This window comes from Phalangium opilio, unplaced genomic scaffold (genome assembly GCF_054372755.1).
Source record: "Phalangium opilio isolate 3A_F unplaced genomic scaffold, DU_Popi_V2 ptg000390l_1, whole genome shotgun sequence".
NCBI lineage: Eukaryota > Metazoa > Arthropoda > Arachnida > Opiliones > Phalangiidae > Phalangium > Phalangium opilio.
This window is the reverse complement of record NW_028324234.1, coordinates 3190489-3261394: the sequence shown is the minus strand read 5'-3', so window position 1 is coordinate 3261394 and position 70906 is coordinate 3190489. Positions and strand designations below refer to the sequence as shown.

At 37.6% G+C, this 70906-nt stretch overlaps 6 protein-coding genes across 9 annotated transcripts; 3 read left to right on the top strand and 3 right to left on the bottom strand.

Annotated features, from left to right (window-relative positions):
• The first annotated feature begins 8717 nt into the window (after positions 1–8717).
• Positions 8718–16736, top strand: LOC149596222 (uncharacterized). Of its 4 annotated transcripts, XR_016379379.1 has the most exons (7): positions 8718–9057; positions 10256–10332; positions 10408–10474; positions 11514–11675; positions 12710–12843; positions 14642–14862; positions 15337–16061. XR_016379379.1 is itself a non-coding variant. In XM_089861359.1 (6 exons), exons 3-6 carry the CDS (start codon positions 14644–14646, stop codon positions 16727–16729), a joined length of 552 nt encoding a protein of 183 aa, XP_089717485.1. In that variant the 5' UTR covers positions 11540–11675; positions 12710–12843; positions 14642–14643; the 3' UTR covers positions 16730–16736. The 4 variants fall into 4 exon arrangements, 2 of the variants coding, with proteins under 2 accessions (XP_089717486.1, XP_089717485.1); XR_016379378.1 differs by lacking the exon at positions 12710–12843; XM_089861359.1 differs by lacking the exons at positions 8718–9057; positions 10256–10332; positions 10408–10474 and adding exons at positions 16495–16633; positions 16714–16736 and having other exon boundaries at positions 11540–11675; positions 15337–15514.
• Positions 16737–30112: 13376 nt separating this feature from the next.
• Positions 30113–42422, bottom strand: LOC149596221 (ATP-binding cassette sub-family C member 1-like). Its single transcript, XM_089861316.1, has 11 exons — positions 42031–42422; positions 41358–41448; positions 40272–40642; positions 38870–39037; positions 37888–38063; positions 37275–37380; positions 36642–37166; positions 34495–34694; positions 33409–33535; positions 31436–32205; positions 30113–31366 (listed from the first exon to the last, which is right to left on the bottom strand). Exons 1-11 carry the CDS (start codon positions 42154–42156, stop codon positions 31255–31257), a joined length of 2772 nt encoding a protein of 923 aa, XP_089717442.1. The 5' UTR covers positions 42157–42422; the 3' UTR covers positions 30113–31254.
• Positions 42423–46785: 4363 nt separating this feature from the next.
• LOC149596217 (multidrug resistance-associated protein 1-like) lies at positions 46786–55106 on the bottom strand. The gene is made up of 6 exons (XM_089861315.1): positions 55098–55106; positions 54926–54984; positions 54008–54286; positions 48737–48911; positions 48420–48674; positions 46786–47001 (listed from the first exon to the last, which is right to left on the bottom strand). Exons 1-6 carry the CDS (start codon positions 55104–55106, stop codon positions 46786–46788), a joined length of 993 nt encoding a protein of 330 aa, XP_089717441.1.
• On the top strand, positions 50189–50989 carry LOC149596220 (uncharacterized). The gene is made up of 3 exons (XM_089861274.1): positions 50189–50616; positions 50682–50895; positions 50937–50989. Exons 1-3 carry the CDS (start codon positions 50371–50373, stop codon positions 50987–50989), a joined length of 513 nt encoding a protein of 170 aa, XP_089717400.1. The 5' UTR covers positions 50189–50370.
• Positions 50937–52367, top strand: LOC149596219 (uncharacterized). Its single transcript, XM_089861357.1, has 2 exons — positions 50937–51719; positions 51778–52367. The coding sequence occupies exons 1-2, from the start codon at positions 50994–50996 to the stop codon at positions 52096–52098; spliced, it is 1047 nt and encodes a 348-aa protein (XP_089717483.1). The 5' UTR covers positions 50937–50993; the 3' UTR covers positions 52099–52367.
• On the bottom strand, positions 52178–53912 carry LOC149596218 (uncharacterized). The gene is made up of 2 exons (XM_089861273.1): positions 53763–53912; positions 52178–53706 (listed from the first exon to the last, which is right to left on the bottom strand). The coding sequence occupies exons 1-2, from the start codon at positions 53785–53787 to the stop codon at positions 52178–52180; spliced, it is 1554 nt and encodes a 517-aa protein (XP_089717399.1). The 5' UTR covers positions 53788–53912.
• Positions 55107–70906: the final 15800 nt, after the last annotated feature.

The following is a 70906-nucleotide window of genomic DNA, read 5'->3' as shown; positions in this document are numbered from 1 at the left end:
GGTTCGGTTTGGTTCAGTTAGGTCATGCTACAATAGAGGTATCCTATTAAACTTGTGATTTGACCATTGCAATATCACTATCTATAAAGAAAAGTGTATTGATAGACGTTAGCATTAAATTAAGTGTGTTTTTGTTAAAAAAAATAGAAGTAAAGGGAGCATTTTTTAAATACCGTTTGTAAAATCTGTATCAAAATTAAATCTATCGTTAAATAGTATCGAAAATTTTATAATCATAAAACCTCATATTTTTCCTATTTACGTTCCAATGAGTCAGCAGCCCAAGCTTAAGGTTTCTAAAAGAAAGTAAAAATGGTTTTTTTTGTTTTTTTTTTATTAAACTGTGCGGAAATGGGTTATGAAAAATTGTGCGGAAACGGGCTATGGGTTTTTAAGGTGTGAAAAATAAAAATGTGCGGAAATGGGCAACCACCAATCTGAGATGGGGAGAAATGGAAACATACCTTAAAGTTAATTAAATTCAAAACACAAAAGCAATTATTTCTAAAGTTGCACAATAAATGCTTGAGTACAACTTACAGGCAAAATTGATATTAGAATTAATTTGTTAATGAAGATTAATTAATTCATTTTGCAATTTGCCGAAAAGTGCACTCACTAATTTTCGGACTGTTTTGGACCGCCTAAATGACTGTCGAAAAACACTACAACAAGCATGCTTGTAACCGATTAATTTCCGAAATTACCTCTTCAATATCTGACAATCGTGTGAGCTAACGTTTGCATAGTTAAGCACCAGAGCTTTGTCTTATTAAACATAAGCTACGTCACTTTATTTTAAAATTACCCAGAAAATTGGCATGGTATTACATGAAAAAAATATGGATAATAAGATTTTAGTTTATTTTGCACTTTATTTTATAATTATCTGTAATTATCCGTAATAATTTGAATATAATTCCAACCTATACAGAGTCTGCAGTATGAGTCTCCTGAACTACGGTCTGCAAAGTAGCACGAACTGTTTGAATATCTTCACCGCAACTGTATGGCTTTGCAAAATAGCGCATCCCAATAAAAAAATGTACTGTGGAAGGCAACGATAAAAAACAAGCAAGGCCGGACGCTATCTTGAGGGGAGAGAGCGACCGTTATCTTGAGGGGAGAGAGCGACCGTTATCTTGAGGGGAGAGAGCGACCGTTTTCCTGAGGGGAGAGAGCGACCGTTTTTTCCGAGGAGAGAGCGCGGCTATTGTAAAGAGGGGGAGCGAGTCTATTATAAAGAGGGGGAGCGAGTCTATTATAAAGAGGGGGAGCGAGTCTATTATAAAGAGGGGGAGCGAGTCTATTATAAAGAGGGGGAGCGAGTCTATTATAAAGAGGGGGAGCGAGTCTATTATAAAGAGGGGGAGCGAGTCTATTATGAAGAGGGGGAGCGAGGCTTTTATAAGGAGAGGGAGCGAAGGTATTATAAGGAGGGAGAGCGAGGCTTTTATAAGGAGAGGGAGCGAGGCTTTTATATGGAGAGGGAGCGAGGGTATTATAAGGAAGGAGAGCGAGGCTTTTATAAGGAGAGGGAGCGAGGTTTAAAGAGAGGGAGCGAGGGTATTATAAAGAGGGAGAGCGAGGGTATTATAAGGAGGGAGAGCGAGGTTTAGAAAGAGAGGGAAGGTTTTGCAGGGAGGGAGCGAGGTTTAAAGAGAGGGAGCGAGGGTATTATAAGGAGGGAGAGCGAGGTTTAGAAAGAGAGGGAAGGTTTTGAAGGGAGGGAGCGAGGTTTAAAGAGAGGGAGCGAGGGTATTAAAAAGAGGGAGAGCGAGGTTTTGAAAGAGAGGGAAGGTTTTGAAGGGAGGGAGCGAGTTTTTGAAAGAGAGGGAAGGTTTTGAAGGGAGGGTGCGAGGTTTAAGGAGAGGGAGCGCGAAATATCTAAGGAGGGAGAGCGAATTTCGAATTTTGTCCGCTTTGGCTCGCCATATAAACCAATAGTTTTAAACTGCAATGAACAAAATGGTTTTAAGACTTGCTCAAAGCTTCCCGAATACCATTTTCACCCAAAATCTTTATTGAAAATGTGAAAACGAATTTTGCTTATGAAACTGAGCATTACTGAAACGCAAAGAGCCATATTTGTTGTCATTAAGACACATATGACACATTTGCAGCTTAGCAAACTTGAACGAAATAGAGAAGACATTTTGCAGGCTAAAACCAAGGGGCAAAAACAAAAAATAAACTCAATTCAGCCTACAATTAAGGCCTATTTAGATTATTCTTCTTTTTGATTTATTAGATGATTCAACACAAATAAGCTTCGTAGACTAGTTAAGAGGTGTGTATAGAATTAAAAATGAATGCGCTGACTCCGCACCAAAGACATGGTGATAAAAACGTTGATCGGGGATCCATTTTTCTACTCATATAGTTAAGTCAAAAAGCAACGTCTGAAAGGGGCTGTAGTTAAAAAAGTACAGATTTTTCTAGAGCCTCGTAACTTTCACATAGTCACGAAAATAACGTACTGTACATTTCTTTATTTATTCAAACCAATGTTTTTCAAGTAGAAAAGTCGTTTTATTAAATTAGCTTTAGCTGTTAGTTTCCAGGAACAATCCATTTACATACACTCGTATTTCAATGTTTACTCGCTTAGACATTTATTTCATCAGATACTGAATATTTTACTATATCGAATAGGTTTCAGATGTAGTCTTAGCACATTAAAAGGACAAAAATGGGAGACAGCTGATGGTTCGGTAGGTAACTTACCGTTCTTCTCGAAGTCACAATGATGTGTAGCGTCGTATGTACTGAAACGTTCATTTTATAAATCGTATTTTGTAGAGAAATTTTAATAAAGAGTTTTTGGTAGACGATATTTCCTAGAAAACCTCGCGATTCGGTAAAAGCGTGACTAATGCTGCCACGTTATGGAAATTTTCGGAATTGGTTTCTCATTTAATTTACTCGAGAAATAGCATAAATTTCGAATAAATCGGGGCGTTTGAATCGACCCTACCGAAAGTTTGAAGATGATGGAAATACTTCGGAGTCAAATATATAAGAATGGAGATTTTCTCTTCATATAACACTCTCCTACAAAATATAATTACAATTGATGGGTTTCTTTTGCTGAAAGCAGCCAGAAACGTCCTTCAAAATCCGTTTGAATCTTCAAACAACCGAGTCTGAGGCATTTGGTTTTTGTGTTTTGCAGTTTTCATATAAGAAAAAAATTTAAATTTCATACAAACTACAGTAGTGTAATCCAAGGAAATATTTAACAACGAGAACTAAACTTTGTGTTTCGGTCGTGTTTAATAAAGGGTATATCAAAGTGCTAAGCAAGTATTAGATAAATAAGTAATGTGTGCCAATTTGGTAGCTATGCTTTGTATATGCTACAGCTTTTATTTCCCACAAACGTTATTAGTCGAAATGTGAATTTTGAGATTAAGAACATACGAGTGGTATTTGGCGAGCAACTTGCATGAGCAACAGGCCCGGAAATGGACGACGAGTACAGCGCAATTGATCTGAATATTTCTTACACAACGACACCCAGATCCAACTTCTATAAATGGAAGTAAGATAATTTCATTTCCTATATATATTATTGCTACATTTGCTAAGTGTTGGTTAAACATGAGACGCTGTGTCTTAAGAAAAGCTTCGAGCCTATTGGTCATTATCACACCTCGTATTTCATTAGTTACCATAGAGAAAAGATAAGTTAAGTTATCTTTCACGTCTTCGCCAAAATTATTATAACAAACCTGAGTACTCAGGGTAGGGAGACCTGGCTTATTTCGGCACTACGCATGGATGCCGATTTTAAAAACCTGTAGCGATTTCTGTTAGTCTCCTTAAAACTAAAAGAAATAGACGTTGTGTTAACTAACAGCTACAAGTGAAATGCCCGGAAACTCGCGTCAATTTCACTATTGGGTTGAGCGAGAAAAATATTATAAAATGTTGTCTAGGGGTTTTGTGTGTAGGCTTAAACTAGTAAAAGGGTCCGAATTGAATTGCCAATGAACCATAATATTTACCGACAAATAATATAAAACAATGCAAGCACACAAATAATGTTAAGCGCGTAAAACTACCATCCAAATAAGGATTTTAAATATTTTGTTTAAATAAATTTACTTCTTAGCCCCAATAAGGGTGTAACGGTTTAATTTTAGAACAAGGCCGTGCTTCAGATAGAGATAAATGTCGCTAAATGTGTATGGCGGCGATGAACTGTCCAGCAGTCCCCTCTCAGTACACAAGTAAAAGCTTAGTTACCGAGCATGGATCCAAGTACCCGAAAACTTGGCGACCCATATATCATGTTTGGCAGCTGAAGCCCGAATTTAAAATAAACGTGTGAGATTTGGAGCTATTTCAAAACTTAGAATTTCTTATATTTTCTCAAAATAATTATATACTCGACTATTTTTATATATTTTTACAAAAGAACGTTACAAACCTCTAACCTCTGAATTACCCGCGAAATTTTAAACCCAGCAAAAGAGATTGAGGGATTACGTTATAAAATTGAAAATCAGGAATTTTTCGAATCTTAGAGAATCGTTTGAACTTCTAAATTTAAAATATAAAATAAACTTTTTTTTAATCACATAGGAGTGTTACAACATGAAATATTTTATCACATAGGAATGTTACAACGTGAATTATTTTATCACATAGGAATTTATAATTGTAAATAAAATAGTGCCACATTTTAAAAATGGGAATTTAATAGTGTTACATTTTAAATATATAAATAAATTAGTGTCATATTTTGAAAATATGGATAAATTAGTTTTAATGTGCACTATATTATTAATAGTTTTAAAATGTTATAAAACAACCTGAATCAGTTGTAACATTCTTTTTTGACATGTGATAAAAACTTAATAGAAAAATAAAAAAATGTCATTCATAAAATCGTCATTTTACATTTTAAATTTAGAAGTTCAAACAATTTCCCAATAAACTAATCATTCTTGATTTTCTATTATCTAAGTTCATCTCTCAGCCAATGTTACGAGAAACGCCCAACCTCCGCATGTAATGTAAACTCCAACAAAAACTTATGACGTTGGGCTTTTTCTTATCATTTAATGGGAGTCGACTGCCTTATACCCCGATAATTCCGGTGTCAAACATTAATAACAGCGAAGTTTAGAAATATAATATATTTGGACTATGATTTCTTGAAATAATTTAACTAGAATTTGTTTAAGTAATTTGGTAATGGGGAATAATTAATACCAACTATTTTTATTGAATTAAGTTTAACATCTGTTAATTGAAACTTCTTTAGTCAAAGATAATTTAGGATGAGTAATGAAGATTGCGTATGAAGTCATACCATATACTAGACGATATAACTCTTTGTGCATCAGCATTTTCACTCAGCACTGAAGGGAAAAGGGTATATGTGAAAATGTGAACTAAAACAGGGGAATGATTTTGGCGCGAAATAAATTTTTAGTGGGGCAAGCGAGCGGAAGCAGTTGTTAGCCAATGAGGGAAGGTTTGAGAGAGAAGAGCGTGAATGGAGACAAGTTGTCCCATACCTACTGTTGGATTGTGAGAGAGCTGTAATATGGTCATTACATATATTTCATAGTTGTGTTACAAATTATGGAAACTCTCCAAAGTTAATATAAGACAAGTAACAACATAGTTGAAATAAAACAGAAAAGATGTCGATTCAGGATAAACGGCAAATCAGTTTTCTCGCGTGACTCTGTCCATTGCGGTAGAGAACGTTGGTTTTTTTTTTCATAATATCAGAAATCAACAACGAAAACTACTGTGCGACACACTTAAATTTATACATCGAGCTGTTAAGATAATCGAACGCCTATCATAATTCCTAGCAATTATAAAGATTCCACTGCTAATTATGCATTGTGTTCATATGTCAAGGAACCCTACAGAACCCTATTATTTTTAATTTTCACAATCCAAACCAAAAATGTGTTTCGGAATTTCGATGCCTTTATTAGTTTTGCAGCTATAAAGCTCTGTTTCATTTCGATATTCCAAGAGCATCTTTTGACAATAATATTTGAAATGGGTCTTTATAAATTAATTAAGCTATTAATATATATAACCTAAGCGTTGATTTAGATGTTGCTAGGTATAAAGAAGAGTATTTCTTAATGTCATTCCTTCCATTGATGTTTGTTTGTTGATCGTAGTGAAATGAAAAGTAAGCACTACAGGTCCGATATGAAATGAATTAAAATTAGAATTTCTCATGTTCTCTGTGAAGAGGTATTAACGGTTTAGAGTGAACCCAAAGTTAAACAAACATTATAATGAATTATTTTAGGTTGTTTAAAGGGATAGAATCAATGTTTTCCGACTAGTACAAGATGAGGGCAGTTTTAGGTAAAAAAATGTGCCTAAAATTATGTGTGCCAAAAAATGTATCGAATTAAAACGTTTAAAATTAAGAAAAGTACGTTAGATATTTTGAAATTCAAACTAGCCGCGAAATACCGCCCAACTTGTTTTTCACGCAGTGACGTTACTAATGTCTCTTGATTCATTGGTTGTTTGGAAATAGGAGAATGTAGGGAGCTCTAAACCACTGTATAGTAGCTTTTCACCTTCAATGGGGATTCGAGAAGTGGCGCATATTTGAGAAGACCTTTGTAAACATAATTCTGATTTTTCATGTTTATTATCCTTTGTTCTCTTAACTCTTGGTTACGTTGTAGAGTAAGGATGATAGAGATTTGTCAAAATTGTTACAGGTAATGTCCAAAACACCACACTTTTGCGCTATTTTGGCAAAGGCTTAGCTTCCAGGTATAATAATGGTATGGCTTTATTTTAGCCTAATGGCCCTAATCTAAGTTTTAACATATTTTTAATTGTAATTAAACATAGTAAAACTTTCACTTTGAACACCAAAATTACAGTGAAACTATTTACCTTCCTTTATTACTTTCAAAGCATCCGTATCGAAATATTGTATATTAATTTGGCGAAAATGCAGAATAGTATGAAAACTACTTTTAGCAGTAAATCTACTGTACCTCCGAGCGAGAGGAGGGTCGCGGGAGTAATTTAGTTTTTTCGCTCGTGTATTTGCAATCGACTGTAGAGGGGGCAGCGATCGGAGCGGTGCCGAAAACTAATACTTTTAATAGTTAAGTTATTAAAACTATCAATATCTATATATTTTTGAAAACGTAATTTTAGGTTCTATCTGATTTAAAGAAATGAAAGCTTTTCATTAGTAGTCAAAAGATTGATTCTATCCCTTTAATAGAACCACATGTCATGACATCAAGATCACGGAGCGTCTGATTGTAATTTCGTTAACAATTCTTTGTTTAAATTCTTCTAGTGCGGTTAGAGATAGATCACAGTAGTATTCACAGAAGTAGGGTGAGGACTAGAAGTTAAAGGGCTGTAGCAATGGCAATATAACAATTAATATTCCTGTGCGAGTCCCGTTTTTTAGGGTTCTAGTCGGGTCTCGAGTCCTAAAAAAGCTCTTATAGAATCTTGAGTCGAGCTTTCTAAATGCTATCGAGTCCTTGAGTCCTGAAGTCAGCTTCAGAACTATGTTTCAGGGTCAGTGTCGAATCCTGGTAAATTGTTTCAAGTCCTAGATGAGTTCTGATAAATTATTTCTATTTATACTATTAATAAATTAATTTTACATAATTATATTTCAAAAAAAAATAATAATTTAAAATCTACTAAAAAGGACTTATAAAATAGTAAACATAACGAAAACGTAGGACTGTGCACGAGCTAGAGCCAGCTCGTTCTTGTGACGAGCGAGCCGACACTTTGGCAGCTCGAATAATTAACGAGCGAGCTTTTATAAGGTCGAGCCGAGACGATAGGTATCGAGCCACTAAAACTCGCGAGCCTGATAGCGAGCTTAGTCACTGAAATAGTGCTTTCCTTTCAGTCCTCTCCATCAATAGCGTTCCGTTGTATTTTTACATGAAATAAAGCATGAGAAAATTTGCTGTCTCTCGCCTCTAACCGTGAACATATAACGATTTCTTTACTTTTTACCGAGCGGGTTTTACTGAACCACCACATTCCTAAACATGGGATAGCTTTTCTTGTCGAACTCAAGTCTTAAGTTGGTAGTAGCAATTTCTGTAAAACATATTTGTTAACCAAGCCAGCTCGGCTCGTCTCGATAATTTTTGAGCCTAGCTTTTAAAAAGCTCGCTCAGCTCGGTTAGTGGGCAGTCCTACGAAAACAACGCGCAAAACAGTAATTTTAACTTTCGGTTTGCTTAACAGCATTTCTGCGAACCAATATTTGTCCAATTACCTGTCTACTCTAAATTCTAAATCGATAAAACCTCACTAGATGCCGCGCTCTGCTTAAAATTCCGGGTCACCGAATTCAAGGTAAATACTTTTGGACTTGCTAAGTCACAAAGCCTCGGTTCGAGTCCTTCTTGAGTCCAATAGTATTAAGGATTTTTGAGGACTTGAAATATTTCTCAAGTCCTAAAATTTTGATTCTCAAGTCTCGATCCAGTAATTGCCTTTAATCGAGTACTCGCACAGGCCTAGGCAATAGATCCTGGCACTAGTGAACTAGTTTTGGAGTGTTTGGGGGCCTAGAGAATATTGATAGAGTTCCAAAATTTGTGACTTAGCCTAAAACTTTTATCTCGACCTTCTCTGTGCTGAGGACCAACCTCCATATTCCGCTTGGAGTGACCCATATTTTGGAGATAAAAATTCATGTCGAGCGAGGAATTGGGTTTCCCAAAACTTCTAGTCCTCATCCAACTTCTGGTATTCAAGCTGGCAAACTAACATTATTGTTGAGGTAAAACGAAAGGATAGTGTTTAGACGCCAACCTTGTTATGAATGAATGAATGAATAATTATAACTTCTGCAGTTTGCTTATCAATAAACAGCAATAACTACATATAGTTACAAAAGTTTGTAGGTAGTCCTCCACCCGCCTCGGAGAGATAATATTTTGGTTTTACAACTTGTTACCTCTCTGATCAAGTGACGTATGTTACATTTTCCACATCTAATACCTTTTCTTTAGTTTCCTGAACCTCAGGGAATTAAGACTTGGATATTTGGCAGTGAGTGTCGTCTTGAAATGAATAATACAACAAATCTGCATATAAGTATATTACGATAGTTAACGGAATTTCATGAAAAACGGAGTATTTAAAACCGCTCGCGAAGGTGTCATAAAAAGCGGGAAGGGTAAAAATCCATATTTGTTCTATTAAAATATTTCGGAAAATATTTGGTGTACCCTAAAAATTCGGAAATTGATTTCTTGCATCGTTGTAAAACTTATTCCCATTGAAGAGAGCGATAATCAGTGGTTGCATCTTGATACTCGCGGTTTTTAATAAATTAATTAAACTACTTCAACTAAAATGGATGGAATAAAAATAAATTAGGTTAAATTTTGGAAGAAAAATTTAAAGTTTTGAGCTACTGGACCAACCTTTAACTATACGTTACACCAGGAGTTCATATTAACCCCGTTTCGGGGGGAAGTACGAAACCGGTTAAAAAGCCCGTAACCTCAAAGTTTCGCCGTAAAGCTCAGCGGATTTATACACCGCTTAACTCCCAAAGAAATAGTTAATCCAATTTTTAGCACCCACGCGCATTAACTTCCACACTTCCGCTTAAGCACTATTTTTATCTTGTGATTTTGGGAGCGAAAATGGCTCGCGTCTGTCGGCGTGGTGGAAATTAAGCTAAGAAGCTGGCTTTTTGATGGTTTCTAGTTTTCTACAAAAAATTAAACGATGATCATTAATGTTTTGTTGTGAAATGTGTGAGTGAGAATTCCGTGGTTAAATTAAAATGGTTTGGACAAATTCATTCCCAGAATTACATCGTGTTTCTACGTCCACCATAGTCGCCATTTTTCTTAACGACGGAGATCCCAGCCAACGGAAGTTTTGGAACGAAAACAAGGAGCATAGATACCACTACAATCTACTGTAAAGTTGTATGCCCATCAACAGGCTAGTCCTTTCTATGTGCAACGACAAAATCTTGTTGTTCGCGATTTTTACCATTAGCTCTATGGTTAGTTTCGTACTTTTCCCCAAAGGGGGTTATTATGAACTCCAGGTTACACTTAAAAGACTAGGGTATCGGATGCTAGAAATGTGTGACATCACAGCCTCCTTATATTTAACCATGTTAAATTTATATTTTAACATCGTTTAAATTATTAAAGCTATCGTAATATACGTCATTTATAACACAATGTTGTAAAAAGCAATTTATTAACTAATGCCCATACATTAGGAGCAAGAAATAGTGGAATACGCGATGATCCTGTTAAGAGAAACTAAAAAATATTTAGCCATGATGTATAATACCAGGTTAGTTTGATTTTTAAGTTGTAGTATTTAGTGCAAGCAAAAATATCATATTCTAATTATAGATTTTTTGTACAGCATTCATCTTGAACCCGTTAACTACGAGTTTTTCCAGAACATGAACCCTAAAACTCCAAACTCACATGTAAGTTTTTCTACTATATTATAATACGGGACAGAGAACTTTATTTCCTATGACCAGTTTTCAAATTTCTCAAAGGGAGTATCTGTTTGCGTTCATTGCTTCTCCGAGTCCTAAAGCGTTGGTGTTGTGCAGGGATATTTTGTACGGGATTTACACACGCAAGTCGAGAGAGTGTAGTAAATACCTCTAAATGCTATTGGATCAGTTCAATTCTGTTCTTAGCTTAGGGTGCATGTGGTAGGATGCGATAGTTAACATTTGGATCATGTGGTTTCTTCTATTAAAGACACTCGCTAAGCAACCAACCAGGAAGAATTTCCGGTCTATGTAAACAGTAAAAATTAAATAGTGTTTGCACCTATTGACGTTTTTTTTTATTTAGCAAGAACTTTTTTTTAAACTATGAAAATCTCTAATACGATTTCTAATTTGAAATTAATCATAAACCTAAACTTTTACTGGTCTAGGATATGACGTTTTGGCAGGCTTAATGACTAGGGGTTTGCCGAGCCAACGTTGAGAATAATCCAACAACTTGCATAACGGTCACTTAGTGTTACCATAGGTTTATAACGTGTATTCCATAAGTATGACACTACCTGTACTTTTTTGTGTTAGAGGCTTACTGAGAGCTAGTTCGAAAGCGGCGCGAGAACCGACTATACTTGGTTTTGCGGTCCATCTTCCTAACCGACATCACTTCATTACAAGCTCTCAGTTAGCAGTGACAAACGTATGGGACATATCTTATGATCTTATGGTATAACTGTTATCATTCAAATTCAGTAACGAATTGTGAGTGTGCATAAAGAATTAACATAAAAGCGATCGTACAAGCATCTATATATAAGATGTTTCTGCTATTCATCCATTACAAATTATCCCTCCATTACATCAAAAGCGTTAGGATAAGTATGGAGAGTGTGCTCGCCGGGTAAAATTTCCACATAGAAAAAATTGCTTATTTTGATGTTAAGGTCTTGAATAAATCAGTTATAGAATACTATCTCTTACAATTTAAAAAATATTTGAATTTCAGAAAGTGGACTTTTTTATAACGCCATTTGAATTGTCACTATTGCCTAAATTGTACCCTTGGTGTCCCAGTCACGTATATGGCAGTAGCGACACCTACTTCTTTTCCAGAACACCTGAGAAGATTGTGAAAACTACATCTGAAGTCATCACTTTCCAAACATCGGTAAAACACTTTATGCAGCATCTACCCTTACATAAAGTCGTTCAAAACATTTATAACACTTCATCTAAGGCAAACAGAAATACCAGAAAGTGAGGCTGTAAGGAAAGGGTGGGCTACGTAGCACTCTCGTTGTTCCTCAGCCAAAGGAATAAATATTTCTGGCCCCTGTGGTATACTAGGTGAAAACTAGCGGATGAATACCGAGTAGACAGGCCAACCGAAATACCTTTCCAAGGTTGGGAACTTGGGACTACAAAAACTATCAGTACATACAATCAGAAATATTCTATCAACCAATATGCCTGAAAATTCCATCAGTTTTCATCGAAGAGAGGAAAATTATAACTTAATATCAAAGTAGAGGTCTGTTTGGTCGACCAAAAAAGACTGGAGTACGTCTTAAAGGGTGAACCATGTAACAGGAGTTCCCGAAATAACAACCGCGATTCCAAAAAAAAGCGGTTTTATGCAAAAATGCTAAATTGGAATAAGCGGCTGATGTTTGGGGAAACAGTAGTTGAAAAATTATTAGTCTTAAAGTTTACCTCTATTTTGTGTAAAAAAACCATAACCTATCAAGTACAACCTTTACTGCCAAGTACAAACAAACCTACGCTTACCTATCAAGTACATCTAAAACTTACCTAATTAACCCAGGGAGCACATTATCCAAAGGAGAGTCAGAGATGGAAGAGGGAAGGTACTTTATAACGGCCGGGCACAATGGCTCTTACGCGCATCTACCTCGGCGCACCGCCGAGGAGTAAGACGTCACGTGATCCTTTGAGAGGGAAATTCAAAAAGGGTAAACCCGAAAATGCGGTTAGAGAGAGGCTAACATTACACACTAGAGATCAGCATTCATCGTGGTTACTGTAGCTTTGTCTACGGTTAATTTACAATTTTTAATAATTTGTAAGCCTAATAATGGTTTCCTATAAGAAATGTTGTTACAAAAACTGTAACAAATACGAAAAACTGTAGCCCCGATATTAAATTCATTTCATTCCGGCATTCCCCAATCATAAAACTAGATTTGACCTATGTAAAGATGGATTATTTCGTACGGTAGAACTGATTTAACCACGGAAAAGATAAAAAGGACACATGTGCGCCCCTTGAACTACAGAGCAGTGTCCCAATGCCTCGAATTATTGCGACAGCCACGGTAATAACAATACTTTATTATAACCATATTTATTATTTTTCTTTGAATAATGAGAGGTTAAAAAATAAAACACTGGTAAGGGTCAGTAGATTAAAAACAAGAAACAAATTTGATAATTACCGTCGCCGAAGCACTGTAGGCACGCACGCGGCACGCACGATTCGCGAAGCGGCTCGAGTATCGGAGTATCACCGAGACACCGACACCGTAAAACTCAAGCCTCGGCCGTAATAATGTAAACAAACTTCTCTGACTTTTTTCTCTCTCGGTTGCGCCGATTGCGCATGTGCGCCACGCTCCTAGAGAGCCACTGGCACTGGTAACGTTTTTGAAAGGGGGGCTGACGGAGAATTTGGCCTCTCCGACTCTCCTCTATTTTTGTGCTCACTGATTAACCTTACCAGACTTAATATTCCTTTAGTTCAAATAACTCAAATTACACCATCATAAACGACTATTTCTTTTTAGCCACATCGTAGTATACGATAGGCTCTTAGTTTGGCCCGAGCCGTAGTAGTTGTAGTAGTGGTCGGGGTTGTCGCTTTCGTTACCGTTAGATTTTAGCTTAAAAGGAATTCGATAGTACCCCACTCATAGGGGGAGCTGAGCTCGGTTAGAGATTTTATTTTAATTTAAATTCTTTTTGGTCGCAGCCGGGATTCGAACCTGGGTCGCTCACGCAGTAGTAACACACCACTGTACCACGATGGCTAGACAGAAGCGGCTAGTTTTATTCCTCTAATTTATCTCTAAAGGGTCGGGAATGAGGGAGGGCTCTATTTATAAGTGGGGTCGCATACTTTTGAAATTGTGTGTTTTGGTCTTTATATTTATTTTCTTTTTACTTATGTGCTTATTAAATAGATAAGGATGTGGCTACTATTAAGGCCCAGCCCTTGGGCCATCTTGTTAAATCCCGGTTTAGGGAACCACGGTAATGAGAACCACTATTATGGGGTTCGCTCATATGATTATTCCCCATCTTATGTATTATGCTGCCCACCAGGGAAAGCCTTCATTCCCCTTAGTTCCCCACTTTCTTTATTTCAATTTCTCTTTCGCAAAGTACATTTTTAAAGTCAATAATTAGCGCATGTCGATAAGGTAATGGATTAAATAGCGCTACTTTCTCTGAACTTCTTAAGGTTTCAATAATGATCCCATCTGTTTTGATTGTAACATCGTTAATCTGGATGATACCGAGCTACATCTATGAACCGAAGATGACTCATACCAATAATAGGAAGACGTTCAAATCCTTCTCATACTCGATTTGCGACACTAGTTGGAGATTTTTGTGCTTCTTTTTCTCCGAACGTTAGTATTAGCTTCATGAGAGCCATAATCGCTAAAGCAAAGCATTTTGGAGTTTAAAAATTTTTTTTTGCTTTTGCGATAATTAAAACCGTTTCTGAGAGAATATCCTATAAGCTATTTTGGGCGTAAAAGTTCTTGTCTTGTAAGACGCCCACGGATACTATAAACTCTCTAGGAAAATTGGACTCTTTGTCAATGTAAAGTCAACAGCACGAGCTAGGGAATATTATGTTAAAAATTAATTCGTTACTTTCAAATTGTAAACGAAATAATAAACGAAATGCGTTTTTTTAACGAAAAAGCTGTTTAAAATTTTCAGTGAGTGGTTATGTGAAAAATAAAAACTGTTAACTTTATTTTAATGCTCGTCTTTCGTTGTAACTCCAACAAAATTATTTTATGAAAGAAGCAAATTTAAAATGGTGTTAATTAATTCATAAGTTTACCAGAATTTTTACCGACCCTCGTTCAATATTTTCAGCTATGCTTGGAAATCCGATTTTGATATCGAGGCGAATAATTCTCGGTTTCTGGTCTACCTTCATACTTTTCTTCGTTATTGTGCTAGGAAGTACCATGAAATCTGAATTTTCGTCAATCGAATACATTAAAGTGGATACTTTAGACGACTTAATCGAACAAAAGGATCTTCATGGGCTTTTCGTTGAGAACTCACAGGAGATTCGCTATTTGAAAACCCAGGTAATAATACATCTCCAAGGTACCAAATCTTTCATTTCTTAACAAACTCAAGTTTTGAAATTTCGATAGTAGATCCTAACCAAAGAAGCGCAAGAAATATAAGCTACCAAGATTTTACCCAAATCCTAACCATAAGTAAAATAAAGAACAATAAAAATGAAACTCGTTAATTGAGGTTAAGCCAAAGCCAATAGGTATAAACATAAAGCAGTAACATCCTGTAACCAATTGTACATTTCATCTTCACACCACTACCCTTGTTTACGAATTTTGCGCTGCGGAAATACTTATTATTTTTATGTCACTTATGACCGAACGAAAAAGCAAAAGATCAAATATACTATTATATATGGTTATGGAGTTAATATTTTCAGACAAATGAATTGCCATTAAGCAAGTTTCCGACGTGGTTTAAGAAAATAGTTCTGAATATTTTTTACTTATTTTAAAACTATAATTCATATTGATTAATAGGAACCATTTGATTCCCGTATAACGGGTCTGATTGATCGAAGTGAAAAAAAGGGAGGCTTTATTGGTGTCCCTGATTTTCTCGGACAAGACCTTTACTTGAACACCATACTTGAAGAGAAAGGAGTCTTGGCTTCAATCTACCAGTTAATCATGCTTTCATTGGGATACATGGTCAAGGGTAAGGTTTGGAGAAATTCGAAAGTTAGAGGAATTTCAGTCTAATTTATTTTTTTGAAAGAAATGTTGAATAATGAATATTTTAAATAAGAACCATATGTATGTTTAAAAATTTAAAAATGGATTAAAAAAATATTCTACGATGACAACGACAGATGATCATAAACTACTAGTACCACCGGAAGTAAGATAAGGGACTAGGAGTAAAGTGCTCTAGCATAGACTAAACTAGTAGCGGTTGAGAGGGGCGTAGACTGTGTATCCATCCCTTCATCTGGGCGCGCTCTTATAAGAGGAGATACGGCACGCGTCCAGTAGGGGGGTGACACTGAGCAAAGAGATAGAAGGGTATGACGTTTGCATACGAAGTACTGCCATTACTCAATTGGTAATAGATCCTGGCACTAGGAAACAAATTTGAGGATTTTATGCCACTTACATTGCGCCTACACTAGAGAAAAAAAAATTGGTCGAGTTGCAAAAATATTTCTTACCCCCTTCCCCTGAACCTAAAGCCGCGGAACACGGACGCCGGTGCTTGAATCTAGTTCGGCCGTCTACCGCCGCGAGCGTCTCACGTTTTGAGGGGAAATTTCAGACACTGCTACCAGAGGGCCAACCTGTGGTGTGTTATCAAGAATATTTACTTTTGCCTAGTGAAGAATTTGTTTACCTCGATACTTCTAGTTCCTTATTCTACTTCTGGTACCACCTAACTCTTTAGAGTTGTCTCTTGTAAATTTTTTGGACACAGGTTTAACACGTAGGGTATTATAAGAGAATTTAATTGTTCGTATATTCGTAAATATTACAGATGATAATTTGACTTCAAATTTGAAATATAAATAAATCTTTTATCTTTTACATATACATTTAAAATAGTCTTATTCGTGTGTCCAATAACGAAAAAGCTCTTCGATCCTCATTACCGACGTTAAATTAGTGAGTTTAAATTAACATGGAGTAAAATTATTTATAAAGATGGAGAGATAGATCAAAACAATTTTGGGAAGATCTACATGAGTGAAACCGCTTTAAACACAAATTCGTATGTGTTCGTTATGACCTATCCCTTCGCTGACGATCACGACTACAAACTTCGTGAAACGTTTAACATTATGTGAGTTGCAATATTTATGTGACCTACTGGAAACTAATAATAACTTGTTTTCCCACTTCATTATTAATTTTCAATATCAGAAGTCTGAAATCGTAACTCAATAGTCAAAACTCTTAGATAATGACAAAATCGTTAGCTCTAGAGTGATTCGGTATTTCAACAACCCTCAACGGTAAAATACAGTTTCGTTCATTTTGGCAACACTACGTCATGAAGTTCTGCAATGCATTTTTGGTGCGTTCTAGAGTTTCGATTCAAATGGCGTCTGCTGCATCATTTTCAAACAGCTCGCAAAGAACCAATGTTTAACGAATTTCTTTAAAATTAAATTCGCTTTCGAAAGAATTTGGCGAAACATTTTTGAGAGCCAATTAGATTGATTTCTTTGTTAAAAGCTCTTTCAAAATTTGGTATATTTTGGAAATACTTCATGAATTATCATCCACAAAATTTTAGTCTCCATTGCAAATGACGTCATAAAACAGATGTGAAACAAAATAATGTAATCACAAAACCGTTTATGGCGTTGACGATCCGATTAGCACAGTGACGCCAAAATCGGAAATATAAATTATTTTTTTTTATAAAAAATACACCGTTACGCAGAGTGCTGCGTCCGTTGTGAGTTGTTGAACGCAATAAAATAGAAACCCGGTATTATATCGTTTTTATTTTATCAATATAATTTAGGAATAATGCATGCCACATGATAATAACACAACTTCAAACATACAACCTAATGTGTAAAGGCTGAAGGCATTGGGTCAAATCAGAGAGAATTTATAATAGGGAGTGAAAACAATATCTAGTATCTAGTTCAAATATCACGTAATCAACAAAACTGGCCAGGTCTATTTCCAGTATAATTGTTTGTGACCCCTTCCTATAGGGCGGTTCTAGAATGATGCGGGAGGGTCTCTAGGGGAGATGGACACAACTTTTTTAGGGAAAGGGAAACATCTGATTTAAAATAACTTCAAATGGCGACAGTCGCACTCGAAATCGCAAACCCTTATTAGGAAATTGTACAACCAACAGTGATTGAGGGCAAACTTAAAAATTAAAGGAGCGTCACGTGACCGGAAATTTACCTGGCCAGTTTTAGCGTCGCATCCTACTTGTTTGAGCAACATAGTATTTAGCACTGATAAGGACAAGAGCTTCTACTCCCTATTATAAATTCTCTCTGGTCGAATATTTCATCTCAAATGATAATAAAACATTAAGAGCCTAAGGCAAGGCCGAATTTATTCTCTGTAGAGTGAGCAGATTTGAACACCTCAAACCTCTAACTCTGGGCTACCCATATACAATTTCACCCCTATTTCTTACTTTTTATTTATTTTATGTTTCTGTTACACGAAGAAATTTTTGTAGTAATAAATATTAGATATGACCTAATTCGTACATGTCTCCATTTGCTGCTCTCCTGGGCTGAGTTAATTACATTTATTCTTCACCAAGATTATTGATAAAGCTGCGTTCTGGCTTGGAATTTTTTCTATTTATAATCTGTTGCGGATCTTCGCGATCTTTACGTTGCAGCTTTTTGAATTAGAGTTTATGACAAAAAGGTTGTATCGTCCCTTGGAGTTTATTATTACCTTGTGAAAATTCATAAAACGAAATCTCCTCCATGGAGTTGCAAGTGTTCCAACTTAAGAAAACACCAGTTATTATATTTTAAATAAATGTTTAACGTTTTATTAGGAGCGCTCACAACTTTGAAACTGTCCCACTCGGCTCCATGGATTTCGAATTCAATTACAAACTGCGACAGTTTTTCTGGAAAATGCCACCAGACGAAGTGAAAGGATTTAGCCTGAAAACCTTGGAGGCTGTATTCAAGATTCTGGTTTACGGAAATGCTTTGGCGTTTCTCGTATTGGTAGCGGAACTTTCATTTCAAGTTGCCACAGCCTCAAAAAAACGGAAGCGACCATATCCACTATTTTAGAAAAGAGTACGCAACTTATGGCGTGTATCGTTTACTGGTCGCGATTTACTCTATTGAATAATCTAATCCACCAGTAATCGTTCACAGGTTGCTCTGGAAATATAATTTGCATCATTTCCGGAGCTGCTTAAAAGTTTGTTATTTTTCACCTAAGCGTTTTTACAGATTTAGCGAGCGATCTGTCGCTCTATACAGACCAGTTTGAGCGAATCTCGGGCCGAATGGACAGAAACTCGTTGATAGCTCACAAAAGATCACGATTAACCTACAGATCTTTTCGAACACTAATAACTATATCGCAGTAAAACGGCCTATTTAATTTTCCGCTTTGCGATATTTCCGATTTTAAAACGTAAACATTTTAACTAATCAAGCTCAATTTTTTAGATATCCGAGTATTTGAACCCCCTAATAGCAAATGTTAGTCTAAAATAGTACCTGGTATCAAAAACGGATTTATGTACTAAGAACGTCGGATCATAGCTTTAGCCTCCGGTACCATCCTCGCATACTTTATTGAAAAAACTTCGTCTGCTTATATTTTGTCTCCACCTACAAATTTTGTATATAGCGACTTCTCGTCATTCTTCTCTCTATTTTCGTGGTAAGATATTTTTTTTCCGAAAGTGCGAAAGTGGTAAAACGTTAAGTGGACAACAATGCGATATAACTCCCGATTTAGTGGAATTAAGTTTCAAAGTTAAGAATATATATAATTGATGTCTCTTTAAATATTTTCTTTGGGTACTGGTTTTTATTTCTTAGTATTATAATTATTATTGTAGGACAATTAAAAGTTATTATTATTATTTACTTGCCTTAAGCAGTATCTATATTTAAAGCCTGAAATATAAGAGGATAATGCCGATAGATGGCGAGCGCGAGTTTTGAAATAAAAAGTCTTTACAATCAAAACTTACAAAGTAGTCGAGGATGGGTAGGGAATTTGCTACGTTCAACGTTCTTGCATAAATCCGTTTTTGCTAGTATAAATCTTGTACTCCATAAAAATTCTTGAAGACGCCATTTTTTCTAGAACAACCATTCAGAGAAAAATACTTGCTGAAACAATGTTGAGGAAATGAAATTATGGTGAAAAAACTATGATAAGAATTTTTTCAAATACTTCACGGTTTATTATCATGTCTTCAAACGTGAAAATTTGATTATCTGTACTTGACATGACTATCAACGCCCAGTCAAACTCACATTGCTTTCTCGTAGTTTTCATATGCAAATTAGAAATATTTCAACTACTCGTTGAATTACCTTAACAGCGCCTGTAAATCCATTACCTTTAAACCTGCATTACACCTACGATGTAGGAGGTTTTAGCCAAGCTTTTCACCCTGTATGTTATATTTCTCATAATAAGCACACATGTAAATAATATTTTCAATTTATTTGTAGCTTAAATTTGTTTGTTCGTCTATATCGTTAATAATTTTATTGGACGCGATACGTAATTTCTTAATTAATAGATTAAATTACCATAAGTAAGGTAATAAAAATAAATCTGATACTACACGTTTTCATAAAGAATGTTTGTATCCATGTTATAAGTATTTTTTTTTCGAAACTGGATTTTACCTGGAAACGCATCAACCTTAGCAAATTTCATTAAGTGTCATACTTATTGTTTTATGTTAATTTTGACATTATTGAGTATATTTCATCGTTTTGAAAGAATAATTTATATATTTTTTTATTGCTAAACATTTTAACGGAAATTGATAAATAAATGTAAAATATAAGATTAGCATTCCTCCAATGACTTTATTACAACTTCCTTATTAGACGAACTGTACACCCAATAATTGATGTCCCATTACTAAATTTTACGCTATTTTCTGTAATTTCCATTGCCTATCCAGCTTGGGAGCAACATTGTTTCGATCAAATACAATTTGGGAGTTCGAGCTGCCTATTATGTTACTCGGAGGGTTATTAACGAATACTTTTATTAGCTGAACGTCCATAACATCAATCAACGGAACTGGATCAGGGTTTTTTAACGCTGGTCCACAAAAACCTTGGAAATGTACGTATTTGACTAGATTTTGAAAACGTTAGCTTTTGAAAAAAAGGAACGACCACAGGCGGCAACCCATCTTTCACATTTCTCGCGTTCTTCTTTTGGTGATGGAAATCTTGGGGTGAACACACATGGTTTGTTTTTTCACTTCTGTGACCTCTCCTTACACATGCTCCATAGCAACACTTATATCGTGAAGGTGCCATTTCAAATTATTGTTTAAATGCCTAGAATCAGAGAGAATTGCTAGAATGTATTTACAATAACCAATTGCTAACAGACCAGAGAAGATTAAGCCTTTGCTCAAGAGCTCAGTTCCTTCCTCAAATCATATAAATAAACAACAATATTTACCTTATTTGAGTTAAATTTGACTTGTTTAGTGATCCAAATTATTATTTCCTTCATAATCGTCGATTAACATATACAAAACCAGAAGTGAGATGAGACTAGAAGTGAAGGGCTCTAGCATTGATAGTAGATCCTGGCATTAGTGAACAAATTTGAGGATTTTATGCCGCTTCCCACGCGCCTACACTACTGAGAAAAAAATTGGTCGAGTTCCAAAAACATTTCCTACCCCCTTTCCCTCAACCTAAAGCGGCCGAACACGGACGCGGCTCCTTGAATTTAGTTCGGCCGTCTACCACCGCGAGCGTCTCACGTATTGGAGGGAAAATTCAGAAACCGCTACTAGAGGGCCAACCGCTCTTGTGTTATCAAGAATATTCACCTTCGCCGAGTGAAGAATTTGGTTAGCTCAGTACTTCTGGTCTCATCTCACTTCTGACAAAACTTAGGTTTAGGTCTTGGCTACCCTTTTTAAAGGTTAGAGCGTTGTCAGAGTAAATTACTTCTGTTATTCCTCTCCTTCCCATCATTCTTTTAAAGGCCATTATGAAATCTTCAGTAGTTAATGTTTGAACTAGCTCAAGGTGCACTGCACGAGTTACAGCGCAAGTGAATAAGCAAATGTAGGTTTTCTCAGTGTTTTTATTTGTGTTATTTCTTATGTAAAGAGGACCGGCAAAATCCACGTCTATTACTGAAGAGCTTTGGGTTTGTTCAATCCTATCCGAGGGAAGAGGGGCAGTTGGGGCTTTCCCAGCCTTAGCTAGATCCCTTTTTCATATTACGCAGTTTTTGATGGTTGTTTTTGCTACCTGTCGCGCGGCTATTATCCAGTATTGTTGCCTTGCTTGAGTTACGGTACTTTGGACCCCACTATGCATTACTAAACAATGACATCTATCTATAATCAGTGATATAAATCGATTTTTGTTTAAGATTATAGGGTGTTGTTCCCTATAGGTTAGAACTTTGATTCCGTTAGCCTGCCTCCCACACAAATTAGTCCGTCCCCATTGAGTATAGGGTTGAGAGAAACTAATTTTGATGATTCTTGGATAGGATTACCGTTTTTGATAGCAGCCCATTCTGTTCCAAATTCATTTTTTTTGAAAAGTTTTATCCAGTTAATTTCCGCTCTAGCCATTTGTTATAGTTCCTGTAATCTTTATTTTGTTTTAGCGCGCTCTAATACCCTTAGAGGTAAGCGGTGACCCGTAATAACTTGCAAATGGTTCCATAATTATTTATGTTAATTAAGTTGTTTAGATTTCCTTTCTCCTGAGATATAATAGTCAAGTTAATAACTTTTCTTCTTTCTAGTTCTACGGACTCGGGGCTAAATTCCAATTCTATATTTTTATCTTTGATTTAGGTTCCTTTAACCATTGTAGCCCTTCCCACCAGACTCTACTTTGAGTCGATTTTTCCACTATGACTCCCCTATCCGCCGGGTTTTGCAGTCCGGGGCAATGTGACCAACTGTTTGGATTTGATAACTCTTGAATTTCTTTTACACGGTTTGACACAAAGGGTTTCCATGTGTCAGACTTCCCTTTATCCAATGTAAAGCTATTGTGGAGTCTGTCCACATGAAAATCGATGTATTTTTATCGCTGAATTCCTCCTTGACGTAATTAACCAATCTAGCGCCTAAAAGGCATCCCATTAATTCTAGCCTAGGTAGTGTTAGTGTTGATTCCATTAGGGGGCTACCCTAGCCTTGGCAGTGATTCGTGCTGTACCAACTTGTTGTTGTTTGACGTAAAAATGACTCTGCGACTAACTGGTTACAAACTTTTTATTAATTTAATTTTAAAGTTAATTTCCGGGAACACTACTGACTGAACACTGACCGGCAACTGACATCTGACAGACGTTATCAGAATGTTATCCGGTTATATAGTTAAAGGCATCGCGATAAAAAATGAAAGGTTTCAAGAATGACAGCGATGCATAAAAAACACAAGTTAAAAAAATTGCATCCCAGGATACTGCAGCGCCGGCTAGTTTGAAGACATATCCAGTATATGAGTTTCTATCTTTCGGACAGCTTCCATAGTCTGCGTCAACGCACAGTGCCGTCGAGAGAGGGGGGCAATTCGGTCCATTTTCCCGGGGCCCGTACCTTTGTTAATTCTAGTGGATAATGGTTGTGAAAATATTAACTTAAAACTTAAAAAAATGCTCTCCTCAACTGAGTTTAAAGGGACTCTAAAGTGTTCGGCGGACCGTTGAATTTGTTTTGAAAAAGCACCCGACCCGCTCCCCCACAATCATTGACGTAAGCAACTGATATAAAACGCGTTAAAGAGGAATTATTTCGTGATTGTAAAGCGATTCCTCACATCAGGTTAATTTCTCTTGCTAATTTCTCACTTAGACTCCGAAACCACCCGCTGCGTTTGCTAGAACCAGCGATCGTACCAATAGAAAAGGAGCTGGGATTGGCCCAATTGTATCACCTGCAGGTGCAGGATAAGGATCAATGACACAAAAATAACTTAACACTGTTTTCTACGGGGGTTGTGAAGTTAATAACGACTTTTTCCAAATAGAAATTGAACAGTCCGTTTAAACAGAAAAAGGCAAAAAAGGGAATAAAGAGTGGTAGTTTTTCAACTTGATAGTTCTCTCAAATTCCTCTCAGTCCATTATTCTCCCCTTAAAGTAAAATATAAACGGAGGATAAAGTTTTGTTTCTCACGGGAATAACCCAAGGGCACGGAAAAACCTCAACATTTTTATTGTTGTTTCTTTGCTGTGGACAATCGGGCAGGCATAAATATTATTAAATATATCATAAGAAAATAAGTCATATACAAACAGCTTTCTGACTTCAAAGCTCATGGCTAGCGTCTCGCTGTCGCTCATAATAGGGTTTAATTGTAACTTGATGTTTTGTGAGTTAAAAAAAGCCAAAAGAGTATCATACATTAGCTTCTAAACTAATTATCCGTACAAAAACAATAACTCGCAAAATATGACCAGCTTCGCTTTGCACCTGCTACACGTAAAATGTTCTTAGATCCCATTCACAGCCAAGGTTTAATTAAATTTTGTAATTTCCTTCGTATAGTGCAATTTCTGTACTTGGTTATAATATTTGTAGTACTGTTATTATTATCTCATTTTTGATGTGCTATAGCCAAGTGACAAAAATTTTAAAATTATTTATATGTAACTTGGTCGTACATGGGATCTCAGGACTTCTACAGTGTAGTATTTCCAAACAAAGCACTGTATATTGTTGCAGGTTCATGTTTTTCTTAGGATCTCACTTCTTTTCATAGGTATAGTTTTTAAAGTGAGAACTAGGAAAACCATTTAAAGAAATTTCACTATTTTTAAATTTGTCCTTACTTTATATATTAAATACTAAATAAATCCCAATTTTAGGTTTTTACCTCTTCTAGAAGTACCTTAGCATTTTCATGATCAGTCTGAGTGAAAAATTGAAAATTTGACATACGTTATTTCGTTAAATATACTACGCACAATAAGTTCTACAAGTTAGTGGAGACCTGCACGGGCCGAAATTTTCAGGCCTGATCCGAGCCCGGCCCGGGATTTAGCATTTTGATAAAGTCCGAAACCCGGCCCGGGTCCGAGTATATAGTTGGTTTTCCGGCCCGTTATATGCATTAACCAAGCCCGGCCCGGCTCGACACATTGCATGAAATGAACAGGCCTGGCCCGGCCCGATACTTTGCATGAATTGAACAGGCCTGGCCCGGCCCGGCCCGATACTTTGCATGAATTGAACAGGCCTGGCCCGGCCCGGCCCGATACTTTGCATGAATTGAACAGGCCTGGCCCGGCCCGATACTTTGCATGAATTGAACAGGCCTGGCCCGGCCCGATACATTGCAGGAATTGAACAGGCCTGGCCCGGCCCAATACATTGCATGAATTGAACAGGCCTGACCCGGCCCGATATATTGCATGAATTGAACAGGCCTGGCCCGGCCCGATACATTGCATGAATTGAACAGGCCTGGCCCGGCCCGATACATTGCATGAATTGAACAGGTCTGGCCGGTTACACGTAGTGCAATTATAGTTTTTATATCTTTTTACATAACATCAATGAATTGATTTCATATTTGCTTTAGCGTCGTGTATTATTCTTTTGTTTTCATAATTGTTCGTGAAAACTTCACTTTGTTCTTAGAAACTTTTATTCGTGTAAATAATCTTTTCTTTGAATTGTAGATTAAAGGAGAATCAAGTTCGGCCCGGCCCGAATTTTTAAAAATGAACAAAAGCCCGGCCCCTTATTTTCCAAAATTTGAAAAGCCCAGCCCGGTCCGGCCCGATCAAATTTTCTAATGTGGAAAGCCCACCTCGGCCCGACCTGATCGGGCCAGACCGGGCTTAAGCCAGGCCTGCGTAGGACTCTGAGTTAGTGAACTTTCAGAATTTTACATTTAATTAGAAGGAAAATTACAGGGCTTTAAATTTCCTAAGTTGCTACGAGTGCAGGGAGTGCTTAATTTGGCGAACCCGCAGCTGTTCACCCAGATATTTTCAATCTCAGTGAGTAGGGGCCCGACTCATAATCATTCCCGGGGCCCGCAAAGTCTCTCGACGGCCCTGGCAGAACCATGGGTCGCAAGTTCGACTCCAGACAAGAAAATATTTTTTTTTTAGTTTTATTTTAATTAAAGATGTTTCGGGACGAAATTCATCTTAAGATAATGAGGAAAATTATAACAAAAGCAAAATTATTGAATGATTGCGTTGTTTAAAGGTACGTCCGCACTAGGCGTAAATTTTCGCTCGCCACGCTACGTACGCTACGCTCGCCACGCACGCCGAGAAAAACCACTGTCCGCACTTGGCAAATTTTCGCGCCAACCGCGCTGGGCGAAGGAGGCGAAGAGAGAAAAAATGTTCGCCAAGTTGAACTTTTTACGTCGGTCTCGCCGGCGTTGGTGGCGTACGTCCAATCGGCGAGAGTCTCTGGCTCACGTGAGAATGTTGTCTGCCTTCTATATTAAAATAGCGCCTGTTTGTAGCAAAGTAGAACGATTAGCCCACGCAGTTAATTAAATAGTTTCACTGCTTTTAATTCAGAAACGTAAACAAAACGTAAATAAACGAAGAATACGGATTAGAGAAGTTTTTAAGGATAGGGAATAGATGGCGATTTTAAAAACCTAATTTCCAAAGATACAGGGATTATCTTTTTGTGGAATACTGTCGATATACACCAACCCAATTTGACTATTTGTCATTAATATCGAGGGTAATTAAGGACATGGCCATATTTAAGTCATTCACGACGATAGACTATTCAAATAAGCACCGTATATATTTTTTCAAGCAGACGACATTCGCACGTGAGCCAGAGACGCTCGCTGATTGGATGTACGCCACCAACGCCGGCGAGACCGACGTAAAAAGTTCAACTTGGAGAACATTTTTTCTCTCTACGCTTCCTTCGCCCAGCGCGGTTGGCGCGAAAATTTGCCAAGTGCGGACAGTGGTTTTTCTCGGCGTGCGTGGCGAGCGTAGCGTACGTAGCGTGGCGAGCGAAAATTTACGCCTAGTGCGGACGTACCTTAAGAATTCGCAACGAGAGGCTACTCACTCACGTTTATTTTTGTGTTGAACTATTAGAATAATAATAGAAGTAAATAAATTGACGTTAGAATTACGGGAAATCATTTTAGCGTAGTTAGGGCTATTCACATAAATTTTCTGTACGCCTTTTTAGTTTGGTACGATGTGGCTACTATTATGAGCCCATCCCTTGGAGCATTTTTACCTCTCCGAGTGACGTATGTCACGGAGAGGTTCTAATTTCAACGTGTCTGTGTGTCTGTCTGTGTGTCTGTCTGTTTTTACACCCACGTGACCGCGTTCGCAGTTTGCAAATCGGAGCAAACGTGTTCTCAATTTCCGGAAATTTCGAAAATTGTATTACACTTACAGGTTATTACTCCATTGCCGGTCTAACATCACCAGCCTCTGGTCTTTGTCCATCCCACATGTCTGTACACACTGGCTTCTAATCACAATCATCTGCTGCTCTTTGTCCATCCCACATGGACACCAGTCTGTACACACTGGCTTCTAATCCCCACCCTCTTGTGGTCTTTGCCCATCCCACATGGACACCAGTCTGTACACACTGGCTTCTAATCACCACCGTCATCTGCTCTTTGTCCATCCCACATGGACACCAGTCTGTACACCTGGCTTCTACTCCATCATCATCGTTAAGGTTAAGACATACGCGGCGATCGGCCAGGGTTACGAGAAACGTCTGGCCTTCCAATGGCGGGGCTTCCACCAAAGGTTCACGCAATTGCGCTGTTCTTATCCATAGCTGCGATTCGACACCCTTATATACTACATATTTGAGTAAGGCGACGCAACCGGCGTATGCTTCATTTCAAACGCCAATATTAGTCAAGTCTCTCAAGAATGTTTAATTATTCTTTTTCAAAACGATGTAACGCTCAATAAGGCGAACAACTATCGAAGAAAATATTTAATATTAATTATATTTGTTTTAATACTTAAGATAATCATGTCTCTAAACTCAAAATTAATACGGAAAGGGTAAAACAGCAGTCTATGTGTTTGTCTATATGTGTCCGTCCGTTGTTACACTAGTGCGCTGCGTTAGAAGTTCGTTTTTGTTTTGATGTGTAAAGAAATCCTTCAGAACCTTAATATTCCCGTTTTCCATAATATAAAATGAATATGTGGAAATATTTTTCGTAATTATGATGCATTTAGTACTTTTGTAGCTTTAAAGCTCTATTTCATTTTGATATTCCAAAGATTTTTTTAATATTATTATTTAAAATGGATGATTATATATTACTTAAGCTATACTACATCTGTTTATAGCATAATCCTTCCAAAGTGAATACAAGCGCAACGCTACAATGTTGGTCAAATAAACTGTTACTTGTCAATAGGCCTAGTGAACCAAAAAGTAAACGCTTGGGTTTGGTTTTCGTTTCTGTAATGCAGAGACATTAACGGTTCAGAGTTAGCCGAAAGTTAAATACACTATCAAATAATTAGGCTTAGATTTTATAATCATGGTGGAAATCTGGGCCGCGTTCAGCAGAGCCCAGCGCTGTTAGCAGTGTCCTACATAACGGGATTATGTTTTTGAATTTTGACGTCACGGTGCTTAACGCTGAGCTAGCGCGGTCTTCAAAGAAAATAGTCGGCTTTTTGGATAACGTGACGTAAAACGTGTAGTTCTCAGCTTGGCGAAAAAACCATGGATGAATTAATACAAATAGCTCTATGGGACTATAGCTATTTAATTAGCGTGAAACCAGTTGATCACGCGAGAATTTTAAGAGATATGTTAGTTTCAAATTTTAATTATAAAAGTTGTTATCTATCTCTATAAATATGTTATCATACAATTTTTGTTAAGCCTTGGTACCTTGCACGCTTTATTGCGCTAGCGTCATTTATAAAACGCCGATGACCGGAGAAAAGCTATGACGACAGAGCTCACCGGTAAACATTTCCAAAATCCGCTGTCTTTTTTGGTGAGCTCTGCTGAACGCAGCCCAGACCAGTGAAAGGTCTGATCGTAATCGGATAATAGCTTCGTGTTTTCATGCTTTTTATGGTACGCATTTACTTTCAGTGTGTGTAGCCACAAATAAGCTTTGGTGTTATGTAACGTTAACACTCATGTTGACAAACTAAGAAAATCGTTGAGGTGAAACGAGAGGATAGTGTTTATATGGCAACCCTGTTGTGAATATGGCTTTGAACATAGAGGGCATACAGTTGAGGAGTAGAAAATTGGGCCTTTACAAACACGTAAAGGTAGTATCCCTCCAAAGTTTTATCTCTTCATTTCCCGTTTCTCCCCCATCGGATGATTTTAATGTGTACAAGTATAACATTATTGAATGTAAAATGTCGTCTGATTTACAGTATATTTGCTATGCTTTGTATACTGCTTTAATATTTCATAAATTTTAACTTAAGAAACATTTCCATATCTGGGTAAATAAGTTTGTAAGTAGTCGTCTTGACTCGGAGAGGTAATATTTTGGTTTTCCCAACTGGTTTAATTGTAATTAGAACGGTGCCGTGCAAAAGTATAACCTGTGCCCTGTCAGGTACATCTTGTTCTATTTCGTTTCGCAATTTAAATTGCCGAATTCTCTCACCCAAGAGCGCTGCGAGCAGTGGCGTCGCTAGGCCTTATTGGGGGGGGGGGGCTATAGCCCCCCAAATTCCAAACTTAGCCCCCCCCCCAAAATGATCCGTAAACCCTACCAAAAAATTTCTTTTAGCAACCTAAAATTCTGTAGCAATATATAAAAAAATTTCAATATCAAACAGTAAAATTTTGAAGAAAAAAACAGATGGAGACAAGTAAAATTTTTCATGTTCTTTCGAAGGGAGTCCCAATAGTGTGAACTAAAAGCTAACAAAAACTAAAAATAAACTTAAAACGAGTGAAAATCCTTCGTAATAGGTTCCGTACTCTTTATCAATAATAGGTTGTACATCTTTAAAATACGAATAATTTCACGTTGACACAAATTTACGGATAGTTTTAAAGGTCTACACATTTTCCAAAGAACCCATTATGGAATTTTTAGCCACATCGTAGTATACGATAGGCTCTTAGTTTGAAGTTTGATCCGAGCCGTAGTAGTACTGGCCGGGGTTTTCGCTTTCGTTATCGTCAGATTTTAGCTTAAATGGAACCAATAGTGGTAGCTGAGCTCAGTTAGAGATTTTATTTTAACTAAAAAAATTTTCACACCGCACCCGGGAATTGAACCCGGCTGGCTGGCGCAGCAGTAAGACACGCTACCACTGTGGGGTCCGACACTTCTGATTTTTTGGTTAGGGTCTTTGAATTTTTTTTATTTATGTGCTAATTAAATAGATAACGATGTGGCATACTATTAAGTCCCAGCCCTTGGGCCATCTTGTTTATATTAAGTTCTTATAATAACTTTAAAATAGTTTGCCCAGATTTAGCCCCCCCCCCCAATTTCAAACCCTAGCGACGCTACTGGCTGCGAGCGGGACTTAAGGAATTTGAAATGTTCATCTTTGCGCGTGTTTCAAAAGGAATTTTTTCAGAACTTTGAGAGAGAGGGCCTTGGTAGAGCGGCAGCAAATATCGGCTTGATAATTAATAAGTAAGCTATAAATTTAAATCCCAATATGATAATTTTTAGAAATAAACAAAATAGAACCGCATTTTTATGTTTTGAGAATTCGTTATAAAGATAATAAAATTGGAATTTTTATGGTTTCTTTCATTTTAAATACTTTTATCATTGAAAAATTAAAATCAGCTAGTTTTAGGAATTATTATATTTATGGGTGCCCCATTCAAAATTATTTCCCTATTATTTTCAAACTTATAAATGTTCCCTTACTTCGGTCCAGCTCGTAATGCCACCTCACGCTAAAATAGAGAGAAAATAAGAAGTCCCGTTTCTTAAAAGTCACCCCCTTAGAAATTACCGCGCACAGGCCTTGATTAACGTAGGCAGCGGTTTATTGGACTGAAATCCACATATATAAATGGTGTTTTGATTAATCTGCCCTAAATTGGGGTCAAACTGAGTGGAAAGTGTCAAATAACATGGGATCTGAGTGGTCGTCTTACAAGGATAGATAATCCGTGGATATGTATAAATACTGACGTGTTATGAACTCCCATCTCTTACATTCCACAATCCATTTCGCTTAGACATCTGTTCAGCTGAGAGCAAACTTGTAACCCCCACCCCCAAAAGAAAGTAAGAAAAACAAAGTGAGTCTTTCATAATATTTAAAACGATTCCATATAATTAACATGGAACTTTATGGAGTGTTTAATAATAACAAAGTAGGATAAGTATCGCGGTAACCAAATTCTTCACTTGGCAAGTTAGCGAAAGTGAATATTCTTGATAAAACACCAACGGCTGTCCCTCTGGTAGCGGTTTTTGAATTTTCCCTCCAAAAACGTGAGACGCTCGCGGCGGTAGACGGCCGAACTAGATTCAAGCACCCGCGTCTGTGTTCCGCGACTTTAGGTTGAGGGGAAGGGGGTAGGAAAATGATTTTGGAACTCGACCAATTTTTTTCTCTCTAGTGTAGGTGCGATGGAGGCGGCATAAAATCCTCAAATTTGTTCACCAGTGGTAGTGCCAGGATCTATTACCAATGCAAGTGCTCTTTACTTCTAGTCCCTTATCCTACTTCTGGTAATAATAATATAGAATAAGAGACTAGTAGTTTATAAAACATTAAGTTTAAAAAAAAGGTGATCTAGAGTATATTGGCATCTTTGGCCAAATCGTAGAACATTGATCGCTCATTCTCCAAGAGCGCATGTGGAGAGTCGAATTCCGTAATTCGGCCCTGATCAATAACCATCACCCTATGAAGAGTTAAATGACAACCAATTAGCGAATCTTTTCAAGCCGGTTTTATAGGTAGGTAAACTAACTTGTCGTAGTCCGAGATCGTGTTTATTCTGTGTGCGATGGTGATGATGGTAGAGTTGGCGAATTCCTTCTTGATGGTTTCTTGAATGAGATCGTCCGTGTCCATGTCAACAGACGCCGTCGCTTCGTCCAAGATCAGAATTTTGGTGTTCCTCAACAAGGCACGAGTCAAGCAGACCAACTGACGCTGACCAACACTCAGATTCTGCCCCCCTTCGGTCACTGGGTGATCCAGTCCCTGCTCGAGTGACGCCACAAATGGCTTCAGGTGCGAGTGTTCCAGGGCAGCCCACAGTCGCTGGTCATCTTTTTGTCCAAAAGGATCCAGGTTGAGTCTGAGCGTGCCCGAGAAGAGGACGGGCTCCTGGGGGATGATGGTCAGCCGTGATCTCAAATCAGACAAGCCCAATTCCTTCACTTTCACTCCGTCTATGATGATCTGACCACACACCCCCTCGATGAGACGGAAAAGTGCCAGCGTCAGCGACGACTTTCCCGCGCCTGTCCGCCCCACCACGCCCACTTTCTCTCCGGCTTCGATCCTCACATCTATGTCCTTCAAGACCAAATCCAATTCTTCTCGATACCTAGTGCTGTAGTCCTGGAATATGATTTGTCCTCGTTGAGGCCAGTCAGCTGGTGGTTGAGATTCTGGTTTCTCCCACTCGGCCTCGGATTCCAAACGACAGTATTCGTCAACTCTTTCAACGGAGACGACATTTGATTCCAAACCCGTTATGCCAGCGATAAACCCTTTGATCACCTGTAGAAGCTGTGAGATCGATATATAAAATTAGTAATTTATTTGTAGAAAATAAATAATTGTTCCACGTGACAGAAAAGTATGCGCAGTTACTTTTAAACACACAGTGGCAATTCTTATTGAAGAATATAATATCTTTCATACATAAGACCTTGATAACGACTTGAATATAAGAACTAATGGTTTATCACCAAAATTATATATATTAAAACAAAATCTGTCGAAACAAGTAGGGGATAGGGTGCCAGGTCATACCCGTTTCCCAAATTTCTTAAACCCCTTCCCGCAAGTATTACACGTGAGTTTATAATACCATTACATGACGTCATTGTCTCCTGGACAAGTAAAAATGGTTGTCAATCACACGTCATAAAATGACAAGTAAATGTTTTCTTGGACACGTAGCAGAATGGCGCTTAAAGGGAGTTTGAAGTACAAAATCAAATGATTTTTATCGATTCTTCTTCTAATTACAAGACCAGTCTGCATTGTAAAACATTCAGGAAACACTTCCGAATGATTTTAAAATTCAAATTAAATTCAAATTTTAAGGATAATTTAAAATAAGAACCTCTGACCAATCGCGTAACGCCCCGCCTTTTTATTAACAAAATTCTCGTGGCACGTTCCGTGTCGAATGAAATTTATCCTGAGATTTGATAAAATCTGCGCGCGACGTGACAATCGTGGCGCGAGACAATTGAGAATGCTACGAGAATTTTGTTAACAAGAAGGCAGGGCGTTACGTGATTGGTCGGAGGTCCTTATTTAAAATTATCCTTACATATGAACCTAATTTGAATTTTAAAATCATTCGGAAGTATTAACTGAATGTTTCACTATGCTGACTGGTCTTATAATTAGCAGAAGAACAGATGAAAAATCACTTGATTTTCTACTTCACCCTCCCTTTAACCATCTTCTATTCTTTACGAAAAAAAACAACACAAGAACGGTAATATTAGGTGTAACTAACCTAATCTAAACTGATATCGTCGCTAAACTAGATACACTGATATTTTGTTTCTCTTCGCTATATCAACCTCCAATTCAAACCCTCGCATACAATTCCATTTCGATACGCTCTTTGTTATTTTAGTAAATAGATGTCCAGCTTCAGCGACGTTTCACTATCAAGCTAGTATCAAGAGTTAATCGAAAAACCAGAAGACATGTTTGCTTATGGAAAAGATTTTCATTGACGGCGCTTACCCGATCGGCATTAGCTAAGACCAATCCTACAAAATCAGCTGACAGAGTCCCTTTGCTCAAAATTACGAAAATTGCGGTACAAAACATCAAGAAATTGCCCAAGATATTGTAGCGTACTGTCAACCATCTGGAAAGAAATTGAATTTTATTGAGAAATGAGTAGCGACTTGGAATTCTCGCATTGCTTTGCATTAACAGCTCTTTCAACCCAAAGCTTAAAATTAAACCCGAAATCAATAACGAAATCACAAAATCAGTCAAAAAAAAATCGCGAAATCCATAACCAATTTCGAGAAATCCAAAATAAAAAAATCACAAAATTCGACGAAATCACGAGTAAAATCTCAAAATCCGTGGAAATCAAGGGAAATAGACCAATTCGAATATGAAGAGAAAGAAATTTCCATGGGTAAGCCGCCATTCTGAATAATTTCCACACCACTAGAGGCAGCCCAAGCTCACTGCATGTGAGCAGGGCCGGAATAAGCACAGAACACTGGACATTGTCCAATAAAACTTGAAAATGTTCCATAATTTTTAAAAAGCTAAGGGGGTCACTGGACAGTTTGACCAATAAATTTTCCGAAGTTTTTATAGCTTCACTGCACATGGAGAAGCGACACTATTTTTGCACACGCCAATGTACGATGTCCTATAAATGTTCCAGTTAAACAGGGGGTCACTGGACTCACGTCCTATAAGAAATTTTTCTTATTTTCGGCCCTGCATGTGAGAGGCTAGAAAAAGCCGGTCATGCCTCTAGCGATGTCTCCTGGCGTGAGCGAAATTATTCAGAATGGCGACTTGCCAGGGCTGGAAGAATGATTCTCTGAATGTAATTTTCGAATTGGTCTATACCTCAAAATCCAACGAAATCAAGGGAAATATCGCAAAATCCGTCGAAATCACGGGAAAAAATAGCAAAATCCGACGCAATCACGAGTAAAACGTCAAAATCCGACGCAATCACGAGAAAAACGTCAAAATTCGACGAAATTATTTGGATATTATAGAATTTTGAAATCAAATTGGATTTCGAAATCCGGTACACTTTTTATAAAAACGTCCGATCCCTCGCAATATTACCTTTGCGCCATGTTCATCATGTAGTTAGCGGAAGTGCATTCGTCGATCAGTTTGAGGAAGTGTCCTTCAAAGTTCTCCTCGGCGTCAAATGCTCTGATGACAGTGCTGCCAGCCACAGATCCACCCACGTGCGAAAACAAGAATGAATTTCTCAAGCTTGTTATCCGTTTGAATTGACGATTGCTCGACATCAAGAAACGCTGCCAAAGATATAGGAAAATCTTCCGTTTGAAAAGTTGGGAGTTTGCGCAAGCATGCCGCTGGTAAGACGTGCGCGATTTCTACACTATTGCAATAAATCATATCAGTGCAGAACACTTTGAGCGGTTCAAAATTTCAATTAGTACAGTCGTGGCGCCAAGGCCATTTTCCCGTCGCTTAATAAAGCTGACTAAAAATGATTAATGTTATCTCTTTTTCAATAGTCTCATTTGCGGGGCGCCAGCCGAATTTTGAAAATATTTATAGGAATTATAGGTATTTTTTTTCATAAAAATATAGGATTTTATAGGACTTTTTTTTCAGAATTATAGGATTATATAGGACACTAAAATATTAATTTCGTTCTTTTTAAAGATGCATTAAGCGAAATAAAACTTTTATTTCAACTTGAAAATAGCAAATAATGTAATAATGGCAACCTACATAATAACTACCCCAATTTTACATCCAATCTGGCAACAGCAGCTAAATCAAAAGCTTTCAGCGCTTACATGCAAAGTAAACGTTTGAAATTTATACTGAAATAGTACGGATTAAGGCACAAAAATTCAGGTTTACTGGTTCGGTGGGTTTATATCGATAAAATACTTAAAAATATTGGACCAAGAAGCGATATCTAGTTTACTAGAGAGAAGGTCTAAATTCCCTACATTTCTAGCTTTATCTCTAGTCCAAACGTAGGTCCGGGGTTAATCCTGGCCTCTAAATTACAAACAGCATCTCATTGGTTCTTGAAAACTCACATCAGCTCGACGCGAATAACGAAAGTTACGTATTTTCCGACTGAGGAGAGGCGAAATACCAGGCCTCCTTTTACGTCCCCCCTGTATTTTGAAAGGGGGATTGGGACTATGGCGCGCGAATACTTAGGCACCTTATACCTTCTCCCTAGTAAACTAGATATCGCTTCTTGATAGGACTTTATAGGACGTTTTTGCAAAAATATATTCTTTTATAGGACATTTTAAAAATTACAGGATTTTATAAGTATTATCTAAGACCATTAAACAGAGATGGACTGGAATGGAGATAGGGTGGGTGGTTCCTTGTGGGTAGCGTCTCTCTAGCGCCACGCCGCGACCAATATTGAAACTATTTCTAATCAAACAAACAGGCGCGTGAAATAGCAGACGACATTAGGCCCGTTGAAGCTCGAAAGTCTATGCTAGGTTCAATTTTAGAAAGTTGATATTTGGGGTTTGGTATTTTGTAGAAATTAATGCCTAACGTTGATCATTTTTACAAACTCCGAAAGCGCACCTTTTGCTTGGCATCTGAAATACCCAATCTAATCCTTTAAATTACTTATACGAAAACGAACATAAAGGGCTTAAAAACAGAGAGGAAAAACCCGAGGGGGTAGACGCTCTAGATCTCTGTGTACACCTGAGTTCAAAAGAGTTCAGCTTTGACAGTGCATTGAGTTCAAATCCTTCGGAACTCAGAGTTCAGCTTTGACAGTGCATTGAGTTCAAATCCTTCGGAACTCAAGAGTTCAGCTTTGACAGTGCATTGAGTTCAAGTCATATTGTACACCTGAGTTCTCAAGTGTCTTCCCCCTCGGAAAAACCTAACCGTACCTAGACCGTACAATCATAAAAATTCAACAGAGCAGGCGACATAATAAAGGTCACATGATCAATGCTTTGGAAAGTTTCGAGACTCTTCCGCTAAGGGCGACGATACGCGCTGAAGTTTGAAGATAGGCGTTTTAGCCAATCATTCTAGTCCATCTGAGTTTAATGTTCTTAGGTATTATAGGACCTCTAGGGGCCTGCATTTGAAGAAGTTAGACCGGCAATCAATAATTAAAGTTGAAAAATGGCTATCCCTGACCCGATACGAATTGCGTGTTTCAACACGACAATTAACAATTAAGAGTGACACTTAATAATTACTTACCGAGCCTGAAATAAAGCTCCTACCTGAAGTAAAAGGTATCCAACGACAACTACAATGCAGGGAATTATGAATAATGGTAAAAATATTGCAATTCCTAACGGATAAACAACTAAAAATATCAAGCCCCAAGTGCTTAGTTTTAAGATTCCATGTAACTGTTGGTCGAGGGCGTCGATATCTTGGGAGAAACGATTGAGTATCCTTCCAACGGGGGTCGTGTCGAAGAAAGACATGGGTGAACGAGATACGCTATCGAGCATTTTGCCATGTAGATATTTTGCCGCTCGTAGACAGCCAAAGATGATGACGAGTACGTGCAGAAATGTTGAAAAGGCTTGGGTTACACCAAGAAAGACAGAGATCGCTATACGGGTTGCCTTTAATTGTGGGTTTGCTTTATAATCTTCCTTGGAGTCCGCGCACCACAAAGACTGCCAGTACACTGACGCGAAATTATGGACTACAACACTGATGACTATTACTTGCAGGATCGCACACCATGTTATACCAAACGCTTTAAAATATTGTTTGTATTGCGATAAGGATATCTGAAAATGCGCAAAAACATTATCACGATGTAAAGGTGTGTTGAGAGTTTTAGTTCTCAATAAGCCAAGAAAAGTCCAAACTCTCGTCGTATATTGAAGAGCACATACGTTTCCTTCTTTGAGCGTCTCTTTAATCACGAGTTTCGCCTCATTTTCATCCGAGACGCTCCCATGTGATGCAAGAGGAAATTTCTCACCTTTGATAGTTAACGTACTAAAAAAATGGCATAACTAAAATTTATAAATTAGACTAGCGTGTTCAACCATGGAGCAACAGGATCAGTAAGCGAGCCAGTTTTTAGCCGATCACAATCTTAGGGGTAATTCAAGGTCAATTCCCTGTCGGTGGTCGTGCTCCGTAGCACTTGCCAGAGCCACTTTCCAAAAAGGGGTCCGTAACCTTGTATAGCATCTCCAATTTGAAATTATGTGGTCCTGACCCTGTGATACTCCTACCTAGTCGGTCAAGCCACGTGGCTAGAACTTACTGCTCTTCTTACAATACAGCCTCCATGGTTAAACTTGAAAGCATCAATTCAGAAAATTTTAAATAAGAGCTATCTCTATAGAGAGTACACGCCTCACATGGAGGTTTTCCACAAAGAAACTCGCTCTGTTATTTTGAAAAGTTAACCATGAAAACATGGCTAATTTCTATAACAGTTTTTACGCTTTATGTACTGGCTGCAGAAAGTGTAGATATAAGTCTAAATTTACTCACGACGGTTCTTCTTTATTCTCGTCGCTCATGTGTTGCGCGAAATAATCTCTGGCCATTCCCTGACGACTCATGATTTCGTCATAGTTTCCCCTCTCGATGATTTGTCCGTTGTTCATGAAGAAGATTTCGTCAACTTCTCGGATGAAGCTCAAGTTGTGCGTCACCAAAATTCTCGTCTGTAACAAATTGGTAGTCGCCCGTTTCCACATAGTTCGATTTTTCACACCTTAAGAACCTAAGCCATTTCCCGCACAATTTTTCATAACTCATCTCCACACAGTTTGCAAATAAAACTGTTGATTACATTTTAAAACCCTGAAAATTATGCTGCTGGCCCATTGGACCGAGTATAGCCAAATTATGATTTTTTATGATGATGACTTTTTCGATGCTATTTAGCCATAGAGATATTTTTAATGCAGTTTTTACAAACGGAATTAGGTCTACTTTTACTTTTATTTTTTAACAAAAACAATTCTATTTAATTCGTATGTCTATCAATACACTTTTCTATATCGATATTGCAATGGTCATATCACAAGTTTAATAGCAAGCCTCTATTGTAGCATAGACTTACCCAAACTAACCTAACCCTAATCGAACCAAACCTAACCCTATCCGAACCTAACCAAACCTAACCCTAACCGAACCTAACCAAACCTAACCCTAACCGAACTAAACCTAATCAACAAGAAAATAAAAATGTTTTATGGCAAACTGTGCGGAAATGGGTCATGGTAAAAAATGGTGAACTAAATTTTTGATGTAAAAACTGTGCGCAAATGGGTCATAAAAAGTGTGCGTAAATGGGCTATGATTCTCGAAAATTGTGCGAACAAATTGTAATAGTAATTGAGTTGCTATTGTCAAGAGAGCAAGGAGCTACCAAACTACTATTGGGATTTAAATGAAGCGACATGTTGAAACCTCAATAATGATCTGTTAGCGCTTTCAGAGCAAATATAGGTGTTGCGTTATTTACTTTATTTCGAAGAAATCCCTTTGGTCCGATGACTTCGTTGAAGAGATGTTTAGCCACGTGCGAGTCAACCGCGCCCAAGGGGTCATCGAAGAGATAAACATCGTCATCGCGATAAATGGCTCTGGCCACGTTGACCCTTTGCTTCTGACCGCCACTCAAGTTGATACCCTACCATGTAGAATTAGTAAACGTCAAACTACTAACTAAAGCAGCCATATATGGAAATATGAATAAAACGTCGCTACGCCATGTTTTTCGAGTAAAACTCATTATAAAATTCAGTCTATTTCCAGAGCATCCGGTGAAAGATACCTTATATGGAAGGAGCACATCGGGAATGTTCACGATAACATCCACTGTTCTAAGTTAAGTAAGCGAGATCGCGACACCTTTCATGATTATTATCGTATCTAAGGACTTGATAGCGCAATCATGTTAAGCTGCACTGAATGGAAACACTGCTATGGCGTTGCTTCCAATGAATCGCGTACGTTTTATCCTTATTTTCAAACGTCTTTTAGAAGCCATTGATCATAACAATTTTTTTTTTGAAACGTAAAATCATTAGTCGCGTAAGGAATGAAAAGGTACCGCGCAAGCCGTGTGAAAAACGCAGATTTGAGATAGCGTGAGACATACCCCACTCTGGAAAGAGAGATTTATACTCAAAATTCCACCCAAGATAGTCAGACTGGCCACCCTTAATCTGTTCGTGGCTTGGCGGCGCCATTAGGGAAATTAAAATCTCTCAGATTGTATTTTTCGCGCCTGATTTCTCTTAAGCTAGATTCCCACTCGACGGAGAAAACGACGGAAACCCGGCAGAAAGGGGTTCGACCGAAAAATCTTTACGCCGAGCCCCACGGAATTTCCGTCCGGTCGGGCGTAAATTGTTTTCATTTTATTCGGTCGTCTTCGGCGTTACGCCAGCGTCTCAGACAATGAAATTATCCCACTGACAACGTCATAAATTTCAAGAGCGCACCCACATTCGAGATCGATTTATAGTTGCCATTTTTTTATGGTTGACCAAGGCTTATCGGAAACATGCCACCAAGATAAAAAAATTCAACTGACGGAAGTAAAAAGAGATAAGATATTAAGAAGGAAGACTTTACTGAGAAGGTTAGAAAATATCCCTTCTTGTACGATCTAAGCGACAAGGGGACAAAGATACCAATTCAGAGTTTGAAAGACATGTTGTGTTCGTAGTGTGAACGGTCTTCCGCCGGACGCAGGCGTAAGTTAAAATTTCTACCGTTGGCTGTGTGATTTCCGCCGGTTTTTTTCGGTCGAGTGGGAATCTAGGTTTAGGCACTAACGTAAAGGCAGGAGACATTCCACCAAAGACCTAATTATGGACACTTAAAGAGGAAGACAATCTCCTTGTGATAAAGCGTACTCTTTCTCCGATCTCCGTTTCGTCGTCAGCGGGTAACTGGTCGAGATCCGGTTTTAGGGCGCAAGCCCGTATGACGCTGTTGTATTTTTCTTGGTCCATGTCGTCGACGAAGAGAATATTTTGTCTGAGTGAGGTGTTTTGTATCCAGGGTTGTTGAGTGACGTATCCCACTCTCCCGGCCACTCTCACCTCCCCCTCCACCTTCAGCATCTCGGAAACCAGAGCGGACAAGAGGGAAGACTTGCCACAACCCACCGGACCCACCATGGCCACCAACGAGCCGCGGGACACTTTCAAATTGATGTCCCTAAGAGACGCCGATGCCGGGTCTTCCAGATTCCAATGAAACGTTCCCTTCTGGATCTCAATTGCTGAAATTTTCTTGGAAATAAAATTTATTGTTAACATTCGTCAAAAATGACCATTTGTGGGTTCAAAATATATCTGAATTCTGAAAACAATCTAAAAGCGACTTTAAGAACGAAAGATTGATTGGCTTATTTTCCAAATAAGGAGGTAGTTGAGAGTTTGCGCTTGAAGGGGAGAGGAATGGATTGGAAACCCCCATACGTAAAGCATTGCCTCTGTACCCCCACCTACGGCACCGTAGTCCTCCCAGCATCCTCACTGGTTAGGTAGGGTCGTACCGGACGAAATTGTAATGGATGGTCCTTTTACCTTAAATATAGAAGCGAGTTCTCATACAAACACAATGGCGCTACGCGGAAGCACTTAGCAATTGCCTACTAAAGGTAGAGGCGTGCGCCAGGTACACTGGGAGAGTTACGATGGCGCAGGTCACCCATCATTATTTCCAATCCACCTCACCTCCCTTATCCCTGGTTTGCGAGGTTTCCTTCAAAAATTAATTATTGCGGTATAAAGCGGGTCAAAATGGGAATAAGCCTGATTATAATTGTAGAATATTTTCTGTTTATACCGGAATGGTGGGTTAAGTTCCGAGGAAGTTCATTCAATTTTGTCTTTCTCCACACTCAAGTTCGCGCCACTACCTTCTAACCACAATTAATTTTGAGCTTAAAGTTATCCACTTCGTTTTTGCGAGGCGCTAATTAATTGACATACCAAATTGGGCGTCGCTAGCCATATGCTGCACGTAATATTTGGTTTCTCCACGACTCAACAAGTTTGCGATTCTTCTCACCGAGACGTGTGTCTGAAAAGAATAACTTTGCAGATTTGTGTCATTTTGAGATGTTCTAAGTAAAGGGAAGGTCAACAGGAAAAACCTCGACGATTCATTGTTGGGAAAATGTTTTGTAATACAACATGAAACTAATCCCGTTATTTAATGACGCCAACCATAACTTATAAAACATTCTTTCACAGTAGGACGATGACAATCGAATAATACATAATATCAAAAGTATATATATTAAAACTAAAAGTCTCCATCACGCAGGCGAAAGGGTGCCATGTCACACCCGTGTCTAATCCTATTAACTGTACCTACGGTTTCTTGTATTTTGGGCGTATCAAATGACGCATCTAAAACTGTTTGTGATTGGCTGAGAGCTCTTCTTACATTAATGGCAACGATAACAAGGTGGCAAACTGGCAACCACAAAAAAGGTTATATCGTATATACTTTTGATAATATTCAAAATTATGTCTCAAAAACACACCAAATAGTTATATTTTTTAAAAAAAAACCCTGAAACTTTAAAATTTTTGATTATTAGAAACTAAGAAGATAAAAGTAGATTTATCTTTTAACCTTCCCTCGTACAGTTCTTACCAAAACTAGGGTATTTACTAAATCCGGAAACGTAAGCATTGACGACGCTAATAGTCGTACCAACTGAATGGACACGAAGGCTTTCCTCGAGGTGAGAACGTTAGCTTCGTCAATTAACACGTACATGGCGAAACACGGTGTAGTAATCTGAATATTAAATAACAATATCTGTAGGACCTTAAAATCAATATGGAGATAAAGAATGTGTATGCTCTGAAGATGAATCTTTAACAAAAAGTGCTGGCAGTAAAACCAACTCCATCCCGCGCGTTCTTATTTTACCGCTGAAATCAGTGAGCACAAATAAGATGGAGAGTCAAAAGCTCAGACCATCTAACCCATGGACAGGCAAAGCCATGTAAATCCGCGGTAACAAGTGGCAATGCGTAGCACGCGCCCTCACGCGTCAACCGACCGCCGAAATTTATCGCCAAATGTCACGTGACCTGAAAGAAAAATTCGCCTGTAATGGTTCGGGATATTTTTGAGCCGGGGCTCATAGTCTTGTCGATTGTTGACTTTGTGTTAGCTCAGACGTGTTAGGGACAACTCAAACAACCTAACCGAAAATTTAATTACATTTAATTTAAAAATGCCAATAATAAGATGTAGTTATTGGTGACTGGAGGCCTCTATTCCTCAAAAAACCAAATGGTGCTAGTTTTACTAGGGTTTGGTGAAAAACTTCCAACATCCGCCGCCACAGCGCTAATGTCAGGCGTTGCTCTAGATAAGCAAACCTAGCTCCCTATTCAACCTAGTCCATAGGTTAGGTGGTCTGAGGTCAAAGATAGAAGGGAGGTAACTATAACGGCCGGCCAACATAGCTCTCACGCGCACCTATCTCGGCGCACAGCCGAGGAGTAAGACGTCACGTGATCCGTTGAGAAGGTAATTCAAAAAGGGTAGACACGAAAATACGGCTAGAGGCTCACGCCTCAGCCGTAATAGACCCAACCAACAAAAAACAAATTGGCTTGCTTTCGTCTCCATCTAAGGGATAGGATCACGTGATTAACAAAGTTGACTGTAGTACCATCTGTCGTTGAGCGACGAAAATAAATCTTTATTTTGCTGATTGGATTAGAGTCTGACTATTGGAGTAAAATATGTTCTGAGCACCGCAAAATCAAGCCAATCCGAGAACGAGATCTGAGCCGTTATAAAATTTCAAACGATTTTTTGGCGGAAACGTAAGCAAACTGATTTTTTTCCTCTCCGTTGCACCGACTGCGCATGTGGCGCACTCTCTTAGACAGCCACTGGCACTGGTAACGTTTTTGAAGGGGGGGTGACGAAGAATTTGGTCTCTCCGACTCTCCTTTCTATTTGCTCTCACCCCTGAAATGTGGCACACCTCTACGTGCCCCCAATACTCCGTTCCATTTTTTCCATAAATTGCTTTCCCCCACTCTATTCGGGAAAGTAGGGCTTTCATACAACCGGGCTGCCAGGCCTTTAGTGCGGTTTCTGATAGGAAACCGATCTCCATGATTATAAGCACTGAGCGCATTTAGTCTTTGAGCTCGGCATTATCTATCCATTATCCACGTTATTTTATCTTTATCCATACTCGAAAATTATCCACAGATCTTACATGTTAAATCGTATTACAATCCACAACTTTGTTTATAAATAATCGGTTATCCACCAATTTGTGGATAATGGATAGAAAATGCCGAGCTCTGTTTAGTCTTGACTTTATAAGTTGCGAAACGGCAAGCTGAAACTTCACTTAAGCGATTAACCCTTTTCTAAATTTTTCCAAACAAAACCGTCTGCTACTGCCGATAGCCGAAACGCGGTGCACGTTACAAGGCTGCCGGACTAACAAAATGTAAAATCCACAAAATAGCGGAAGATTGACTAGTCCATTTATATATTTTTATTTGGTCTTTGTCGACTATTACGGTTTTCCTACCCCCATTAATGGAACGGTGTATTATCGATAATAATACCAGAATCCATTAAATTAGCCTAGGAAATAATCAAATACAATAGCTGGTATAGGATACGTCTATGCTGGGTTAATAGATGCTTTTAACTCCGTGGATGAGGGGTTCGTTTTTGCACTTTCCCAACCCTGTCAGCAATCTTACTTCACGTGATCGGGGCAAGACTTCTTCAGCCCATGAACGCTTTATCTCGAACTCTATATTACCACAACCCACCCATAAAGGTAACTGGGCTCGGTTAGAGATTTAATTTTAATTAAACATTTTTCAGATCGCAGCCGGGATTCGAACCCGGGTCGCTCACGCAGTAGTAAGACATTCTACCACTGAGCCATAGAGACTTGATAGAAACTCCGTGGGGGGGGGAGGTTCCCATTCAACCGAATCTCAATGGACAGAATCGCATTCGACAGAAAATGTTTGGCTAGAATTTCAAAATCTAGCCCAATGGCTATATTCCCGATGGTCCGAAATCTCAATCGTCCAAATATGCCCTAAAAAATACATCAATATAACTTGAAACACGATAGCCGTCAGCGATTCGGTGGTGTAGTTTTAAAATATATAAATTAAATGTTTCGTGATACTAATTAAAACGCTCACTTTCATTCCTTTCAAGACAAGAGATATTTAGAATTAATAAACAAATTGTGCTTAAAATGAAGTATAATCTTAATGGTAGTTCCATCAATTTTAAGTTTTAAATTAAAATTTTAATATTTTGGTTTCGGGTAGGTTAGGTTCGCTTCGGTTAGGTTATTTTCCTATTAATTAGCTACCACCTTTTCCAAAAAATTCTCCTACTAATTAGCTACCACCTTTTCCAAAATATTGCCCTAATAGTTAGCTGCCACCTTTTCCAAAACAATGGTTCCAATAATTAGTTGCCACCCTTTCCAAAATATTCTGCCTTTAATTAGATGTCACCTTTTCCAAAATATTCTGCCTTTAATTAGATGTCACCTTTTCCAAAATATTCTCCTATTAATTAGCTGCCACCTTTTCCAAAATATTCTCCTACTAATTAACTGCCACCTTTTCCAAAATATTCTCCTAATAGTTAGCTGCCACCTTTTCCAAAACATTCTCCTACTAATTAGCTACCACCTTTTCCAAAATATTCTTCTAATAGTTAGCTGCCACCTTTTCCAAAACAATGGTTCCAATAATTCGTTGCCACCTTTTCCAAAATATTCTCCTATTAATTAGTTGCCACCTTTTCCTAAATATTTTCCTATTAATTAGCTGCCACCTTTTCCAAAATATTCTGCCTTTAATTAGATGTCACCTTTTCCAAAATATTCTCCTATTAATTAGCTGCCACCTTTTCCAAAATATTCTCCTACTAATTAACTGCCACCTTTTCCAAAATATTCTCCTAATAGTTAGCTGCCACCTTTTCCAAAACATTCTCCTAATAGTTAGCTGCCACCTTTTCCAAAACATTCCCCTACTTATTAGCTACCACCTTTTCCAAAATATTCTTCTAATAGTTAGCTGCCACCTTTTCCAAAACAATGGTTCCAATAATTCGTTGCCACCTTTTCCAAAATATTCTCCTATTAATTAGTTGCCACCTTTTCCTATTAATTAGCTGCCACCTTTTCCAAAATATTCTGCTATTAATTAGCTGCCACCTTTTCCAAAATATTCTCCTATTAATTAGCTGCCACCTTTTCCAAAAATTTCTCCTATTAAATAGCTGATAAAAGAAAATTAAAATTTTCGGGGATTTGAATGTATTTGGTTCTTCTTAACTAAAATAGGTGCTTAATATTTTACAGAATGTTCGCGTATGGTGCTCAATTTCTTTGACCATTATTTTATTATAAGTCAAAGAAATTGTTTGCTTGCAAAGATGCAATCTTTGCGCTCCCGGGAATTAAATTCAATTTAGTTCCATCGGGTGTATATGCGCATGCATTCTTGTCCCAATGGACCGAATCCGAAACCCGGAGAAGTGCGGGTTTTCGCTCCAATGGGACTGTCCCATTGGACCGAATCCGCCAAAAGTGCGGGTTTTTCGGTTGATTGGGACTGGTTTCGGCCGAATGCGATTCGGTCCAATGGGGCAGAGCCAACTCCGTGATTTTATCCTTAAGTTTTATCTCTAAAATGTCGGGGCGATGTGGGGTGAGGTACCTCTTAATCTGCGGGGTCGGATACTTTGAATTTTTATCTGTGGGGTCGGATTTTTTTAAGGGTCTTTGAATTTTTTTTTCTCTTTTTAGCCACATCGTAGTATACGATAGCCTCTTAGTTTGACCCGAGCCGAAATAGTAGTAGTAGTTGTTGTGACCGGAGGTTTCGCCTGCGCTTTCGTTATCGTTAGTTTTTAGCTTAAAATGAACTCCATTCTCTCATAAGGGTAAGGTAGAGAGGGGTTATCCACTCATTAGGGTAGGGTATAGAGGGGCTATTCACTCGTACGATGTAGCTACTATTACGAGCCCTTGGGCCGTCATGTTTTCATTAATAGGTTTATGAAGAATCATAAAAGACCGAAAGGCACCCTATCCCCCTGCTATGCTAGAAAGGGCTCGGTTTGTACAGTGGGAGGGGGGGGGCGTTTTCCGGTCCCTTTAGAGATCAAGCGTTCATTTTCAGCCAATAGCTATTTCTCTCCCAATGGGGCAGATTTTGGCGTACGAGTCGCACCTAAACCGGAGATCTGAGAAACGTTATCGCGAGGTGGCGAATGTGTTGCCCCTTCAAGAGAGGGGAGTCTCTAACCCCGCTTTTAGTTACTTTCTAGGCTAATTTAATGGACTTCTGACAATACCCACTTCTTGTAAATGTTTTACGTTCTTACCAAAACCGGCATGATTGCAGTTATAAACATATTTATTGCTGTGAAGATTCCTTGTTTCTTCATGAGTGCAATTTCTTTCTTCCTGATTTCAAGAATGATTCTGTGGAATGATCTCTCCCAGGCGTACAGCTTCAAGACGCGGATTCCGGTCAAGATTTCGCTCATCATTTTCATTCTGTTGTCCTTCAGCTTCATCAGCTCAATCTAAGAAAGAAGATATATGAAAGAAACCAGTTAACAGAAACTTCTCCCGTTGGAGAAGGAACGGCCACGGTCGTTTAATTGGGTTTTTTAGCCACATCGTAGACAATAGCGGTTTCTCTCCCGAAAGGGCAAATTTTGGCGTTAGTCGGCCGACAGGGTGTTTGGTTGTGTGGGAGCAGTAGGAGGCAAGGGGTGAAATACCATAGTCAAATCAACTTGGAATGCTGTAAATGAGGTACTGAAATGAGGTAAATTTGGTGAATAGAGGATTAAATTAAGGTTTTTATATGGGCAAATAATATTTGTAAATGGCGTGAATAGATCACACAAAAATCGTTCTCTTTTGAATTTTAATCCAATCCTATTACAACGCGAAACAGTTAAGCATGAACGGCAATTTTTTCTCGTTTGAACGCCAAACACGCTCTTGATTGAACACCAAAAAGCTCTCGTTTAAATGCTAGTGCAATCATATTTGAATGCTAAAATGACCTAATCTGAATGCTTCACAAGCGTGTACTTTTTAATATCAATATTAGCGTTCAAATATGAAAATTTCGTTAACGTGAACAATTGAATACCACTTTATGCGTTCATATTTGATTGCTAATGCGTACCACCACAGTGGCCAGGTATTGAACGCTGAAATATTCGATTTCGAATGTTCTTTTATACTGTGTATATTATAACGCGAAACGGTTACGTATGAACGCCGAAAACTCTTACATTTGAGCGCCAACTACGCTCTCGTTTAAATGCTGGTGCAATCATATTTGAATGCAAAATGCCCTAATCTGAATGCTTCATTGTCGTGAATTTTTGAATATCAATATTAGCGTTCAAATATGAACATTTCGTAAACGTGTAGAATTGAATACCACTTTACTCGTTCAAATTTTATTGTTAATGCGTACCACCACAGTGGCAAGGTATTGAACGCTGAAACATTCAATTTCGAATGTTCACTTTATACTGCGGATACCAGCTATTGCAATTGATTACTTCCTAGGCTAATTTAATGGACTTCTGGTTGTACTGATTTTGCCCGGGATAAATCTGGCTCTCTAATAGAAAAATCTAGATTCTCTCATTATGGTCCACTCTTTTTAAATATATCAGTTCATCATTAATGATTTTAACAGTTTTGTTCTTGACACAGATACCAACACTTTTAGACCTGGGAGACTCCACTTTCCGTCACTGTCGGAACACGGAAACGCGAAATAAATGAATGATTATCTAGACTATAGAGGGCGCTAGAATATTCCCAAAAATATAAGCCCCTCCCTCATATTTTGAAAAGTATGACTTCATGGCGCCAGCATTGCCACATTGTAGAAGAATCGATAAAAAATCACTTGATTTTTCACTTCACCCTCCCTTTAAAGTCAGTGGTGTTTTGGTTGGATAACAGTTACCTGCAAATCTTTGGTTTTCTTGGTACTGAGATAGTTTAGCGGTAGAAGAACGATAATAGGTACGATGCCAGCAAAGGCTGAATAGCCCAGTTCTCGAAACATGAAGGTGAAGCACAGCACTGTTTGTACCGGTACCGACCACAAGAGGCCCAGTTGCGGCGACAGAATTTGGAATCTGTTCGTGTCGACGTACATCGTGTTCAGTATTTCGCCCATTGTCAAGTCGCGTCGATCACAGCTCGTCAAGCGAAATGTCTGCTTCGACGAATATTATTAATGAACTAGCGTCTAACTAATCCACGATAACTCTAACTTACTTTTTTGTACAACACGTGCATGGTGGCGGATTTAAGTCTCAGTCCTTGCTTGGTATGGAAAATGGCGCTGCCCTCTTGCAACAAGGATTGCGCAAGACCGGCCAAACCGTAAAGGAAAGCGTAGAAAGTCCCCTTCCACAATGGATCTTCGCGGTTTGAGTAATCAATAATGGTACTGAAAACAAAAGTCAATTAACTTGGTCAAAGATTTACTGCAGCATGTCTAACCATTTGAAATCTCAACATCTTTTAGAATAAGTTTTAAAGAATATTCTGAGGAATGCAAGTATTTAGCTAAACAGAACTGACCCACATAAACAGAAAATGTTACTGATCATGTGATTGGACCTTTCTCCGCGCTTCAGTACAAGCAACGAAAAAAATGAAAGCATCGAAGGAACTTAATTTCACGCTTTAAGTGTGTACCCGTAATTCCAACACTCGAACCCTGTCCCGTGATCTTGTTGTTATTACCAATAAGACCCGATTTCGACGTAAATTGTCTGATTATTTTAAACTCTATACCTTAGCATAGTTTTTAGATCGTTTGTTCACCTTACTTGCCTCCCCCCATAGCAGGCCCCTCCATTACAATTGTAAGCCATTCAGATGCATGGCTCTGTGGGCAATTGTATATAAATAAATGACTGTTGTTGTTATTTGAATTTAATCTTATATTCCAGATTGTGACGTCTCTTATTAGGGATGCACCGATATGTGTACAGACGATATATCGGAAATTCGTAGCCGATATATCGGCCGATATTATCGGGCCATAAAAAAATATTATTTTTCCATGAATATCGTTTCCAAGGGTAGAATCAGCATTATTTTGGACCATTTACCTTTTTACATTGTTTTATTACAGGCATTGTCACAGGTCTTTCGTTTAATGTGGTACCGTACCGTTACATATTTTAGCCTTAACCCTTTCCCTTAAAAAATGGTATGGTCAAAGTTAAATCCTTGCTTGGTTTGAAGTAAAAATGCAGCTCCTTTCCTTGTTCAACATGAAGTAGCGTTATAAGCAAACTTAGGGACCACAAGTGAAAAGTTCAAAGTGTAAATTAGTGACACCAAGAGAGCGTCAGTGTCGACTTCGATTGTTTGCGGGAGGTATGGGAAACTAGGGAAATTACTTTCTCATAGTCGTGAACAACGGCATTAAACTGAGATTGTGGAAAACCTTGCATTTTTAATGGGAAATGTTAAATTGAGGAAATAAATTTCTGTGATGTGTTTCAATTAGTATTCATTGAGTACCTTATAACTTGCCAAATTTTTCCCGGAAATATCGGTTTACATGAAGCCGATATTGGCCGATACCAATAAGAAAAAGATAGGCCGATATATCGTTGCATCCCTATCTCTTATACGCGGCTTACAAGGAAGTTACAGGGGAGCTGCCATTGCCTGTTAGTAGTTTTTGCTACCACCATCTAGCGTCAAAGTAAAGCTTAAAATTTCGGTATTTTCGTCCCTTTAAACGTCGGGTTTTAAAGCCATCTAGTGTTCAAAAGTTGCAAATACCAAATTATCGTCTGAAAATTTATAACTGCGATTGGCGGTCAATCCGGTGATTTTAGGTTATTTTTAATTGCTCATTGACAAGTTATAAGTTAAAAAAAAAGAAAATGGCAAGCTGGGGTAGAACATGTTCCGTTCTTGGTTGTAAAAGTAGTGATAGAGATTTAAGGGAGTGGCGATCGCAGATTTGCCAACTTCATTCGGGGCGGGACAAAGGCTTAACTTTGGCTCTTAAAGACTGTTGTTGTCCTGCGCCTTTCGGGCTGCATATTTTTCCAAAGAATGAAAAATTAAGAAGCCAATGGCTTGAAGCACTTGGCAGACCAGATTATATACCAGGGAAGAGAGCTGTTGTAAGTATTTTTTGTGTCGTTTTTGCGCAGTTTTTGCAAATTGTGATTTCTCCATGATTATATAGGTTTGTTCCTTGCATTTTGTGGATAGAAAACCAACTAAAGAACACCCTTTCCCAAGCATTGGCCTTGATAATGAATGGAAACCAAACCGTAAACTCAAAAGATCAATCAGTTTGAGCGCTAATGATGATAGCGTTTCATCAAAACAATCTCGTACAGAAGATCAGATTCTTGATAGCACCATAAACTCCTCGTTTTCATCCATGAATGATTCTGGTCTTGAATCTAGTTTTCATGGATCAGTTTGGGAAAATAAGAGCTTCAATGTTTCGAAAGATGGCATACTACCAACATGTACATGCTCAAATAAAGTTATGGTTAGTGTGGGAGTACAATATGAAGACCCAATAAAAAAAGCTAATAACCAAACACAGAGGGAAGATCCATCATTGCAAGACCATGATTATAACAATAAAAGTCCTCATACTGAAGTTTCAAGCCATCATATTTCAGTGCAGGTTGAAATGCATGACTACCAACGTGTTTGTAACAAGGACTGCAAGTTTTACACTGGCCTTGATGTGGATCGTTTTGACAAACTAGTAAAAATGTTAATTAAAAAGCCTGTCAAGCCCCCTTGCTCAATGGAAATACCACATCAGATATTTATGGTGCTAATGAAACTGAGACTGAACCTCCTTTTTCAGGATTTAGGGAGGAGATTTTATATTTCGGGTTCCCTAGCGGGCAGAATTTTCAAATACTGGTTAGACATCATGTATGAAAGACTGTCAGATGTGGTATGTTGGCTACCAAGAGTAACCATCTATAGCAGTGCACCAGCGACATTCAGGGTTAATTATCCTTTAACTACGTGCATCATAGACTGTACGGAAGTATTTGTTCAGCGACCACGGAAACTTAGAGCAAGAGCACTGACTTACAGCAATTACAAAAGCCATAACACATTGAAGGCACTAACAGCAATAGCTCCAAATGGATTTATCATGTTTTTATCACGTTGCTATGGAGGACGAACCAGTGACAATTATATAACGAGAGACTCGGGCTTTTACAAATGCTTAGTACCCGGTGATGAGGTATATAATTTGTAAATACATTATGTAAGCATAAATAAATCATATTTATCTAACTTAGGTGATGGCTGACCGTGGTTTCACCATTGAAGAAGACCTTCAGTTCATCCAAGTTAAACTCAACATTCCAGCGTTTACTCGGAATAAGACGCAATTGGACGAGGAAGATGTAACGAAAACCAGGCGAATAGCTACCGTTAGGATAGAGGTTGAAAGGGTAATTGGCAAACTGAAAGGCTTCAGAATATTGAAAGGAATATTGCCACTGTCATTTTCTAAAAAAGTGGATAAAATTTTGTTTGTGTGCAGTGCATTGTGCAATTTGCAACCTAGTATCGCTGGTAAGAGTACAAGCACTATGACAAACATGGAAATAAATTAATTTTTAAATTGGGTGGCATTTTAACAAGTGTTTAATTTGAACTTCAGGAACATTTTATTATCACTATTGCTTTTAGGAATTATTTGCTTAACAATTGATTTTGTAAAAAGGAACTTAAATATGGCAGCTTTAGCTTTTTGGCATGAAAAGTGTCCACAATAAATGGTAACATATGAGTAGCATACAAGTTTCTCATTTTTTTTAAAACTTGTTCCATATACTTTTCATTGAATGGAACTTCCAATTGAAGTTTTCTTTGACTAGTAAATACGTAGAAAAAACACATTGATCTATTTGCACAAAAAAGTTGAATTTGAATTTGTAAATAATATCCATTTTTTCCGTTTTCGTGCAAATAGTATCTTCTGTTTTTATCTAATCTCACGTCATACTTATTGCTTGCAATCAGAGCTTCCAGGTCTTGCGTAAGCGGACATTTTATTTCCAGCATTTTATCATGACCAATGAGGCCATCAGGGCTAGCGCTTAACCAGGGTTCCGACTTTGAAATAATTGTTCCAACCAGTTCAACTTTTGCACTATTTTCATCACTAAATACGTTTCTTGCTACGGGTTCCATTGTGGTACCATGATGCGTAGCTTTATTTCCCCTGAAGTTTGGAAATACATGATTTTTAATGAAATTGGCAGGAGATGTTGTTTGTTTTTTGGGAATGCCTTTAGCTGTTGACCCTGTTATATGTATTTTCCTGATTTCGTTACATAATGCGCTTTCTCCTTGTTTTACTGTATCTACCCTTAATTTTTCAATGTTGTTGTCTCCAATTTCAATATACTTTTTATAAAATCTGTGGCAAACACTGCATTGCAACGAATCCGATATCAGCGGTTCATCTACATTTATGATATGGCAGCCATGGACGATATTTTTGTTTGAGTCATTTGGCTTTTTAGATGGGCTGAGAACGTTCAGTGGAATGGGTTTCTCGATAATTCTGGTATTTAGAACGTCATTTATGATAGAACCAGGCATAGAAACTAACTCTGCCAAATCAGAATTTAAGAAATGTTTCCTTAAGGATTCATGTGAATCAAATTTTAGTGGCTTTTTGGCTTCTTTCACAATTTCTTTTTGATTTTTTGCGAATTCTATGTCGACAAAAGCTTCTGGTTCAATTTTCCGCTTTGTTCCAGCATTCCACTGGTTGTGGCCATCAGTACACGATGGACCTCGCGCTAATTCTGAGTTCCAAAACTCAACTTTGAACATGAGTGCAGCAACGTGGCTACAAACATGAGCTTTACCAGCCATGCAAGTACAAAAGGCAGTTAATATTGTACCATCAGATCTTGAAACGAAGCAAGCATGATGCTCATTCTTTGTTAATTTTTGTGATGGAGTTACGTCACCTTTCAACGCAACCAATTGGTGGCCAACCTTTGCTAACATTATTTTTCCCACCCATCCACTTTCCAGATAATTGCTAGCTTGTAAGCTTTTCCGCGCATCCGTAGGTTGGCTATCACAGGCTTTGCTATTAATTAAATAGTTCGATATTTTTCCTTTTGTTACTGTGGGCCAGTTTTTCATATCATCAGTCCATTCTTCTTTAGCCTGCATAGCAGGGTTCTTGAATGATGTGTCTCCTGTTTATAGTCTTAAAATTAAGCCAGGCTCATTATTTAATAATTATATTCCATACCTAAAGTTAAGATTTCGTTGTCCATTTCCAATTCTTAATGTTTTAACTGTTACAAAAATAGGGTCTCCGGTCCAACGTAACAAACTATGGTTTCGCGGCCATTTTTAAAATACGTGACAATAAATTCAGAAAAATAGTTCAGGATTCGCTCACTAGATGGCGCAAATCAGAAACTACTAACATTTAAAAAAATGGGAGGTAACCTCGTACATCGCGTATATGACTGAAAAGGTGAATTTGTTTACCCTGTTAAAAGGGCAGGACAGATAGACACCACGTCGGACAGAAACTGAAAGACTATTCCAGCCATCAAGCAAAGCCCAACTGTCCTCAACAAGGGCCAAGCGATGGATTGTTCTTCCGAAAGGCTTTTCATTTCCATTTCATTGATAGCACTACTTGTCTTAGTCTGGGTCTTCCAGTGTTTTTCGAAAATGCGCGATACAGTCAGCGCTCGCTCCGCGTCATTCAAGTCGTACACATCCGATGGCTCAAGGTTTTTCTTCCAACCTTTCCATAGGGCACTACAATACGTTTCAATTTTAAATGAAAAACTTGAAAGTTAGAAATGAAAATTAACTAAGCTGTAATAACTTGTTCAAGTAAGGGGAATTTATGAGAAAGCTAGAAAGGGACCAGATTTAGGGCTGCGCGAATGGTCGAATTTTCGAATAGTATTAGTTTAAGACGAATCGAGTATTCGATTCGACGAATCGAATTTGGCATTTGGAGAAAACTGGTATTCGAACCATAAAAATGATAAAACCGATTATTCGTAAAGAGACTTGAATAACCGTTTTAAATACGAATACAGTTCCCTAAACCCAGTCATCGTTTCCAAGGGGTTAAATTCGAATAATCGAATTAAAAACCGAGTAATAAAATTTTCGAGCACTCGTTTTGAAAAAAAAAAAATAGTATTGCTAGGCATATTTAGAAAAAGATTAATCGTTTTAAAACGAATATTCGTCTGGTAAAACCAAGTAATCGAATTTTCGAGTACTCGTTTCTTTTTTTCAAAACGAGTGCAAGAACTAGATTTTTGAAAAATGAGTAATATTCGTTTGATCGAGTATAGTCGATTCAGATTTCTAATAGGAGATTTACTATTCGATTCGGTTTGAAAAGCCACTATTGGCACAGCCCTGAGCCCTAAGACTTACCTGGTAAGCCATGAGTGAACCACGCGTGAACAAAACGACGCACCTTCTTCCCTTGATTTCTTAATGTTTGAAAATAAGCATTAAAAAAATAAGGCATTGAATTAGAAAACTGAAGTGCATCAGTTCCAGGGTTCGAATTAAAAAACCCCAGGCCAGAAAAAACCCAATTAACAAAACCCATCACTAAGACGTTCAATTTTGATAAATTTGAATGCTAGAATAATTTCATTTCAAAGATTTTTGTTGTTTCAACTTTAAAAGTACTATTTTTATATTTATTATTTTTAATGAAACATTTTAAGACTTTTCTATTAAGCAGTTACTTTTGAATGACAATATCTAACATTCACGCAACTGCTAAAGATACCCCCCAATAAAACCCGGTTTTTAAGCTGTTTGCCCATAGCAACAGCTTTATACGGCGACCCCTGGAAGCAGGCTGGCTTGCTGGCAGGCAGGCAGGCAAGCAGGCTGGCTGGCTGTTTCGCGTTCGCGTTCATTTTCGTAAATTTAAATTACGCGGCAGAGCTTGCCGGAATTTCATTATCCACCGCATTAGCGACATCTAGACTAAATTCGATCATATTTTCGACGAGAAAATGCGGTCTCTCGGAGGTATCGGGTTTCGAACTGAGGTCTACGGTGTGGGATGCGGAGACTCAACGTCTGAGCCACTACGATTGATGTTAAGCTATCGATATTTTTCCTATACTTTCCACGCCTTGCTTATTGGTATCCCTAATTTGGGGTTTTGTTAAAGACAATATCACACTGCAAACAGCGTTAATATGCCTTGGGGCATATCTTGTTTTAACCCTGATCTGTTCAATAATATACATCGTATTGAAATCATGGTGTAGTAATATTCTCATAGTATCTAGGCAGATTATGTGGGAATAACTAAATTATTATTAAGCATTACGAATTTCACCTGATTGCACATTGAACCCTGCGCGCACCTGACCTGACGTTACTAATAACCAAGAAAGTTGCAAAGTTAGAAAGACGTCAGAATTATGAGATGTGACGCATAGCACTTGAGACCCGCCCACAAGACATGCGTAGACATTAACATGGAATATTTGGGGGTACAATGATTCCTATTAGCGCTATGCATTTCTGTCCACAAGTATGACACTAAAACCTAACTAAGAGCTAAATCGAGTACGACAAGCGATAAGGCTATAGAGCTCCAGTCTCGAAATCGGAAATTACATTACTCAAACAACAAAATTCATGGAGTATTACCATTTTGACCTCGATTACATAAGTATGTTTTTCGTAGTTCGGAGAGGCGTCACTCATTGTGTGTAATACGAAGGTAACCACTACTAAAGGGTAAATTACTGACTCAATTACCAACCCGAAAAAGTCGTCTTTTTCATTCTGAAATATTTCACATTTTCATTTTTCAGTAATATTATCAAAAGAATATAGATATGGAAAGTACACTTCGTTGAAATTTGGTCGCGCCGTGTAATATGAGAAGCCCTCCTTTATCCCTGAATAGTGTCAACCCCCATCTGCGTATCGTTACCTTTCCGAATGTGGCACAAGGAACGAGTTGTGAATTGGCTCATAAAGTAGAAAATGCAAGCTCTAGTTCCAAAATTAACAGTTGGATGGCCAGCATAATGTACTATTTTCCATAACCTATGAGACCTCAGATTAACAAGCCCTGGATATGAAAGGGAATAGGGGGGTATGTTTGAATCGGGCATCGGCATCTCTAGCGTCCCTATTGTCGAAACTTGGAATTAAGTCATCCCAAATAGTAAGCGCGTCTGCTACTCTGTTTTATATAAGCCTTGGTTACTTTATATCAGCCGATTCTCATCCGGTACTTGGGACGCTGGACCCGAGGTTTTTATCACTAATAAAAGTAGGTTTTTCGAGGTTTTTAGTTATTTACGTAAAAATTTTCAAAGATGCGAAAAACCCGTTTACGTTTCGTAGGCCTTGCCTTGCCGGTACAATTCAAACCGCGTTGTCTACATGGGGTGACAAAGTTCTATGTCTGTGGACGCCACATGGCGATACTATTTGAAAACGACCGGTTTTGCTTGCCTTTCACATCCGTGGTTATTAATCTGAGATGACACCGAGAAGCTCTTCCCCTATTGGTTAGTTCCTGTAGCTGTAGGCGGTTAATCGGAGAATAATTTGCTTCTCAGTTTACATTTCGACTACAGCCAAAGGCAATGAATTCTTAATGAAGTGTTCTTTTTAAAATCTATATACTTTTGATATTATTATAAAACGTTAAAGAAACCATGGCTTATACCTGGAAATAGTATTTCATGATGGTGGATCTCAGTGTGATAGTGTGCGTTAGTGTTAAGAGGAACCAAAACATTGTCAGGATTCCAGACAACACCGTGCCACCCCCTCTGCCGTAAATTATGAGGAATAATGTCAAGATCTGCAGCGTGGGAGTTTATTTTATTTAATCAAAACGTTTTAGACTTTTTAAATTGTCTTACGTAAGTTCCAAATTGAAGGACAACAGCCAAATTATCAACGACTTCCAAATCGCCGTAGTGTATTTGTTTTGCAAATTTTAAGACGCTAATTGCGGCCAGTAACAAAACCAATATCTGAAAACAAAAATCAAAACCAGCACCTACTTAATACCTCTCCGAGAGACGATGACGTCACGGAGAGGTATTATACTGGACGTGTCTGTGAATGAAGGGGGGGGGGGTCTGTCACCGCGTTCGCAGATGGCAAATCGGAGCAAACTTGTTCGCAGAAAGCAATGTTATCGTTAAGGTTAAGATGTACGCGGCGATCTGCTAGGTTTACGAGAAACGTCTAACCCCTCAATGGCAGGGCTTCCACGAAAGGTTCACGCAATTGCGGGTTTTCTTACCATTTATTGTGAATCAATCGCCTTATATACCCTAAATTTCCAAAAATTGCTAAAGAGGTATACGCTTGTATTCAAACGTCAACAATAGCCATGTTTAAAATGAATTTAGGAATGAAGTTTCTTAAAAATTGACGATAAAAAATACGTTTCGACTCGGAGAGGTTAATTTTGGTTTCCCAAGTTTTTAGCTAGGTGTGGTTATGTTCTTGCGCTGATGGTTTGTGTGTGTATGCATGTTCGTGCCCACTGCCCGGGGTACGCCATTAACAAGTGTGGCTAGAAACCGATTGAGACAAGATCCGCTACCACGCTGGAGCTCGTTATGTGAAAGAATTGCATTAAAAAGTACATTAAATCCATTGTATTAGTTAACAGCAATTTTCCGATTTCGGACGGACGTAAAACAAATTGGATTGGACCCTTGTTAATAAGAGATCCTCTTCCGGCTCTTGGAAGTATAGGGAAAAAAACAACATTGGTATCGTTGAAAACATCTCTTGACCCTTCAATGTGTGTGTATATGTATATATATATGTTTGTGGATTGTCTGTGAAGCCTGGATAGACGAAAACACCTTTTTTATAGCTAGATGTGGTAAGAACTTAATTTACCCCAACCTTTCGGCCATATCGAATATTACCTTATCGAGTTAGTAAACATGAATACTGTACTCCATTCGCACATACGATAACTAGGAAGCCCTCCCCACCCCAACCACACCTAGCTAATACGTAAAATGTTTTACGTGACTTGTTAAGTATAAAAGTGGCAAGAAAGCGCGCATCTCGTCACGGCCCATGTCGAATGCGTATTGGGTGTAAAAGGACTTACACATTTCGTAATGAAAAGATGAGAACAGCGAAAGTTTCGCCGCTCCGACTTGGCAATCAACGCGACTTCCAACGGAAGGAACAACAAGTATCGCGCATGGCACCCAGACCAGGATGGTCTTTTGAAAACAAGGAGTGAAGTCTGGATCATCCGTGTGCCATGTCAAATTGTTGTCCTATTGAATGTAATTACAGAGTTCATAATTAAAACGCAAAAGCCATCTATTAATATATTCAGAACCTTGGTAAAATAAGAAACACGTAACATACCCAAAATGGAGATTTACAAAAGTCATCTAATATGATGGAACCCATTTGAAGATGAATAACACTAACTTTGAGCAATTTCTTAACAGGCTAGTCGCTGTGATGTTATCCGGCGTCTATCTAATCCTCGCGACGATTCCTAGTAAACCGTTATGGTAAGTTTTTTAAACAGTACATTAAAAGACCTTGAACGAGTCTCACTCGCAAAACACAACTGGATTTCAGAACGAACTCGTCTACATTGGAGCTGAATAACAGAAAACGTCTGCTCCATGAGATAAAATCGTTCTTTTTTGAACTGTACATTTTGTCCTTATATTTAATAGGGAAGATTAATAATCTTTGGATAACTGATTACAGACTATATTTGTAGAACTTAGAGTAAAATTTATTATAACAATTTATCCTTTAATTCGTTTCAATTTAACGAAAGATACGACAGGCTTAAATCTCAAATTAGCAAGAATAAAACCTTGTAAAGGGCATATTGTAAAGAATACATAGCTCTTCTCAAAACAAATCCAAGACGTTGGCCTCAAAAGGGAAGATAATCAGTCCAGGATTTAACGATTGGGCTTATCGGAGATGAATATTTCTTGCCCCTTTTGAGCCTTTGGGGACCCCATATCTACGTTAATCCACCGGGGACCCTTGTCACATGCCTAATGGTATTCAGATAGCCTTTCTCCCCACTAAATAGCCCAGAGGCCTCAAAAATGATTGGTTCACTTTTAACGTTAAATCAATCGAAAATATTTCATTCGGCTTATAAGATTCTCCGTTTTCGAAGCAGTTGCTGATGTTTTCACATATTTTGTGTTATGAATATTGAGTGTGCGTAGAGGAAGCAAGTACAATCTTCTGTACCGCAGACCTTGGTAAATACGAGTGTTCTACCTCAAAAACAAAATTCCAGGCTTCTAGCTTTGAACGTTTTAATTCCTCCTTTCAGAAAGCCTTAATACTCGCGATGAAATATTTTTGCTTAAGATAATAATTCTACGAGGTTATATCAGGAGCACATACAACTAATATGTAAAATATCTGTTTACGTTATATAAATAAAATCTGATAATACGCTATCGCTGATTATTTCAAAATAAATCTAGAACAAGTCACGTATAAACTTTACGTATTATCTAGGGGTGGGTTGAGGGTAGGGAGGCGTGTTAGTTTCGTTTGTGCTAATATAGTACCAGGGCCGTATTAACAATTTTTTGGGCCCTAGGCAAGGCCTTAGTTCCGGGCCCCCAGCCTCCCACCAGACCACAATTTAAGTGAATCTAAGAGACATACTATTTTTTAAATATTTAATTGACTTAACATTTAACACCATATTTAAATTTCTTTTTTAACTCTATTATAGTACTGTAGTCATATTTTCTAACTCGCTAAGGTAATATTCGAGATGACCCAACGGTTTGGGTACATTAAGTTTTAAAGGTCTTTTCGTCTATCCAGCCTCCACAGACAATCCACAAACATACACACTCACAGATCATAATCGTAACGCCTGTAATTCTTTCATAACGTAGATAAAAACCTATAACAACTAGATATTGAAGGGTGAGGAGATGTTTTCAACGAGAACTATAAATAGTTAGCCTTCCGTATGAAAATGAATCTCTCATTCTAGCTACCCTGCCCGTATTTCCCCAAGGCGGGCGTATTCGGTGTTGGGATTATAAGGATTACCGTTAACACGTGAGCGCCAAAGAATACGTGAGCTGTCTTATATGATATATAAAGTTTTCATGTCCGGAAAAAGGAGAACGACGTTAAAGACCTTTGTATACGTGTAAAGAATAAGCGAAGGTCTTTTTGCTTTCAAAATTGCTATATTTAATAATGTTCACCGTTATTTGGGATAATTATAATGTACCCATAATAAACCTACATTTAAAACAAAAAGACCACGTATTTTGTAACAAATTTTATATCAAGTAGTAACATTTTCCACTTTCATTCCATCATTGTCAGCTTTGGTTTGTTTTGAAAGCTGATGGCAATAATTGATTCTTATTATAGTTCCTAGATTTGTAAAGCCTTACATTAAATTAAAAGTTCATGACGTAAATAATATTTACCTTTCAGAAAATAATTAGGCGAAGCGCAACGCGCCGTTACCGCCTAATTTCTATCGGTTAATCGGCCTCGCCCTAAACCGTTGAAAGTTAGGTAGGGGTGAAGAAGAAAAGGGGTATACAATTTTCAAAGTAGAGAGACGTTTTCTCTCTGGACGCAGTTACCGCGGATACTTGTTTCTCGCCCACGTAAGACGTCATAGTAAGGGAAAAAATATGTAGAGCCCCTCTACTACAAAAAGGAGAATCCCCTGCTTACCACCACCGAAGGATGCTCCGAGTCGGAGCATCACCAGAGGGGGATCCAGGTGGGCCCGTCCCACTTTGCAGTTGGTTTGGCCCTCCCTGTCAAAATCATTGGGGAAAATATTGAATAGCTGACCCGGACCCTACGTTAATAAAGGCCCGCGCATACTGGCTTTCCAGGATTTTTTTTTTGGCATTTTGGTTCGCCGCGTGTCTCCGCTTGGTGCGCTCTTAAGAGTACGGTTTTAAATTTAAAATTGGTTTTCGCGGGCGATTGCAACGTGTGTCGCAATCCAAATCCCGTTTCGTACGGTGCAGAGAGCCGAGAGAGAGAGCAGAAGCATAAGTGCTGGGTTGGAGCCGCTGGATCTTTCCAATAAGAATTATAAATTCTATCTTTCAAATAAGAATTATAAATTTTATCTTTCCAATAAGACTTATAAAATTTATCTTTCCAATAAGAATTATAAAATTAATCTTTCCAATAAGAATTATAAAATTAATCTTTCCAATAAGAATTATAAAATTTATCTTTCTAACTATAAATATAAAATTGATCTTTCTAACTATAATTATAATATTTATCTTTCTAACTATAATTATAATATTTATCTTTCTAACTATAATTATAATATTTATCTTTCTATAATATCTTTCTAATTATAATAATATATAATGAATATTTGCGACTCCAACATTAAAATAAAAATTTCAATCGGAGCTTACGTTATTATAAATTTTATCTTTATAATAATAATTATTATAAATTTTATCTTTCCAATAATAATTATTATAAATTTTATCTTTCAAATAATTGTTATTATAATTTTTATCCTTCTAATAATTATTATTATAAATTTTATCTTTTAAATAATAATTATTATAATGATATATAAAAAATATTTTAGTCAAAACAATTTTATGTATGATCCCTCTAATCTTCCCGCTCTACAAATTCAAATAAATGGAAGATCCCTTAGCATTTACTATCTAAAAGCGCCACCATCCGAGAATCAAGCGCAAAAAACAAGCTGGCGCGTCCTTTCAATGCCGCCCATAGCCAGAAGGCTATGCGCGGGCCTTGATTAACGTAGGCTACGGCTGACCCTAAATATACTTCTGGTAGAAGACAGAACTAATTTCAGCTATAAAATGTTAGATTTGATGTGACTGATGTGTCGTCTTGGAATTTTTAAAAGTTATTGCAATTCTACTATAGAAGCTTAGAAGATTCCTACAAAAATACCATTTTCACTAGGAGAATGAGCTATTACCTGGAGGGTGGAGGGCACAAAAAATCTGCCTTTTGTCCTCCAGGCAGCTTTTCTTCCTTGTGTGAATGGTATGAATCCTCCATGTGTTAAAAGCAGCTATATATAAGCAACTTTTTTAAACTGGAGCGGTGGTCAGTAGAGCCATGGTATTTAAAAGCTGGTCACTTACCATCTTTAACCTTCAAAATCAGGCTTTTATATTTAATGGTCAAATTATATTTTCTTGACAATATGTGCCTAGCTGATCCATATGCACTTTGAAAGGTTAAAATATCAAAACAGACAGAGTTGGATGTAATTTTTAACCAAGTCTCTAAGTCTACAAATCAGAATCGTATTATCGTCGTCATCATCCCTTCGAAAAAGACATATTCCGAATCCAAAATTGGGCGGATGCAGCTGTTAGTGAATCGTGGCAGCGAGTAAATATCGTGCGGCTGGATAGTGCGGTCGAATTGAATAGTTGCGTGGATAGCCGTCAATTTTAGACATCAGTCTTAATAGTTGTAAAACCCAATTTAAACCGAAACCAGACTTAAGATCTAAACAGAAAGCCGAATAGTCTTGACAAAATTCTTTCCGCCTAAACCTAAACCCAAAAAGGGATTGAGCCATGGTCATGATGGTGAATCCCATATTTCTAGCTCGATATGCAGTATAAATGAAGGTAAACAGGGTTCGAACACGAACTGGAAATCCTGGAAAAGTCAGGGAAATTGAAAATGGGCCTAAAAGTCAGGGAAATGTCAGGGATAATATATTGGAGGGAAATTGAAAGTCTGGAAAAGACCAGAAAAATTATTGAGTGAGATTTAACTAAATTCGCGGAGCTCGGTTCCCTCGCTCCGGTTATGTATGCTTTTCTTAGGTAAAGTTAAATTTAAAGAAATAGTTGGCTTATTTTTATAACAATAGCAACTCGTGCAAAAATTATTCGAATGAATTCAAATTGGTTTTCATATGTTTACGCCATATAAGTTATTGCAAATGGTTAGGGAAAGTTGTGGAATTTAGTCAGGGAAAACCTTGAAAAGTCAGGGAATTTCATTCCAAAAATATTGTACGAACCCTTTTGTAATGAAATCACGGAAAAAGTAACCTGTACGGTAGGATTTCACTTTGCGATACCCAATAAACTAAAAATTGTTTCTGACTAAATAGATCACGGGAAGTTCATAAAAAATACTGAAAAATTCCTAGCACGTGCAAGTATTTTTGAAAAAATTTGAAAATTTGAAATTTTATGTACTTACCACTATTGAGACTAAAGTAGGGGGACATAACAAATTGAAGGACTCGCGACGGTAGTATAAATATGAAATATTAAAGACCTACTTAAACAATAGAAATGATATTTTGAAAAAGGGGTCAAATTCTTCGGTGAAGTAACAAAATGTAAGCGCTAATATTTTGGAAAAGGTGTCAACCTAACCTAACCTAACTTATTTCTGCTTACATATCGTTACTTAAACAAATAATTTGACATCTTTTCCAAACTATATTTAAGAAAAAATATTTTGGAAAAGGTCTCAAACTATCGGTTTAAGTAACGATATGTAAGCAAAAATAAGTTAGGTTAGGTTGACGCATTTTCCAAAATATTGCTTACATATCGTTACTTTAAGCAATAAATGGCATCTTTCCAAAATATTAATGCTTTCATTTTGATTCTTCCACCAAGAATTTGACCCCTCTTTCAAAATATTTTTTCTAATTGTCTTTCAGAAATTATTTGTTTAAGTAGGTCTTTAATATCTCATAGTTATGATACCGTCGCGAGTCCTTCAATTTGTTAAGTCCCCCCTACTTTTATTGCAATGTTGAGTGCAGGATGCCTTTAGTCTCAATAGTCGTTAGTGCATGAAATTTAAAATTTTCAAAAATTTATTAAAAGTACTTGCTAGTATTTTCTATGAATTCCCCATGGTCTAATTAGTCAGAAACCAGTGTTTGTTGATGGGTATCTTAAAGTTAAATACTACCATCTGGACTCTGTAGTCCGAGGGGTCGGACAATATGCCAAAATCCCGTACACAGAGAGCAGAATCGTTTCGAAATCACTTTTTGACTTCGAAAATCTCCTCTAAAATCTTGAAATCATGAAGTCATTTTAAAATCGTAAAATCAATCCGAAAAATTCAAGATGATTTTTAAAAATGTAAAATCATCCCACATATATGAAATCAACCCTGAAATCTCGAGTAAAACTTTAGAATCACTCCAAGAAAATTTGAAATCACTCCATTTTTCTTGAAATCATTTTGAAAATCACAAAATCTTTCCCGAAATCTAGGAATCATTGGTAAAAATCAACCCCACATTTGGTCATGACTCAAAAGTTTATATTTTTGTTTCTAACCGTGGGAAAAAGTTTCTATAGCTCTCTCGCTAAAATTCTTTCTATAGAGGACCCAATCCGAAGTTAGCATTTTGCCCAGTAACAAAAATTCCCCTCTAGATTCTTTTAGTTCCCCTTTGTTGTGAACCCTTGTGAGCATACGTATGCTTGTTTCTCGCGTGGAAAGTACTGTTTATGTATTAACTTTTTACTGATATTAAAAATGGCGAAGTCAAAGTCAGAGGCAAGGTTTTTGGCTAAGTTAAAGGACTGTTTACCGGACGACCTTCACCGTTGTCTTGAGAACACTGGCTACAGAACAATTAACTCAATCGCAAAACTAACAGATCTAACAGAAATTGAAAAACTACAAAAATTCATAAGAGACCACTGGAAACTATATAGTGAAGAAAAGAACCTAGGAAAAGAGGGCATGTTTGGAATATTTTTTAACCACGCGGAAACGTTTGAATTTCTACCAGGACACATACATACATTGCAAGCTTTCGGCGAAGAAGCTAAAAGTACAATTGTCAATTGCGAAAAAGGTCCAGAAAGGAGCCTTTTAAGCCATCAAAAGCGTAAAGGAAATCAAAACAGCAGTTTGAAAGGGAAAGTTCCGCAAAAGAAAACAACTGGACATAGTGTTGTTGAAGGTGGCGAAAGTGATGAAGACAGAACGGTTGAAGAACATACTGACGCAAATATGAACACTAATGTTATTAGTATTACCGATGACACTTACCAGTCTCAAATAGCATGTGATCTAGAAAAAATTCGTGAGCAAGTACAAATATTTCTTACAACAAAACCATTTGACGGGTTGGATACTACAGTTTTAAAAGAGGGTATTGATTTCCAAGTAGTGAATACCACGCTGAATAAAACTATGTCTTTAGGAAAAGCGGAGAATAAGTATAAAATTAATTGCCTGAAATGAGGTAAGAAAAGTATGGTCGTTAGAACTCAATCCGGTGGTTTCAGTTCGTCCAACTACTATCGACACGTGAAATTTTGCATGGTTCTTTACAAGCAGCAACGTGACAAAATGAAACAAGGTGTTCTTCCCTTTACAATGAGATCACTTCCAAGCTCTAGCTCAGAAAACAGAGATTCGGATACACAAAGCGTCTTTGTCGTTGAAGATGAATCAAATGAAACTAGACCTATACCACTACACATAATTCAAAACCGAGCAAGTAAAGAAAAGTCAGTCTCTGAAGAGATGCAGGATTTTCAGGAAACCCCCCTTCGACAAGTTCCATCGGAGGGGGGCGTCCAACCCACGAATTAATGACAAACGTAGGGTCCACCTCGAATTCCGGAGCTTCACAAACAACGTTAAAAAGAAAAGAATCTTATAATTACTCTAGAGCGGAAAGACAGAAAAGAAAATTAGCAAAATTTCACCCTTCTAGCCAAGATATTCGTGACTTTTATCCTACTTTGAACAAAATAGAGCATCCTTTAAATGAAAACGAAAACCTTACGAATACCTTAACTGCTTTAACTCCCATAGACTCTGTTAGCGATTTAAATAGTTCGAGTAATCAAAAAAATTGTAAAATTAGCAACATCCTTAAACATTTATACGAAAATGCTTCTTCAAAGGTTAAGCGGCATACTACCATCATCAAAAAATTTAGTGTAGCCTTATTTATACTGGCTGGCTCTTTGGCATATTCCCTGTTATCGGTAAATTTGCCATCTGCACTACCGTCATTGAGGCAAGTTAGAAGATATTTAACTGCTGAAAAAAAAAACCTATTCAAGAAGGTGAAATTAGAATCAAGGAACTTAAAGAACACATCGAGCTGTACGAAGTTCAACATAAATGCATTTCAATCAGCGAAGATGCCACTAGGATAATAGCAAAAATTGATTACGACATTGTAACGAACTGCTGCGTCGGATTTGTTCGTCCACTGAACGAAAATGGGTTTCCATACTCTAATTCCATGGAGTTCAAAGAGAATCTAAAGCGAAATACGCTTATGTATATATGGCTCAACCATTACAGCCGAACGTCCCACTAATCTGTTTATGCGTAATTGGAACGGACAACAAGTTTACAAGTTCCGATATTCTTAAACGTTGGAAATTTATTAAAACAACCTGCAAATCTAATAGCATAACTGTTGTTCGGTTTTCGAGTGATGGTGATCCCAGATTATTAAAAGCAATGATATCACAAAATAAAGTAGGGCAAAAAGTGATTAGTTCTAATCGAGGTTCTAGTCCATGTCAACAGTCTGTAGACTTATCTTGGTTCGCCAACAAAATAAGATATGTTCTATGTTTCCAAGACGCTGTTCACGTTGGTACAAAGTTACGGTGCCGCCTATGTAAACCGTCTATAATCTTGCCCATGGGAGACTACGTCTAAAGTATGTCGCACTTGAAGTTTCTGATGGAAAATTTGCCCAAATCTGTTCATGGACTCAAGGAATCTGACCTTAACGGGAAGGATAAGCAAAACTTTTCTGCTGTCGAATCTATATCTTCTTTCAACGTGGAGAAATTGTTAACAGAAAATGTTCCCGACAGCGACGCTACGTCCTTATTTTTGAAAATAATTAGAAATACAACCGTGCCCTTTTTGTCTAAAAAATGACTGTTAGAATCGCAATGGCTGTCTGTCTTTTTTCTACGCTATTGGAAACTGTGGATAAAAACGAGCGCCGATTACAATGTCTCGGATAATTTTATTTCGACTAACTGCTATCAATGCATCGAACTAAATGCTCACGCCCTAATCGCTTTGTGTTTGTTAGAAACAAGTCCCGAGAAGAACATTTGCTTCCCTTTCCTAATGGGTTCCCAGCCTTGTGAAAAAAATCTTCCATGCCGCAAGAAGTATGACACCGAATTTTTCTACTATTACAAACTTCACTTTACACGAGTTTTTGAGGAAAACACATCGGTTAGACGTATAAATACAGCTAGCAAGAGAAGAAGTTTTATCCATCCTAGTCAAAAAAAAGATGGAAAACGGTTTGAAAACGAAGATTTTCAAACATTGAATGTACCCGATTGGGGAAAGATTGTAGAGATAGTAGATAAAACTAAAATTCAAGCTAAAAAACTTGCTGAAAATCTAGGAATGGCATCGGTTGTAGGCGCGACGGATGAAGAACTTTTAGAAGGTGCCTTTCCTTTGTACAATGAACCCCCCTTACAAAAATGTTCTTAAGAATTCCAAAGGCCATTCTTTGGAACCCTATTTAGTCCTTGGGATCATTTTCTAAAGTAACAATTCCCAAAGACTTTCTTTAGAATTCCTAAAGAAGTCTTGAGACAAATGTCCAAAGAAGGTCTTGAGATTATTTTCCAAAGAAATTCTTTAGGAATTCTAGAGATAAATTTCCAAAGAAGGTATAAGGTTTATTTTCCAAAGAAACTCTTTAGGAATTCTAGAGATTAATTTCCAAAGAAGGTATAAGGTTTATTTTCCAAAGAAACTCTTTAGGAATTCTAGAGATTAATTTCCAAAGAAGGTTTAACGAATATTTTCCAAAGAAATTCTTTAGGAATTCTAGAGATAAATTTCCAAAGAAGGTGTAAGGTTTATTTTCCAAAGAAACTCTTTAGGAATTCTAGAGATTAATTTCCAAAGAAGGTTTAACGAATATTTTCCAAAGAAATTCTTTAGGAATTCTAGAAATAAATTTCCAAAGAAGGTATCAGGTTTATTTTCCAAAGAAACTCTTTAGGAATTCTAGAGATTAATTTCCAAAGAAGGTATAAGGTTTATTTTCCAAAGAAACTCTTTAGGAATTCTAGAGATTAATTTCCAAAAAACACCTAGGGAATATTTGCCAACGAAATTCTTAAGGAATTCTTCAGATAAATTTCCAAAGAAAGTCTAGGGTTAATTTCCCAAAGAAATTCGATAGGAATTATTGAGATAATTTTCCAAAGAACGTCCATGGAATATTTTCTAACGAAATTCTTAAGGAAATCTTCAGAAAAATTTCCAAAGAAGGTCTGGGGTTTATTTTCCAAGGAAATTCGTTAAGACTTCTAGAGATGAGTTTCAAAGGGCCAGATATATTTGCAATTATGCTTTACATATAATTATCTCAAAATATTTTTACCCAAATTGTTTAGCTTAAGTTTTTATGCAAAGACATCGCCTTGATGGCTAAAAAATTAAAAACGTTTCACGAAGGCTTGTCCAGTAGCTAAGGCTCAGCTGAAATGGTTTATCATATTTACCTATTTTTGTTTTTTCCCTTTAATAATCCGTGAGGTGTTTATGCAAAAGATAAATTAAATTAAAAGTAAAACACGCATAATTAAAATCGTCATGTTTAGATTTAGAGGGAGCATAAGCTGGCAGTCGAAACTTTCGCGTTTGAAAAGTAAAACTAACCTAAAATTAATTCTTTTGTGATATGTTTATCTTTATTTCGAGCGTAATTAGAGTTCCAAATAAATATTTTTTTTAAATATTGTAGATAAAATTAGTTTAAACGCGTTTCTGGTACTCAAAAAACTCTCAGTGAAAATACATTATTAAACTTAACAACAACATCTGTATCTACTGCTTGGCCATTGAAGCCTCCAAAACCCACTTAGTACCCCATAAATTTGCACAAGGTTAAAACTTAATGCCGTATTCAGAGGTATTTAAGTCGATTAAATGTCTGACTTTATAAGCAGTATCGCACTGCATGCGAGAACTTCCCGCGATATAAGGGGTTTTGTTCAGCATATAAGAACTGTACTCCCTGCATAGGGGTATGGTTCTGCATGTGAGAACTATCCTCGTTTCTTGAAGGCTAAATTAATTTGCCCGATAATCTTCCCTATATTTGCCCGATAATCTTCCCTATATTTCCCAAGAAAATTCCAACGATATTTCCCAAGAAAATTATTAACATATTTACGAAAAAAGTTCCAAAGATATTTCCCAAATAACTCCAAAGATATTTCCCAAGAAAATTCCAAAGATATTTCCCAAGAAAATTCCAAAGATATTTCCCAAGAAAATTCCAAAGATATTTCCCAAGAAAATTCCAAAGATATTTCCCAAGAAAATTCCAAAGATATTTCCCAAGAAAATTCCAAAGATATTTCCCAAGAAAATTCCAAAGATATTTCCCAAGAAAATTCCAAAGATATTTCCCAAGAAAATTCCAAAGATATTTCCCAAGAAAATTCCAAAGATATTTCCCAAGAAAATTCCAAAGATATTTCCCAAGAAAATTCCAAAGATATTTCCCAAGAAAATTCCAAAGATATTTCCCAAGAAAATTCCAAAGATATTTCCCAAGAAAATTCCAAAGATATTTCCCAAGAAAATTCCAAAGATATTTCCCAAGAAAATTCCAAAGATATTTCCCAAGAAAATTCCAAAGATATTTCCCAAGAAAATTCCAAAGATATTTCCCAAGAAAATTCCAAAGATATTTCCAAAGCATTTTCCAAAGAAAAAGAGGCCAATATTCCCCAATTTCCCAAAGAACCCCTTAAGGATTTCAAAAGAAATTTCCCAAGGAATTTTCTAAAGAGTTCTAAAGAAGATTTTTGTAAGGGCCATAGTCAAGACGACGCGTGTAAATGTAACCAGCGATTCCGAAGAGGATGTAGATTGTATAGAGTTACGTGTACCTCAGAGCAGCACCCAAGGCAGTGCCGAGATCCCTGTGGACGAGAATATGGACGAAAACAATCTAATTGAAGATATTATTGCTATCAATCCTTGTGAAACACCTGCTGATAAATTTCGAATAAAATTTAGACGCCAAGCTGATAGTCAAGGGTCACTGCCAGTATACGAAACGGAAGGAGAAATCCAATTGGATGTAAAATCTCCATTTACAACAAAAACGGAAGGAAAGTTTTTATTCGTAAGACAACGGCTTTATGGCTACTTAACGGAAAAGAAAAGTTATCAAATGACCGACTAATAAGAGTTCAAGAACAAACAACAACTTTAAAACAAGTAACAAAACTATCGAAAGATGCCGTTACCCCCTTCAAATCGCAAAGCTTGAATATTGGAGATTTATGCGCATTTAGGTATCAAAAAACCTACATAATAGGACGAATTTTACAGTTCATC

What these genes read in the sequence shown, in the direction of transcription:
- LOC149596222 (XM_089861359.1), top strand. Translation starts at nt 14,644, where the DNA reads ATGCTTGGAAATCCGATTTTGATATCGAGGCGAATAATTCTCGGTTTC. An exon ending in TTCGCTATTTGAAAACCCAG is followed by an intron (nt 14,863 to 15,336) that starts GTAATAATACAT and finishes ATTGATTAATAG; the next exon opens with GAACCATTTGATTCCCGTAT. An exon ending in ATTGGGATACATGGTCAAGG is followed by an intron (nt 15,515 to 16,494) that starts GTAAGGTTTGGA and finishes TTATTTATAAAG; the next exon opens with ATGGAGAGATAGATCAAAAC.
- LOC149596221 (XM_089861316.1), bottom strand. Translation starts at nt 42,156, where the DNA reads ATGTACGTGTTAATTGACGAAGCTAACGTTCTCACCTCGAGGAAAGCC. An exon ending in AAACGGAGATCGGAGAAAGA is followed by an intron (nt 39,038 to 40,271) that starts GTACGCTTTATC and finishes TCTACATGGTAG; the next exon opens with GGTATCAACTTGAGTGGCGG. An exon ending in GAGAATAAAGAAGAACCGTC is followed by an intron (nt 37,381 to 37,887) that starts GTGAGTAAATTT and finishes CCATTTTTTTAG; the next exon opens with TACGTTAACTATCAAAGGTG.
- LOC149596219 (XM_089861357.1), top strand. Translation starts at nt 50,994, where the DNA reads ATGGTTAGTGTGGGAGTACAATATGAAGACCCAATAAAAAAAGCTAAT. An exon ending in GCTTAGTACCCGGTGATGAG is followed by an intron (nt 51,720 to 51,777) that starts GTATATAATTTG and finishes TATCTAACTTAG; the next exon opens with GTGATGGCTGACCGTGGTTT.
- LOC149596218 (XM_089861273.1), bottom strand. Translation starts at nt 53,787, where the DNA reads ATGGACAACGAAATCTTAACTTTAG. An exon ending in CAACGAAATCTTAACTTTAG is followed by an intron (nt 53,707 to 53,762) that starts GTATGGAATATA and finishes GACTATAAACAG; the next exon opens with GAGACACATCATTCAAGAAC.
- LOC149596220 (XM_089861274.1), top strand. Translation starts at nt 50,371, where the DNA reads ATGGCAAGCTGGGGTAGAACATGTTCCGTTCTTGGTTGTAAAAGTAGT. An exon ending in TACCAGGGAAGAGAGCTGTT is followed by an intron (nt 50,617 to 50,681) that starts GTAAGTATTTTT and finishes ATGATTATATAG; the next exon opens with GTTTGTTCCTTGCATTTTGT. An exon ending in TTCATCCATGAATGATTCTG is followed by an intron (nt 50,896 to 50,936) that starts GTCTTGAATCTA and finishes TGGGAAAATAAG; the next exon opens with AGCTTCAATGTTTCGAAAGA.
- LOC149596217 (XM_089861315.1), bottom strand. An exon ending in GTTCACTCATGGCTTACCAG is followed by an intron (nt 54,287 to 54,925) that starts GTAAGTCTTAGG and finishes AACGTATTGTAG; the next exon opens with TGCCCTATGGAAAGGTTGGA. An exon ending in AGAAAACCAAAGATTTGCAG is followed by an intron (nt 47,002 to 48,419) that starts GTAACTGTTATC and finishes CTTCTTTCTTAG; the next exon opens with ATTGAGCTGATGAAGCTGAA.